Source organism: Pogona vitticeps, chromosome 5 (assembly GCF_051106095.1).
Source record: "Pogona vitticeps strain Pit_001003342236 chromosome 5, PviZW2.1, whole genome shotgun sequence".
NCBI lineage: Eukaryota > Metazoa > Chordata > Lepidosauria > Squamata > Agamidae > Pogona > Pogona vitticeps.
In genome coordinates, this window is record NC_135787.1 from 122,775,054 (window position 1) to 122,847,142 (window position 72,089).

At 40.4% G+C, this 72,089-nt stretch overlaps 1 long non-coding RNA gene across 1 annotated transcript; it reads right to left on the reverse strand.

Moving 5' to 3' along the window:
• Positions 1-12,711: 12,711 nt before the first annotated feature.
• On the reverse strand, positions 12,712-47,428 carry LOC140707739 (uncharacterized). Its single transcript, XR_013545709.1, has 3 exons — positions 46,786-47,428; positions 44,780-44,958; positions 12,712-12,957 (listed from the first exon to the last, which is right to left on the reverse strand). It is a non-coding gene; the product is annotated as an uncharacterized LOC140707739 (long non-coding RNA).
• Between the last annotated feature and the right edge of the window lie 24,661 nt (positions 47,429-72,089).

The following is a 72,089-nucleotide window of genomic DNA, read 5'->3' on the forward strand; positions in this document are numbered from 1 at the left end:
GACAATTCATTGAGATGTAAAATAGCTCTTTGTTAAGCCTTTGGGGATAAGTACCAAGAATTAAAATAAATGTCACTGAAGATAAGGACCTTTTAAGCACTGCTTAGATTGCACCAAATTTCACAGTGTGGACAGGACCTCTGGAGAACCCAAAAGGAAAAAGGCTAAAGAGAGGACAGGGAACGGGTCAGAGGTAAGCTAAGCAGAGATGAAACTAAAACATCCCCTGTGTAAAGCCTTCTCCATTTCCTTGTGTATGGGGAAGTTCTGATGTTCAAGTCTTCATCTGTTATATATAATGTTCAAGTCTTCATCTGTTATATATAAGACCATTTTGACTCGTTCACATGCACCCCACTTATTTTTCATTGTGCTACGCTGCCTACATACGATATGAAGCAGCAGCAAATGTGAATGCAGATCAAATGAGGAGACAAAAGATGATGAGTGTTCCCATAGCTGGTTTCTAAACCTTGCATGCAATTGTTCTTACGCATGCAGGCTTTATGAGCTGACATGTTTGGTCAAGGTGAAAAACACTTGCAAATTCAACTGAGCAGGCAAGGCCAGATATGTTGCCATGAAGCAGCAATTGCTTGCGGCAATATCATTCTTCACCCCAGAGGCCCTGGCAGTAATTTAGCAGCAAGAGTAGGAGAGAAGCCAACTTGGAGATGACCCAGTACCAGCAATAGCAAGTGTCTCTTGACAGAACTGGGGAACCTGTTCACTTCCTGTAAGTTCGTCCCATTACTGTAAAGAGTGAGTAATGCAGAATTTGAGTGCATATATTATTGCCCTATTTTGCATGTGCGGGAAAAACTGCTGGGCATCATTCATTACTTCTAGCATGTGAGCACAAAAGTTATTGCTCAGGGTGATATGCACTTTCCAATAGGTATATAAAATCCTATTTGGTTCAGTAGAGAGGCACATGTGGTCCTAACCTTGGAGAGAATGGAAAAATGTTGACATTTTGAAAAAGCTCCATATAAATATTGAAGTCCCCCAAAAGGGGAAGTCACAGCAACTTGTTATTTTAAGTTTATATTGACAATAGATGCCCAAGAAAATATAAATTCAATTTGCTTGTTGGCTAGATTAGTTCTGTTGCATTGTTTCAACAATTTAAATGCCTGACCTAGGGAACTGCTTCATTCTACTTCTGAGGTATTTTTTAAAATTTTCAGTGGACCACTTTTGAATCAGTATAACATTGTAACTACTGAATATGGTGAGATTTGTCTGACAGGACAGAATGAAGCCTGTTAAATTTCACACAAATCCTGTTTTTCTTTCTTTCTACCGAAAATTGTCATCCGTTTGAAAAGATATTTGATGTCACCCATTGCCTGTCTCCTCTCTTCTCCCTAACCTCTTGGAAACAACATCCATATATGGGGGGGAAAGGTTCTGAGACAGAGGTAGTGTAATGTTCTCCAGATATTTTGAATTTCAAGACCCAGTCAGCTTTGAAGATGGCATAGTTGGGGCTGATATTTTCCCCACTCCTGTTGGAGACAGAGGAAAAAAAACAGGGGGTGGAGTCTCATAAAACTAGTCTTTCCCCTCCATTGCTTTAGTTCAAATCACTTCTGAGTTCATTCAGGAACCTATAAAAATGGCTCCAAACTTTGGGTGATTCGTTTTCAAGCATGACTAGATTGATGACCAATGCAAACCCATAAATAAGTCATCTCACTTCCTCAGCATTGATTTGCTTACTCCCAATGAGCCACCCACATAGACTAGCTGTTTACTAAAGGCTTTCATCCATAGCCACTTTCCTGAACATCAGCGTTTCATTTCGAACACTGAAAAGTTCCACTTCAGAATACTGAAGATCATGGCTGAGATCTATGAAGCATCAGCTCATATGTCATAATATGAACGGTCAACTGCTACAGATCCAAAACTTTTGGCAAACTGTGCAATTAAATAACATGTGAATCCACTCTACTTAGGGATCCACTCTACTCAGGGATCTGACCTGAAAATACACAGTACATATATTTTGGGCAGGTTTTACTGTCCACCTCTGCTTCCTTGCTCAGCTCTATTAAGGTCAGTAGCATTAACTAGACACACAAAAGTGACTCTATGTCTGTGACTCTTTTAAAAATAAATATTTATAAAGTTTCTTATGCCCTGAGGCATTTGTATCTCTCTCTCTCTCTCTCTCTCTCATGTCTTCAGAATTTCCTTCTGTTTGTGTCTTTATATATTTATTTCCTTTCCACCTCACTAACTTTCTCTTCAAAGCCCTTGTTGTATTAGTGACCTTCACTGACTGCCTTTGACTTGGAATCTCTGGATAATCAGACTGTGGCCAGATAGCTCTTTTGGCACAGATAGATACTGACATGCAATCTGGGAGTAGTACATGTGTAGCTTTAAATGATGGGTGAAACAATGTCAAGAAAGAGAAAGTTAGCAATAACAAGGAATATAATTACCCCATAGGCAAAAGAAAACTCACAAATTCAAGACTGATCCAGGAAAGCTAGTGCTATCCAAATGTTTTCAACTGCAATTCTTACAAGCCACAGTTAGTGTGGACTGTCACCAGGCTAACCCTGATCTAGAGGCAGCTCTATGAATGTTTGTGAGGGAGGTCTCTGGCTATGGAGACAGAGGTTGGGAGTGTAATTCCCCAGGGTGCAATTCCTTAAGAAGGGCTGGACTCAATGATCCAAAGGGTCCCTTCCATCTCTGCAGTTCTAAGAGTATTATTATTACCGCAGGTGTTACCCTTTGTATCTATTCTGCATTAAGTAATCTCTGAAGCATTTTCAAAGTGGAGGAAGGGCTTCCATAGTAAAGAGACACAGAGGTATCCATTTCTCTTCATTATGTTGCATAGGACAAAACAAGATCTGGTTTAGCTGGGCTAAAATCTGAGTCCATTTACACAGGATTGCACCCTTGCCTCTTTGTATTCAGAGCACGGACTCTCTGTGTCTCTTACTTTCTGTTAAGCACAGGTACGCTGGGCACAAGACAAGGGACCTTAATTATTTTAGAGGGTGTTTTCACAAAAGAATTGCTGAATAGACTAGAAAATCTCCTCAGATAATAGGATATAAATATATAGCTAGTTTACAGGATCATCAATCAGAAATATCCAGCTGTGCCTGGAATACTATTGTCCTACCCGAAGTATTGAAATACACAGGATTTCCTCTTTTTTAAAAAATATTTAGCAGAACTATAGAAGAAGATCTGTGCATTTTACATCTAGAAAACTATGCACAACATTAACATTTCTATTAAAATATTCTAACTGAATATTATCTTGAAAATGGGTTGAGTTCTAGTCATTCAGTGATTGGTACACACATTTTTTTTTAATCTTTAAAAATTGTTGGGGGGAAAAAGCTCCCTTTTATTCTTGTTTTTGTTGTGCTTGAATCATCAGTTACAAGAATGAGTAGTGCAACCTTATATCTGTAAATCTCATTGTTGTAAATTGATCATTAGGCATCCTTCAGTCTCGAAATACTATGGTAACGTGCTCTCAAAGTTCTTGGAAAAAGACATAAGGGGCTATTTTGGCTAACATCAACCTATGGAAATATCTATCATTGCCAGTACATGGTCTAGTTCAATAAAAAGTTATTTTTGTAGATCTTCAGATAAGCCAGTCGTATGTTATATGCTTTCTACTGTCCACTATGCATTCTGCTGTTCACAGATGAGGAATCCACCCATTTTTGTAGCCAAGGCAGCCATACATTCCATGGGAAGGACAGGAAAATGCAAACTGAGAAAAGGGTTACTCTGTATGGCAAAGAGGGAATGGAGAGAAAGCAAAATTGCTCTCTCAACAGGGCAATACCCTTCCACAACTCTGCTGTGGGTGGGGAATACTAGACTCCCAAAGTAATTTAGTACTGGGAACAGACTAATATTGTAATAGTTGATGACTTCTAAAATCCTTTCAATGTCTGGGTAAATGCATCTTCAGGTTACACAAAGAAGCAACATTTCCAGAGACAGCATTTTTTGATACTACTTTTTTTTTTTTACTAATTAATTACATGCCATGAAGTTGATTCCAACTTATGATAATTCTTGCCAGTGTTTCCTATATATAAAATGCTTCTGGGTACCAAGAAAACTTTGAAGGGTTACTGTACATCTGAAATGACTTGGCAACATATAATTATTACTCAAAGTTATGTCAAAACTAAATCAGCTGTCAAGATTGGCCACCCCATTCATAAAATTGTGTGTTGACACTTCAGTGCCCTGTTACTGGAGTTGAAGGTCCAGGCCATATTGATTTTTGCAGTGGAGGGAACTTGCCATTGTGGCAAACAGCTGACTCTCCTTTTTACAGTATCGAAGCTGGCAGTGAACCTCCTTCCCAGACTGTCCCTGGGGAAGGATTAATGGTACCATCAGGACTGCTTTTGCTGCCTTCCTGATAGATCCACCAGAAGATCTACCAGATGTAAAACTGGAGATAGAGAGAATGAGACACACAGAGAGAGGAAGACCTGCTGCCAGGGTAACCTTTCCCTTCTGTCACCTCACAGGCGTGTGAAGTACTTCATGCTTTTTAACCTGCTGGGTGGTTTCCTTGAACTGACACTGTCCTCAAACTAAGAAGATAGAGATGAAAGGTGTCATGTATGAGAGAAATGCCTTTTATATTTTACACATAGTGTGGACCATTTATATCAAAAAGTGCTTCTTGTTGGACTGCTACTGGCAAATCTCATCTTTAAGTTGTTCCTAGTAATATAACACCCCAGGGCTGTTCTATTTCTAATCCCAATAGATGATTCTATGTAATCTTGTTTTATGGCTTGCCAATTGATACTTTTATTTCTAGAGGTATTTCATCTTCTAGAGAAGTAATCTATGGAGAGGCCCTTAGGATTTTAATTTATCTTAACAACCTATGCTATGTTCAAATCATTATTAGAACATACACGTCTCATTTCCACAGTCTTCAGGGGAGGAAAAACTAGATTCTGACCTCTGAGGTGGGTTAAATAATACTAATATAGAAGAAGGAGGTTTGACATTATAGATGAAGGTGGTAAGAATTTTTTAAATCAAAATTTTCATTTTGATGATTTGTTGATTATTCTTTTAAAGGGATGAGTAGAGCAGTGCTTTGCCAACTAAACAGAGGAGCAGTGGCATGATTCTATGCAAAATATGGTGGGGAAAGTAAAAGAAACAAAGAGGCTAGTTAAAATAGATTTTGTAAGAGTACACATAATAGAAAGAAAATATAAAATAATCTGGAAACACTCCCCCCATCACCTTTTGGTGTTTTTAATGTGCTGATCCTCTGTACAGTATAAGGGTAGCAGGATCAGAAATGGCATTGAAGCCACCTAATGCCACACTCCAAGTGAACACAACTATTTAATATATGTCTGCACCTGGAACTAAAGACATTTAAACCTCACTATGGGATACACTCTTTATGACCCATGCTATTGCTACTATCCATTATGTAAAACAAATCCATTTACCTAAGTTAATGACAGCACAGAAGAAATTACTGATGCTGAATTAATGACAGTCAAGTGACATCACACTATATTTTAATTAAGTCCAAGCTGAAAGCTCTCAAAGCTGTTTTTGAAGAACTGACAATATTGCAGCCCTCTGGGGCCAAAAATGAGAACTCTACATATCTGCTGTCAGAAATTTCCACTGTAATTTAAGCTAATAATTTAATAAGGTGAAAGGCCCAAAGTTTCGTGCTTTTCATTTTTCCTCCTATTTATCTTATTACGTCTCATTAGCTCTCTGTCTTTAGAGGTAATAATTCATCATTTATTTGACTGACCATGTGACATTTTAATACATGAAATTACAGGAAAACCATAAAGCTAATCCTGGACTGAAAGAAAGAACAACAGGTAGACAGATCCATGCACTACTGGTATGAAAATGTGAGGGATCAGCCCACTTTCCTGAAGCACAGAATCTCCCAGGTATCTCCTCTTCATGTCAGTGAAAGGGAATGACTAGTTGTGGTGTGTTGCATTTTACTAATAAATAAGCATAACACAATGGAATAAAACATTGCCTCTTACAAAAGATAGTGCAAGTACTATTTCTTATTTATTTATTCATTCATTCATTCATTCATTCATTCGATTTATACCCCGCCCCCCTAGACAGCGTCTACTCGGGGCGGCTTACAAAATCATAAAATATCATTAAATAACAATAAAAACAGCACAATCAAAATAAACAACATTCATAATCATAATGACATTTGAACATTAATATAGCGTGATCCAGATGGGGAATAAAAGAGCAGAAAAGATAGAATTCAAGAATTGACATGAGGGAAAGCCTGCCTGAAGAGCCAAGTTTTTAAATGGCTCTTAAAAACACCCAGCGAGGGAGCCAGGCGGATCTCTGATGAAATGCTCTTCCATAGTCGAGGGGCCACTGCCGAGAAAGCCCAGTTTCTTGTTCTTTCTTTCCAGGCCTCTCTCGGCATTAGGCCCCTCAACCGACCCTCCTGGCTATGCCGAGTAATTCGGGTAGATCTGGGTGGGAGAAGGCGATCTGCCAAATGCCGAGAGAAGTATTTCTCTAAGAGAAAACTTCAGATTTAGCTAACTTAAGTGAAATCTCCCAGTTCTCTAACTTTGTACTTCCATCTGTCTCTAAATTTTAGGCTGCTTCTGATTCTATCCATTACCAAACTCTACCAATATAAAGTGTCACTTATCCTGTTGCATTCTACATATGAAATGGGAAATGCTCGGTTTTGTCCCTCTCTGTTACTGCCATCTTCATGTGAAATGCAAGTCTGAAGAGGAAAGGATCCTCTCTGCATTAAAAACCTTTACGTCAGCAGGAATTCTGAATTTTTCACTGTTGTGTGAACAATCTGCACATAAACCGTCTCATCTCTTTTTCCAACTGCTCATTTCAGACATAAAGAAAGCACTGGTGCAGTGGAAAAGGTAAGTAATGTCTGAGGAGGGCTTTTATTGTTTGTGGCATTTACTGACAATTTCAAAATCACACTCATTCCAATTTGTTTCTCTTTGTTTCTGAATTATCTGGTATTGTCACAAAAAAATTGATGCATTGTTCAATTTCTGGATTTTTCAGAAATTCAAAAGAAATAGAGCCCAGAGCAGAGTTAACCAACTCAATAACAACAGCAACAATAACAACAAAATGAGATAAAGGAAGTCTTCTGATCCCTAGGTGCAATCCAAAAGCATTTTTTCAACTATTAAGGAATTCTAAAAGAACAATCTTCTACTTGTACAATCCTATACTGCTAGTATGCTCAACAGGATATGCTCCACCACTATATAGACCATACCCACTAAATATGGGAAGGTAAGAGGAAAATATATTGCTAGAACATCTCCAAAATATCAAGAAATTGCAGTTGATGTAGTTTGGTGGAAATGCACACTGGAACACTTCTGAAAAATAAGATATCAAATAGTGTCAGAGCATTCCAGCCAAAACCATACATAGAAAGAAACAAGGTCACTATGGTCAAGTTTCCTGCATCCCAGGAGGTGGGGTTCCAATTCCTTTTTATTGGTGATAGGTACAGTTTGGAAGCACAACACTCTCAAAGGAAAGGGAAGTGGGAGGCTCCCAACACAAGACACCACTGTAACAGAAGGTCTGAAGAGAGGATGCAGCACCCTTGAAAGGCAAGGGCTCAAGACCCATTCTGGGAAGGAAAGACAATCTTCCTAAGCAACAGAAAGGAGGGATTAAGATAGGAAACAAAGCTGGTCACAGACATGTACCAATTTTCTCTTACTCACTGCATGCACAGAGGATTGCTAAGCAGGGGATAGTAGTTCAAATTCCACGATTAGAGGGAATATGATCCCTGTTATCTATTTCTATATCTGATATGTTGGGGGAGACATCTCAGAGTCGAGCTGTCAAGATGTGAAGTGCAGGACCGAAGGCTAAGCTTATCTAGGCAGAACTGCTTACCGTTTAAAGACAGCAAGTTATAGGACAGAATACATTAATAAAGTGAAATATCCCCCTCCCCAATAGACACACACTCAGGCCCAGCTGAGCCAATCAGGAGGAACACTGCAAGGGGCAATAGCCTGGTTCTCACATGGGTCAACCACTCTTTTCCATCCACTCCCCTGCTTGACAACCCTCATAACCAATTCTCCTGATAGGACAACCATGTCCTAGTGTTCCAGCTGACTTCATTGCCCTGTTCCTCCTCCTTTTTCCTTGCCTACCAGCTGACTAGACTCTACTTCCTAGAAGCAGAAACCATCCTACTTGTGCACCCTGAGAGACCTGCTATGTTACTAAATCTAGGTTCTCTGAACAAGAGGGGAGGTGTCACTGAGGCTGAGCCCCTATGTCTGCCTTCTTTCACTGTCTTATTGAGAAGAGGAGATGTAAATTCTCATTTGCCTCATTCCTGCTTGTGTGTGGGAGGAACTGCAGGATTATTCTCTTGAGCCCATGAAAGGGCAAAGCACTTTGTGGGGATCTTGTGAAGAGAAGGCAATGAGAATGTGAATGATATCTCTGCAGATTTGAAAAATGCACAGATATCACTTTAAGGCAAATAATGATTACTGCAGAGTGCAAAATACTGATGATTCATGCTTTATTACACCAGTTTTTACAGTTCAGAAGCATGAAAGGGATTGTTTGGTTGTGTTTTTAATAAATAATCACCCAGCCAATCAGTGGTGGTGGGGTGCTTGCTTCCCCTACAAAAGAAACACACACATTAATTTGTTTGAAGACAGTTTGTACAAATTACAAAGACCTTGACAAGACAAAATAGCAGGTCTTGCATTGTTTTCACCTGGGGATGAGGAATCACTAAGATTAGTCTTATCTCCGTGTGATGAGCCTGAACTGATGAGAGCAAAGTATCCAGCTTTTACATCCCTACATGACCTTGGTGTGAGAGAAAGGAGTCACCCAGAGCCACCAAGCTCTGATGTGCAAACTCATAGCCCTCACTGACTGGCACCAGGGTGGAGTGGATCTTCAGAGAAAGATTCCTGTATGAGATTGCTGGCCAGTTAGCAACTCTGGGTTTCTGAGATACAGAGCATGGATCAACAAGGAGCAAAGCAAAATATTAAGCATGTCATAATCCTGCACTCTGCATTTTGGGACACATTTCTGTTTTAATACATTCCCATTCTTCCTTAGCCAATGGCCTACAGAATCAACTCAGTGGTTTAGGTATCTGGCTGCAGAGCCAGAGATTGAGAATTTCATTTCCCCTGTGCCTCTTGCGAGTAGAGGTAGCCTGTGTGGACTTGGGCGAGCTGCACAGTCCCAGGATGCCCCCAGAAGAAGGCAAAGTTAAACTACTTCTGAGCATTCTCTACCTAGAAAACCCGAAAAAGGGTTACTATGTCAGATTTGACTTGATGTCTCATAGTATGGTATGGAGTCAACATGAACAATGCAAATGATACTTGCTTTTACAATATATTCAGAATATGTTCAGAAGCCAAAATTACAGTTTATGTTAGGATTGTTTGATGACTCATGAGTATTTTCACAATTAGAAGCCATTATTTTACTATGTTTTAAAAATGCTCTTTTTTCCTTATTTCAGTTATGTAAAATCTAGTTACCTTCTCAATACACGGGGGGGGGGGGGTGCTTTCCATACTTGGTAACTGACTCAAAAGCCCTACATAGACATTGTGCCTGAATAGGGTACAATCAATATGAACAATGCTGATGTGTCACTGTAGACCAAAAACAAGATCATCCACACTCTTGTATTTCCAATCATCATGGGTATGAAAGCTGAATATTAAGGAAAGCTGACTGAAAAAAAAAGATTCATGTGAAATATGGTGCAGGAGGAGAACTTTATGGATAACCTAGACTGCCAGTAAGATGAACAAGTGGGTCCTAGAACAAATCAATCTTGAACTATCACTGGATGAAAATGAGACTCTCCTACTTCAATCTTACATGATTCCCTCTTTTGATGGCCATTCCTTCGAGGTCTCCTTCATCCATGTTAACTTCCGTAACAGAGAAACCAGTCTATGTAAAAACTGCTTTTATTGAACAACTATCCAAACTTTTAACACAGACATCTCATAAGGTGGGATGAGCAATATATGTAACAATATACATAACCCAACACCATGTTTGTTTGTTTGTTTGTTTGTTTGTTTGTTTGTTTTGTTTGTTTGTTTGTCTGTTTGTATGCCGCCCATCTAGACATAGTCTACTCTGGGCAGCTCACAACATACAAGATAAAAACAATTTAAAATATACACAATTTAACATAGATAAAGACAATATGATATAAAACATACTATCGTAATTTTACAAGTTTAACAATTAATTTAAAGCAAGCAGTCTCAAGATGGCAAGAATCAAAAGAAGAGAAATAAGAAATAAGAATGACTTAATTGGCTGGAGGGAAGGCCTGCTTGAATAGCCAAGTTTTCAGCTGGCTTTTGAAAATGCCCAGCAAGGGTGCCAGCCGAATTTCGATAGGGAGGGTGTTCCACAGCCGAGGGGCCACTGCCAAGAAGGCCCGATTTCTTATTTTTTCCTTCTGGGCCTCCCTCGGTGTCAGACCCCTCAGCCGTCCCTGCTGGCTATGTCAGGTGATTCGGGTAGATCTGGGTGGGAGAAGACGGTCTGCCAGGTATTGAGGTCTCTACGAATGTGTCCCTGTCCTTTTTGGGGTGTGTGTGTCAAGGGGGATATCCCCAATCTGTTTTGGGATGTGATCGAGGTTTCACATAAATGAGGTAGGGGGGACCCATCCTATATCATTTCTTCTATAATGATTAATGTCTTCCCCTAACCAGTGGGTGAACTTGAAGTTGGGAACTTCAGCATCCCTTGGGAGAGGTGAGATGGTCCATCAATTGGGGTCTTGTCCTCCCAGTTATCCAGTTCACATCACTATCCAGCATCCATGGTATGGTGTTATGGGTTGTCATTTGTTGACTGCATGGGCCATGAATGAAGGTTTACATGCATAAATATGAACGATTAATCATGCACTTCAAACTTTCTGCTGGCCAGAATCCTGCTGGCATGTATGTATGTATGTATGCATGTATGTATGTATGTATGTATGTATGTATGTATGTATGTATGTATGTATGCATGTATTTATTTATTTATTTATTTATTTATTTATTTATTTATTTATTTATTTATTTATTTATTTATTTATTTATCCCACCAATCTAGACCAAAGTCTACTCTGGGCAGCTAACAGCACTCAAGAATAATGAATAAATAAATAAATATTCACATACGGTTTGTGTTGTTTGCTGCAGCAAATTGTACCTTGTTAATAAGTGCTAATATGTGTTTCAATTATACAGTTAGCCATGTGACCAGGCATGTAACTAGGACACCCCAGCACCTCACTAATCAGACACAATTACCTATGGCAAGTTACAGTACATATACTGTGTGCAAATACCAATAAGGTTCAGACCATAATTCTTTGTTTGTTTGTTTGTTTCTCACTTTGATTTTATCCATGGCATATCCAATGCAAACTGCAGGGTATACAGTCAGCGTAGTTGCCCCCTGACTAGGGCTATTCTTAGCACAACATCCAAATAATAGCCTTTCTTAAATAGCAGGCACACTTCAGCCATTTCCATAATGGAAATGCTTCCAGGGTACCACCTACTGGGAATGGTCTGATAAAGAAGGACTGCTTTTTTGAAAGCACCTGTGCAGATTCAGGCTGTGATTGATCTAAAATTAATGATGATTTTTAAAGAGAAATAGTAACCACTTATGGGACACAGGAGGTTAGCTATTTTTCCCACAGTTTATGCTGGATATGGCATGGATAAACACAAAGTTTAAAAAAAAGTGACTACATGATGTAAAGCAGAGAAACCCAATGTTTTCACTGGGAAATTCTCTTTTTGTTCAACTGGCACAAGGATATGTATTTTTATGGCTAGCATTGCTTTCCTCCTTTTTCAAGCATGTGTGGTTGAAAAACTTTTGTTGCTGGCGGTTTAGACATTAATGGCTGTGTGTTGCGTTATTTTGAGGGCACAGCACATTTACAGTTACACAAGCTGTATACTCACTGCTTTACATTGTAGCCAGGTGCCATTTCTTCAGTGTTGTCACATGAAAAAATAAATAACTAAAAAACTCATAATCACTTAAATAATTATTCTCACTCATAGTACCACTGAAACAAGATGGGGAATACTTGGCTCATTAATACTGTGAATGAGAAGGATCTTGGAATAGTTGTAGATCACAAACTGAATATGTGCAACAGTGCGATATGGCTACAAAAAAGGCAAATGCTATTTTGGGATGCATTAGCAGAAGTATAGTCTCATAACCCTGTGAGGTACTTGTTCCCCTCTATTCAGCACTAGTTAGGCCTCATTGAGAGTACTGTGTCCAGTTCTGGACACCACATTTTAAGAAGGATGCTGTAGCATTCTCCCTATTATTTTAAATAGTCATGCATTATTCATGTTGTAGGCTAATGTTGCTGAGAGGCGGAGCCGAGAGATATGTAAAAGAGGTGGAGTCAGAGAATGAGTCAGTCAGTCAGAGTGAGAGAGAGTGGAGAGATAGTGTCTGTGGGGTTTTTTTGGGAGATCTGAGGTGTGATTAGAGTAAAGAGTGAATAAGAACTATTATGACAAATAGAAGTTTGAGATTGATGATAATAGAAGTTACCTATGATTAATAATCAAACACCTGTAATCAATAAACAATTTTTATTTAAAAGACAGTGAAGTTTGGACCTTCATCTTCACCCTTCCATAATTAATGTTGATTTAGTGATCAACTGGTGGCAGTGGGGTAAAAAGGAGTAGTAGTTTCCCTTCGTGTGCTCTGTGTTTGGGGAGTCAGGCGGGGGCCACAAGGGGTGAACGCCACAGATGCCAACAAACTGGAGCAAGTTCAGAGAAGGGCAACAAGGATGATCAGGGGACTGGAAATGAAGCCCTGTGAATAAAGATTGAAAGGACTTGATTAGCCTTAAGAAAAGAATACTGAGGAGATATATGATATCTCAAATATTGGGGGTGGGTGGTGTGTGTGGATCATCATTATATGCAAAACATATAATAATGGGCTCAAGCTACAGGAAGCCAGATTTAGGCTGAATATCAAGAAAAATCTCTTAATTGCTGGAACAGTATGGCAATGGAACTAATTACCTTGGGAGGTAGTGAGTGCTCCAAAGTTGGAGGCATTCAAGGGAAAATTGGACAACCATCTGTCAGATCAGCTTCAATTTGGATTCCTGCACTGATTAGGAGGTTGGACCCAATGGTCTTATAAGGCCCCTTCCAACTCAATTATTATATGATTCTGTGATAACATATGGTGTCAACTCAAATAATACATTCTTCTTCAGAGACAGATGACATTAAATGGGTAGATGTCTTCAGAAAATAAGTGGAATATATGGCTGTGTGAACCATGCCACAGAATCATTATGCCGATAATTTTCTACCAAGCACTTTACAATGAAATAATTACTGACTTCTAGACCAGATTTCCAAATGCATATCTATTAAGAACTGTATACCTCAATTCCAGGTGAATTTTGAGTTAATCTCTGAGGTTGAAAAGATTTCTAGCATGACTTATGGGATCACTGAGATGGCCCCTCTCCATCTGTTCTAAGAAGTGCAGTAAATCGATGTAGTGCGTGCTTGCTAAAACTGAACAACTCCAGATGGGAGATATGCAGATTGTAAAAGGAAATGGGGAAAAAAATCAATCAGGAGTAGCTTGTCTCAGCAGACCTCATAATCCCAGTAAAGTTTATGGAATGTATCTTGAAAGCCCTGTTATACAAGTACAAGCATCGTGGGACTTAGCTTCACAGTAATCACGTGTTTTCATTTTATTTATTTCTTTCAGCTTTTACTCTTTTGATCTGCTTGACATCTGGAAACAGAAAAGAAAACAAAAGATACCAGCTTCTGTCAGATATCACCTTGTATGAAGCAATACAGCCAAGGTGTGTGAAATCCAGTCCCATTGAGATCTTTGGACAGCCCGTGCACATACTTCAAAGGATTTGAAGAAAATTAATGACATTAATGTAATTCAAGATACAATTATCAGCCTGATGCAGTGGAACACCTGCATTCTTTAAAAAAAAGATTTCCAATAGACAGCGTTCTGCAATGAGAACAAATAACTTTTCAAAGGGACAAATGACTGTAGTGTGTTAAAAGAATAATTGCAAACTGCATTTTGTTTACTTTAACTAAACCATTATCCTATGAACAATTGACAATATGGATTCCTCTGTGTAGGTTTCCATTTCAGTCTAATGCGCACCCATGTGTATAGGCATCTGACTATGCATAATTTAGACTGCAAATATATATAAAAAAAATGTTTGAGTGCTGGATAGAAGATCACATGGTTCTGGCCTGAAAGAGAAAATGACATCTAACAGGAGGGAAGCAAGCAACAATTTATTAGAATGTGTGGGTTACTTTTGTTGGAGTGTTCAGTGAGTGACCTAGATGGATATGGGTCTATGAAAGCTGCAACACCAAGGCCATTTTCCATGTTCCATTTTTGGGTGTGACTATATTGTGGGATCTGCTGTGAAGGCACACCTAGAAGTCATGTTTCTCTGGATGAATTCACTTCAGCCAACATGCAGGAGTCAGCAAAGAGAGAGAGAGAGAGGAGAAGAGTGGCAACCAGGTTTGTTTGCAGCTTGTTAAGGTAGCTCTGCTATGGCCATTCAGATTTGCAGGAGTCACAGTTACAGCAGAACTATCAAGTTTCAAGGAAGTGCTGATTAGCAATTTCTTCCTCACCATTTTCTGACTTCTCACTGCTCTTTCTCTGCTTTGGTCTACCAAGTGCTCTAGCAAAATGGTACCAATTTTCAAAGAAAGGAAAGGGAGGAAGGAAGACTGGATGGGGGGGGGGGGCGGAATGCAAAGCAATAGAATGGCTACAAACCTCTCCACATCAGCACAAGCAATAAAACTGCCTGAACCAATATGAATACATTCACTGAAAGGTGTAGAAGCCCAGCAATGGAGGAGAAAAATTAAAATGGGAGGAAAGACTTCAGATTGATGTGCATTCTTGTGCACATTGTGTAACATATTTTACCGTGTATATAACCCCCCAATGTATAAAATGTCCCCGTAATTTTGACCCTTGATGGAAGCAAAGGAGAAGTTAATGGGCAACTGCTCCTCCACCTCCGTCTCCCGCTGTTGCTGCCTCTGCTGCCCGCCCAGTTACCTCCTCCGGTGTGACAGCTGGGGCTCACCTCCAGCTCACATCACTGCCTTGTCCCCTGCCCTAAGGAGATTGTGGGAGGAGGTGATCTGGCAGCAGCAGCAGGAAGAGGCACCCAAGCATGTGCAAGTGCTTGTTTGCCTTTGCCTCTGCCTCTGCCTCCTCCTGCTTCCACCACCGGAGGGGAGGGGACATGAGCTGAGCCTGTCAGTCCCACTGGAGGGTGCGGAAGGCAGCAGCAAGAGGCTCCCGAGCACGTGTGAATGCTCCTTCGCCTCCACCTCCTGCTGCTGCTGCCTCGGGGCCACCACAGGGGACAAGCCGTGAGCTCTGGAAGAGGCAATTGGGTAGCGGAGGTGGCAGCAAGAGGCACCTGAGCGGTGCGTGACTGCTTCCTTTTGTGTATAAAACGACACTCAATTTTTCCTCTAATTCTTTTAGGAAAAAGTGTTGTTTCATACATGGAAAAATACAGTAATCAATGGAAAATAATGGAAAAGCTATATATACTGGGCCATGAAGCATGCCTTAAGAACAGGTTGGGGACGTAATTTAGGCTTAGGGGCCATGGCCACTCTTGAATGGAAAGGAAAAATGGGCATACTATGGCCAGAGCTATTGGGGCTGGCCCTCTCAAGTTTTGAGCATGCACCCCCTGACATAATGGTAGTTCATTTGGGCGGTAATGATTTGACAATAAGAAAGAGCAAGTCGTTGATTTTGCAAATTATCCATGACCAGCGGACATTGAAGGATACGTAGGTTTCTTTTAATTAAGTTAATATGGTCCAACATAATTCCAAGGCTGGTCTGGAGAGCTGACTGTGATCTTAGTTGGATAGATCGCTCCAGGTGTGTAGTAAATTGGGAGATCGGCTGTGCAATGAGGTTAGGACTCGGTTCATGGATTCAACATCCAGACATAACCATTCATCGGCCTGAATTGTTCAGGAGTGATGGGATTTATATGTCTGAGTTGGGGACTGACATTTTTAAGGACCTGCAAGGGGGCCTCCAAGCTGAAGTTTTCGGCTTGGGTGGCAGGCGTGGGACATAGCCTCATGCCATGGTGCATAGTACGATAAAAAAGCTTGGATGAGTTCAGGATTGACACATGGTGCCAAAGATTTGGCCATCTCTCTGTCAGGTTGTGACAATTGGCTATCAGATGAGAAGTGCTTTTACATGGTACGATCTCCAAGCCAACTGCCTGCTTAGGGTCACGAAGCTTGGTGGGAGGTACCAGTTCACAGAGCACCTAAAGGAGGACAGCACGTTTCAGAAACAGGAGCTCGCCCTGCTATAGGAAATGTCCAGAGATCTAGGATTATCCAGACATTGAAGAATATCACACTACAGTAGGCCCCGTTGTATTTTGGGGGATATAGCTTTAAATAGTTAATAAAGTTGTGGCCCAAGTTTTAAACCCAACACCTGTGTCTTGTCTCAATATTTCCGGGCTGAGTGGGCAATGCAACATCTCAGTTCCACAAATAGTGAGATTCAGGGGTCAGGATGGATGATGCACACCAGAATGGATCATATCACAACAGGTTAGAATATGCTGTCCCCAAGAAAGATGAACCAAGAGTTGAAGATTCCCTTCAAATGTTCTGAATCAATGGAATTTACAGAGGAGTTGACTTGCCAAATACCTACTGATACAAAGGGCCTAATCTGTGATTTACTTCTAGATTACAGTCACAGAGAAACACATAAGCAAGAAAGCAAAACCCTGTCCTGGCATTCAAAAAGGCATGCAGGACGGCCGTTCTAGCTGTTGCTGTCTCTTTGGGAAGAAGGAGGGTCTGAAGAGGAGACACTCTGATACATGTAGAACCTCTCCTCATGATCAGGAACCCTATTTTCATAGGATGCCAAATCATGTAGGATGACTCCATGTGTAGCAGAAAACTTTCTTTTCAGGTGCTATATCTCATGGAGACAGTAACAAGCATGGCAGAGGTAGAATTATCTTCCTGCTCATACTTTCAAATTACCACTCCCTTCTTTTTTAATTCCGGCATACAGCTTGAATCAAGCTAAACTTTAAAAATGGCAAAAGAGATATATTGCTTCAGTCATACTGGAAAGTAGAGTAGTTTTGGAAAACAAGGAGGTTGAAATGAACCTCAAGAAAATTGGCATTAGGAGAAGCCATACTGTGAAAAAGAACAGACCAGTAAAAACTGTCGGCGGCAGCAACAAAATCTTACGTGGAATATTTTTGGGCAAGATCAGTCACTGTGTGTTATATACATATATATGCCACCAGATAGATAGATAGATAGATAGATAGATAGATAGATAGATAGATAGATAGATAGATAGATAGATAGATAGATAGATAGATAGATAGATAGATAGATAGATAGATAGATAGATAGATAGATAGATAGATAGATAGATAGATAGAAGAATGAAGTGAAAGCAATTGTCATATTGGTCACTTTGATCCATGGATGGGATTTCTTATCTTAATAGCTAAATATACTGCTACACTTTTTTAAACCATTGGGGGAACCAAGGAAACAGAGCAATACCACTAGAAAACATCATGTCTTTTTGTTGAGATGGGTTATATTCTAAAGTTTCTTTATTTCTCCAATAACATAAATACTGTAATTTTATACTCCATCCATGGTAATGTTACCATTTGACTCATTATGGTGCTTTCAATATCAACTTTCATATAACTGTTAAAAATCAGTTTGGCAGAGATCTTGAGTTTCAGCAATATTCTTGTATCATGAATTCCATTAACAGGGAACCAAAGAGATCAATTTCAGATGAGCATGTGCATTATCTTTTCTCTCTCTCCAGATTAAACTCTCTCAGATAAGGAAGTCTGGACTATCTCTTTATCTCCCCACACTCTTGGTCTGGATTATGGAGAGCTCATCTTTATATTGACCAAAGCAAGTAGTAGCTTAGCAATAACATCTGTGATGGATAATGCTCATTAGGGTGATGTGGAAGTTGAAGCAGACAGTGGATACTCCAGATCAGATGAAGAATACAAGAAAGGGAATGGCTATGAACCAAACTGAAAAAGGAAGAATTAAAGGAGGGCAGCGGCTGAATTGATGGAGGAAGAAGAGTTAATCAGCTTTCCAGCCCCAGAGGATGCACAAGAAGATACTGTTCTCTCATGAAAACACAGGAGAGACTGCTTATGTAGAGTACTTCCAAGAGGGGTACATAAAATTTCCATTATTTGGCATTTTTTTTTGAAAATCATGTCCTTTATATCCAATTTATGAAGAAATTTGTGGATTTTCATAAGTCTTTTCCAAACAATACACCAAAAACCAATCAGCCAGCCAACCAACCAACCTTAGCAATTGTACCGCCTAAATGCAACAGGTATTACTATGCTTTCCATCTATGTATTAAAAATGAAGATATAACAACCCTAATTTATCATCAAACATTTACATCCACATTTTAAAGAGTTAAGCATCCAAATTTTAACTCTTTAAAATGTGGATGTAAATGTTTGATGATAAATTAGGGTTGTTAAATTGGTCAGTTTTTTCTCTTAACATCTGTTTAAAAATAAACAAAATATCAAGTTCTTCCCATCCTATGTATGATGAAATGTTTGAATTTGGATATATACTTTTTTAAAAAAATGAGACAAAAATGAGATTTCCCCCCCTGTTTACTTGATTTGCAGATTAGAGATGATTAGAGATGGGGACATCTCACCATTTTGGTGAGTCGTCCCTCTTTGTGAGTCATCAAAAGTTGACGACTCATGAAGCACAAAGTTGCCCCCATGAAGCAGTGAATAAAAAGTTGCCCCTCCACCTGCCGACACCCCTTCCTATTAAAAAACACAATCATTCTGCCTACTATCATCTGATTGGCAACCAATAGGCAGCCACCCACCCCCACAGCCACCCACCCCACAGTCTACCCCTGCACCCCCTTCCTCTCCCTACCTTAGCCTGGATTCCAGGCTGCCCTTGGCAAAGATGGCAGCTGCAGCTTCCCTACCCTAAATGAAGCCACAGGTGCCATCTTTGAAAGGGGCAGGCAGTCTCCCTTTTTATATGCTGTGGCTGGGAGGCCCGATGAAGACCTCGGCAGTGGTGATTAAGGTAAGTGGGTGTCAGTGGGGGTGGGGTGGGGGCCAAGGTAGGGAGAGGAAGGGGTGGGGGTAGGCTGTAGAGGGGGTGGCTGCCTATCGGCCGCCAATCAGTTGATCAGCGGCCGGTAGTCAGAATGTGTGTGTGGGTTTTTTGTAATAAAAAGGATGAATAAAAACTGGTATATGTTTGTTCCTTTGTATTTGTGGGGGTCTGTGGAACTGATGAATATGAAGGGACAAATATTTAATGAATCAGCTATTTTTGTCGAAAAAGTTCATCAGTTTTTATATCTGTCCCCACCTCTAGAGATGGTATTTACACATCAATCTGCAATTCAAGATAATTGTACTTAAAACTTCATACCACCTTGGTCAAGTGGATTCCTGAGGTCTAGTGGAGATGGACTGGTACAGCTCAGTCAGAGCACTGTGTGGTGACTTCAAACAAGCCAATATCTAAAAATACAAATGTGAATACAGTGGTGTGTCAACTTACAAACATCCCACCTTACAACCATTTCAAGTTACGACCAGCTCCAGCTGCAAAATTTTGCTTCAACTTGCAACCAGAGCTTCCAGTTCTGAACACAAAAAGGCAGAGGAGAAAGGAGGGAAATTCAAATTGCTAACTGTTGGTGGCAAAGAGGCTGCTTCTTTGTAGCTCTGTCGCCCAGCAGTTAGAGTGTGCCATCGGAGGAGGCTTGGGACTGCCTGGCTTCTGCCCAAGGGCCTTCGGGGCTTGCTCCATGGTTTATTGTTGGTTTTGTTTTGTTTTTTTAAGCCCCAGCACCTTCAGGGCTTGCTCCCTGGTTTATTTTTCATTTTTTTAAAGACCCAGCACCTTCAGGGCTTGCTCCCTGGTTTATTTTTCATTGTTTTTTTAAAGCCCCAACGCCTTCAGGGCTTGCTCCAGTGTTTCTTTTTCTTTCTTTCTTTCTTTCTTTCTTTCTTTCTTAAAAAAAGCCCCAGTGCCTTCAGGGCCTGCTCCGTGGTTTATTTTTGGTTTTTGGGTTTTTTTAAGCCCAAGGGCCTTTGGGGCTTGCTCCGTGGTTTATTGTTGGTTTTGTTTTGTTTTAAGCCCCAGCACCTTCAGGGCTTGCTCCCTGGTTTATTTTTTATTGTTGTTATTTTAAGCCCCAGCGCCTTCAGGGCTTGCTTCCTTTTTTGTTTTTTTGTTTTTTGTTTGTTTGTTTGTTTGTTTTGGTTTGTTAGCCCCAGCTATGGGAGTTGCAGTGTTTTATTTTTATGGGGCTTGCAGTGTTTTATTTTGGGGGGGGGGTATTTTTTTCTTCTGGAATGTATTAATCGCGTTCCAATGCATTTCAGTAGGAAATGGTGCTTTGACTTACGACCATTTCGAGTTATGTCCATCTTCTGGAACGGATTATGAGTCAAGGCACCACTGTATCCACAACTACTAAATGAAATACATTCAAACACAAGCCCCTCTGTCCAAAATTCAAGAGTGAGCAAGGAAAAAAAAATTATGCCCATGGCTAATAGTGGCCTGATTGATGATGTCACGATGACAAATGGGCCCTAATTTTAAATTCTGCCTGCAAAGCAATTAGTAATGTCATTGAAAGCATTACCAGCTCTTTCTTCGACTTCATTCCCAAGCTGTGCTCATTGCTCATCTTCCCGCCATCCCTTTTATCTCTTCAGTCAGTCATGGACTCTTGAACCTCAGTAGAACGTGTCCTTAGCAGCTACCCAGGGGAGCAGGAAAAACTGCTAGCCATGCAGAGACGGCCTTTTACTAAAGGTCAAGCAAACTTTTATTGGAAATTGCACCAGAATATTTTTATGAAGTAATTTAAAAGACCCGACCAGTGGTAAAAGAGCTTCCAGTATATTTTTCTTCTGAAATGGTTTTTCAATGTTGCACTTCAAAAATCATGAAATGAATGAGCTGTCACCCAGGCAGCCTGTCAAAGTGATAGACCACCGAGTAATGAATTGGGGGAGGCAACATGTCTCTAAGGTGCCCTGCCTCCCTTCAGCATAAGGGGACACAGCTTCAGAAGGAAGTGCATTCTTACACAGATGTCTCTAAACTCAGGGCATGACTTTCAAAACGGGAAGACTGAGAAAGACCTTGGGAACAACCAGTTATAGATGGCTAGTAAACTATAATTAATGCCTTTATTGAACATCAAAGATTTACCTGGATTACATAACAATTGTAAGTTAATAAATAAGAATGCGACTCCTTTGTGGCAAAATTGTAATTTCTAGTTACTTTTCAAGTTATGGGGATGTAGCCTCACTATATGGTGGAAAAATAATATTGCATGATTCATACACTGCCTCATGCTGCTGCATATTGCTTTGTTATTTATACTGAGGAAATGTTGAGGTGGGCAGGAGAGTATTCTTGGTACCCTCAGCCAACAGCTTGCAGTTGATTTTTTTAATGTATAAAATGGTAACCACTTGAGAAGCAAGGAAGTGTTGCTTTAGAAACTAGTAACTATCAAATTAAGAAACAGTGTGATGTAGTGGATAGATTGATGGATTATGGATTAGGATTCAGGATATCTTGGTTCAAATCTCACTCAGCCATAGAAACTCACTTGGGGTTGGGACTGGTCAAATCATTCTCTAAAATCTAACAGATTTTGAAAACTTTACTAGGGTTGCTGTAAGTCAACAAATTATAAAGTTAACATGCCACTTTTTTGCATGGACCCCTCATTTTCCTTACCCAAATTCAGCCCCCCTCTGTGGAAAATACGGCATTTTTGGCCCAGTGCTCCCCCACCTCTACCTTGCAGGCAAGATAATACCCATCTTATTCTAACTCCTTTGTGTGAGCTGGGGAGAGGCACTTTTGTTACCATGGTGATTCCTTTTGTGATTCTCAAACAAAATTAAGTCTGAAACCTGGGCTGGCCCTTTGCCTTGTTCCTACAGTATCACCGATGGCAATTTTATGTAACTTGATAAATTTCTTGTTGGTTTATAAAAGGTGGGGAAGAAAAATGATCCATCAACTTCTTTCTGTCATCAAGGATTACCTTTCAGTTGTGATAATGAAATATTATATAAATAATATTTCATCACATTGCAGCTCATCAAACTACTAAGAGTGTGCCTTAAAGAAGTAGTTCTAATAAAAGTGGAAGACTTGCTCAAAACAAACAAAAAAAGAAAAACAGATGTCCTTGATACAAGACGAGTAAGACTTGTGCTGCTGCTTCACAATGTAGACTTGAATTGTAGAATATTACCTCAGGGTAATGTATATATTTCAGCTGAACCTACCTTCAGAATGTTAATTCAAATGACCTCTCAGAACTTTTATTGCACCTTCGCCATGAAGCAAAGTAAAGGAAAACTTCAATCAAATACCAATATTCAACTGATTTCTGTTTCTGAAGTAAAATTAGCTGTTCAGGTGGGACACTACTCTGTATTATGGATGCAGTGAATGTTTTATCAGCAACACCATTAGAAAATAATTTCTCTCTCTCTCTCTCTCTTTTTCTTTTTTTTTTAATGAGGTGTTTCCTTATGTTGTAAAAAAAAAGGTTTGCATGGAAAACTTTACATTTTGCAACAAACACAGAACTGCTGGATAGCTTAGTGCAGGGGTCAGGGAACTTTTTTTACTTTTACCCCCCCCCCAAATTTATATACGCTGACATTACCCCCTTGATTTGAAAGGAAGGAAATCATACATTATTTGAATTCAAAATATTATTGAATCTACACAGGCTGTGTACCGTTGCCCATCCAGTCCCGGAATAAAGATGCGAGACAGTGATATGGATTAAATATGGGCCACATTTTACTAAATCTGATCCAATTGTATATCACCAACATCATCAAAGGAGGGGGGATGCTGTAGTGCAGAAACAGGTAAAGGCAGGGTATCAAAATACTCCTTAATCAGTGAATGGGCGAGTCTCCGACCCCAGGTTCCAGCGGTCTTAGAGACAGCAAGAACCCGGTTAGCCACTAATAAACACCCCAGACCTCAAGACATCTTTAATTGATGACTGTTGGTCGGGAAGTGGCCCAGCACATCTTCCCCATACTGGCCATGTAATCGCACGATCCGCAGAGCCAGGAGTTGGATATACTGTGGGACACACCGAGACTACCTGTTTTTCTGTACTAGCCTCCACAGCATAGGGACTAGCCAAGCTATGTCCCATGCCCGCCACAGAGCAGCTTGAGCTCAACAAGCAGGCCCCCTTTGATGCCCTCTAAAAGGACATCCAAACCTTCATTCAAAGGGTGGACACCGTCACTGCGAAAAATTCTGGTTTGTTCAATTGTATCCTATGGTGACTAATCACCGATCTGAGGCCGCCGCTGCAGACACCTCTGTAAACTTTTCTGTTGACACCGTGCTGGCCTGTGATAACATTGCCAAAATTCCGGGCGCCTCATCAGGCCAACTACAGAACAATCGTGGACCACATGATCGGCATCACAGGATACCGAGGCCACTGCCGCAGACACCTCTATCACCATCTGTTAACACCTCACAGGCCTTGTTAACATTGCCAATATTCCGGGCGCCCCACCAGGCTAACCACAGAATGATCATGAGCCACATGATCTGCATCTCAGGATACATGGCATTCAACCACTTAAGGCCTTGTTGAATGTCCAGGATCAATACCTTACCTGATGAGCAATACAAACCATTGTCTCCAATTCACCTGATGAGCCATACAAACCATTGAAACCAATTCACCAGATGTGAATTACCATCACATCTGGTGGGAACAGGTCAAATGCCATCATCCTGCTGAGTTAGATCTACTGTATGCCATGAAGCCCCATCCAGGCAATGCTTGCATGAGCCCTAAGCCCTAGATCACTCCCACATGCAGATGAGGCAGCATAACGCTCTGCCCAATAACAAAACTATATCCAACTGTCATTATGTTCTTCTGATCTTTGCACCCTAATAACCTGCTACAACAGAAATTGCCCCTGCCTATACATTAGGTAGGGTTCTGAGGTACCTCCAGTAACTGAGATACCTCTGATAACTAAAAGAAGAGCACCAGCCTAGCTATTTGGTTTGGTCTGTGCTATAACCTAGGGCTGCTGCTGTAGATGCAGCTCTGGTCCAAAAAGAATGGGTACCAAATCTCATACACTTAACACCTACCCTATCCAACACTAGCTCTGTCAATTTTCAGAGCTGATGTATTAGTCAAAGGTGACTTGTCAGTGTGTTGGAAAATTCCTGGCCTCTAAGCTCGATAAATGCTTACCTGGCCTCAACGGGCATGTGCGCCCAATACCGTGCTGCCCCAAGACCAACTGCTTCCGCTTCTCTGTTTGATCCGCCTCATATCGTCTAATAGAGATTTCTCGACAACCAACCTGGACTCTAACGTCCTGTCCCTGTAAGGCCAATCAAGAGGTGTCTGCCCTCCCGCCACTAAATCACAGTCCTGAGGGCACCAAAACAATGCTATTAAGGCAGCTGCCTTAAACAATGCCATCTCATGCTGCTCCCAACAAAACTAGCATATTGCTCATGTATGCGCTCTAAAGGAGATGAACAGGTGTTCTAGTATCAAATACTCTTAACCTCTCCTTAGACCGCCCCATTAACATTTCTTTATCCTTTAGACCCCTGAAAAATCCCTACAAGCATTTATCTTTGCGTGAAAAGCCAGTGCTGACAGCCTACCCTGAATAGTGCCTGGCACTAACTCATTCCTATGAAGGAATATTATAAACTATTGCCAATGTTCCACTGGAGCTGGCCAAACTTGATCCAGTTCCAGCAACCTATTGCTCTGTAATCCTCTTCACACACTCTGCCAGACCCCCGGAGGAAGAAATTCTGGCAGTTCCCTAACATCTAGGGCTAACTCCCTGAATCACTCGATCTGTTGTCTGAGAGAGAATCAGCTATCCTGTTATCTAAGCCAGGGACATGACATGCCAGGCATGCACCATTATATTAAATCGCAATGCCCGTAAAGTAAAGGCTGTAATAAATTGATGACCCACTCTGAATATGACCAGATGTTGTATATGATGTAGACAGACCATTGAATTTAACAGTTCTTCCACCCAGAGCCATAAGGCCCATCTGAGTTCACCCAGAAATCTGCTCTCAGTCCAATTGTAGCTCTAAAAGGAAACCCTGTTCAAATTCTCAAGGAATTGTTTAAAGACAAGGAGATCTTCTTGTTACTCAGTTCCTCTACATTGGCATCGCATAGACGTCAGGAATGCATGGCCCAGTGCTACCCCTCTGCACGCAAAGCTTAAATGTCCCCCTATCTTCTGTAAATCTGTAATAATACAGTCTAATTTTCACATTTAATTTTAATTTAATACAGTGCATTACAGTCTACTTTTCACATTTTGAATCCACACTGCAAGACCCGTCAGGGCACAGAAACATAACCCCCACCTAACCCTACCCTCCACCAAGCTGCAAAAAATCTTTACAGTACAGTACAGTAAATTGTACTCACCCAGAACAGGCAGTCGCCCTGCTTAAAAATGAAAAATCCAAAAATTAAAAAATTAAAAAAGCAAAAAAATACAGTACGTACAGTATAGGCAGTGTACCGTACCAGGCAATACTGTACCAGGCAACCAGACTGTCTCCCTATCCACTCACTTAACTGCTGGACAAGTGAGGTAGCACACAAGCAGCTTCTTCGCTGGCCAACAGTCAACTGAAAGCAATTCAAATTTCCCGCTTTCCCCACCTCCCCGCAATTTTTTTCCAGTTTGCAAGTCGAGGCTCCGTTCACAAGTCCAAGCAACTTTTAGCAAACGGAGCTGTTCGTAACTTGAATAATTTGTATGTAGGGACGTTCGCAAGTTGAGGTACCACTGTAGAAGGGGAAGATATGGAGGCAGTTACAGATTTTACTTTCTTGGGCTCAATGATCACTGCAGATGGTGACAGCAGCCACGAAATTGAAAGATGCCTGCTTCTTGGGAGGAAAGCGATGACAAACCTAGACAGCATCTTAAAAAGCCACCCTTTTTCCCACCTTAATTCAAGCCTTCTGTTTTGCTTGCCTGTTCCTTTTTTCATAGTTTGAGTCAGTCTCTCTCTCTCTCCCTCTCTCTCTCACACAGACACACACACAGACAAACCCTTCCTTCCTCTATTTTCAACAATTAGTCACTTCAGTTCAGTATATCCATTTCCTCTCATTAAATAAGCTCAATTAAGCCACCCTTTTTCCCGCCTTAATTCAAGCCTTCTGTTTTGCTTGCCTGTTCCTTTTTTCATAGTTTTGAGTCAGTCTCTCTCTCTCTCATACACACACACACATCCATCCTCCCTCCATCCATTTTCTACATACATTTAAACAAGCGTGATGAAGCCATCAGTCTCTCGCACCTTCCTTCCCTCATTAACTGGAGCCTTTCCCTCCTCCTGGTTGCTCGCATTCATCTCCAGTGGAAGCAGTCTTTCACAAGCCCTGGATTGATTGACTGCCTGGGGCTATTCTACAGCTGTGATCTATCAAGCAGGCTTATCTACAATCTCTGAAAGAACAGATGTACAAGTGCCCTGCCACAACCAAGGAAGTAACAGGAAGAGGTGGCTTACAATTTGAGGTTTGGCTGCAGGGGGTAGGGGTGGGGGATGGGGGGTAGTGCTCTGCTCATTACCCCCAGGATTTTCACTTTTACCTCATTTGGGGTAATTTACCCCTGTTTTCCAACCACTGGCTTAGTGGGTTAGATCTCTGGCTGCAAAGTCAGAGGTTGGGAGTTCAATTTCCCACTATGCCTGCTTGACAAGGGCTGGACTGGATGGTCCAGAGGGTTCCTTCTGACTCTGCAGTTTAAAGATTACTATTATTGTGTTTTGTACACTTTTTGAGCAAAACCTATTTCTGTGGGTTCCTCCCCAAAAGAATGTCCAATATCAAAAAAAAACAAAGGAAAAAACCCAAAAGCCCCCACCCCCTGCAAAAAAACCTGTTGTCTTGTACAGGATCGAGGGATTTTTTTAAAAAAAATCTCTTCTCCCTCTTTTGCCCAATATATTACTTTGGGTTCCAGTCTGAGAAGAAAGGCAGATGCACAGACTTGCGCACAAACATTATTTACCCAATAGATGCCTTCCTCTCTATAGGAATTCTTAGCCCATCTTCATGAAGGATAAACACTTCTTGTCCCTCTTGACCAAGGCACTTTAATAGCCATACTAAAGATATGGAGTGTTGAGGACTTTTCCAGTATATTCACCCAACACTTTCCATAGCAATCAATAAATGTGATACAAGTGTTGTAGCTCTTAATTAAGTTGCTCTCTGTAACACTGAGTAAAATCTATAAAGGTTTCAGGCTAATTATATGACCAGTAATTTGTGATGAAATATTACATATTTATGGCCAATATATATTTAGGTACTGACACATCACCTCATATGATAAATGTCTGCTCTAAACGTGCCTTAGATTTTACATAATGAAATTGATTAACTAGAAATATCCTGTTGAGCCTTGCTGCTGCTAAATATCAACTGAGCATCAATTTACTTTGTGCATCTCGTACAGGAAAATGTGCATTGTTTCATTCTTGATCCATGTTTGCTCTCCAAAGCTCCCTTTGCCACAGATCTTCAACTTTAGGCCGGTTATTATTGAGCATACAAAATGAATTTCATCAGCTGCCTTCTAAGAACATCACACGACATAATCATTGCAGTATGTTTCAGTTTGCTAAATGAAGAGACAGTCCTTAATTCCATTTGTTCAAAATCAAGAGATACACCATCAGACTAGATCTCAACTAATATTGCTCTGGACAGTATTTGCCCACTGACTATCTGTACATTGGTCACATATATTGGACAAGAAAGGAGGAACCAAATTTACATTTTCTATAGCATATATGTGCTAAATAAAGACTGAATGGCAGTCTCCTCTAGTTCATTGTGAATTCTTTTTTAAAACCCCTCTTCTGGTTTATGAATGTGGGATATTGTGTTTGTGTCTCCACAATTCAAAAAGTCAGGAAATGGCTTGATATTGCTGCATAATATCATGCCCTTGTTGTCAGCAGGAAAAAGGGTAAAAAGCTTTACATAGCAAAGGGCAGCCTAAATGTTGATAACACCAATGGCAGAAGTCAAAATAGTCTACAGGAGACCTTCTTCTGCTTACTACTAGAGATGGGGATGAATAAAAAAACTCCATGATATTTATTTAAAACTGCTGATTCATTTTATTCATTTCTTAATATTCATAATTCCAGAGACCCTGATGAATATGAAGGCATGAATATTTCTTCATTTTTATTCATTCCCCATAGGCATAGAGGGAAGGCTAGATTTCTCTCTCTGCCTACGGTTTGTCATTTCACAGGTGGGAAATATCTGGTTCATAGTTTGCCAATCTTGACAAATCATGAACCAGGACAAACCACTATTTTGGCGGTTAGTTCCCATCTGTATTCACTACCATTCACAAAGTGACACATGGGAAAATCCCAGAAGCTGACTCCTTTTTTTCATCAGTTAACCACTCCTCACTTGTCAGAGTGATTTTTCAACAAGTGTGAATGGTAGTGAGCAGATCCAAGGTCCAGGTTCAAAGTTATAATTTTTTGTTTGGGGCATACCTATTTTTTGACTTGGCTTATGGAATACTGAATTCTGCTGTTGCACAGTATATTGGTGCACCAATAATGTACAAAATGTGTAAAATGAAGCTGTTCCAGTCTTTAAAATAAATTGAGAAGATCAGTCACACAGGAGCTCTGCCAGAACTTTGAGATGCCAACATATACATATACAAGGAGCCTAATACATAAATATCATGATTCAGCATATAAAAGTACAAATACTTATCTTGAATTAATTCCTCTTCTCTCTCTCTCTTTTGCAATACCTAAGGGAAAGCTTTCAGTTACTCTCATAATCCCAGTGAATTGAACTATTTATGGACAGTTCCACAAGCCAGAGGCTTATTCCATTCTGATGTTTCAAAATATAAATAAAAGGAATTATCTTACTTACTAGTGACCTAAGAAGAAGAAAAAGGTGACCTTAAAATGCCAACTCCATCGATATCTATTTGGGAAGCTGTTTGAATTGTAACTATACTTATTTACTTTCCAAGTTCTAAATATTTTCACTTTACTCCCACTGAAATTCATGGTCCCTAGCATATCCGATGATGCCGGAATGTTTATAAATGTAGAGTAGGTTCTGCTGAGATTTAGCAGTTAAATGAATTTGCACAGCTTGAATTACTATTCAGTATATGGTAGGTATTAGTGCTTAACAAAATTTGCATCATTCTCTTAAATAAGTACCTTCTATATGCTAATATCCATCGGAAGATTTCTGTAGAATTTCATTAATAAACAAAAAACTGTTATTGTTTCTATACACACACACATCCCATCACGTCACCCCACAGCCACAGGACAATCTTTGTTCAGCTATTTTTACATTTCTGGATCAGCATGTAAAAGATTAAAGAGCATTGACACTACAGGCCTCTGGATGGTTAGCAGTCCCAGTCCTATTCACTAGCTGACAAACCCAATGGTTTGGAACTCGAAGCACATGGCCAACCCAATAAAGATGAATTACAGTCACACCTTCTGTTTGGACTTTTGAAAAAAAAGCATTAAAGCATTTCAAAGGCAAGTAAGCTTAAAACAAAAACAATCTCCTCTTTCTCAGTAGAACTGGGAGCTACCAATATCAGTCTTGTTCAGAAATATCTGCTTAAGGACAGGGCAACTGTTATCTTAAAGGTCACAAAACAGAGCAGTTTTATTTGTGGGTATGTTTCTGTATTTTTCTTCATCCTTCTTATTGTCTTAATTAAAATCCACATAAATTGTCTGGAATTAATTAATTTCAAATACTCTACCACAGAAAAATGATGGCTTCTGGAAAAAGTCCAGTCCCTTTCTTTATTTGCCTTAAACAAGCAATACAAACAATTTGAGCTTTCTGTACAGGAATTATGGGTAAAATCCTGCCACATTCATGTTTTCTGGCTATTAAATCTCAGACTCTTTATCCAGACCTCTGTCCATGCCTGGAAGAATGAAGAGACACAAATTCCTTTTCCTTTTGGGGCAGGAGATGAACCCCTGTGCACACAACTATAGAGTGAAAATAGAGATCTAAAATGGAAAACATAAAATTTTGCACCTGATGAGGTTATCAAAACCATACAGTCTAAAGCAGTGATGGTGAACCTATGGCACACGTGTCACAGGTGGCATGCGAAGTCCTTTTTTCTGGCACACAACAAACCTTTTGAAGTGGCTGCAGCTGGCATTCCCCCTTTCTCTTCCTGTTCTGGGTCCTTTAACTTCCTGTCCATTCCCATGATTTCCCCTTTAACTTCCTGTCCAACCCTATGATTCCCCCTTTAACTTCCTGTCCATCCCCATGATTCCCCCTGAAACTGCCATTTCCTGTTCCGGTTCTGGTCTTCCAGACGGCACGGCAGCCACTGGTTTCTCCCCCACCCCCTCATTTTGGGCACTCCAGCCGAAAAAGGTTTACCTCCACCAAAGTACGGGATTAGAGATGGGGATATTTGTATCCATATACGAATACCCCCACACAGCTGGACTTAAGGTCCACTCACACATACAGTAGCAGCAGCTTTGCTCACCCTTCCCATTGCTCCTGATGCTCTGCTCTCTTCATACTTTCCTGGCCACTCCAGGCAGTGGGAGGGAGGACCAGTATCCCTTCATGGCTGTTGAGTTGCTAGCTGAGCAGGAAGAGAGTGGAGCTCCAGGAGCAATTGGAAGGATGAGCAAGGCCGCCACCTCTGCTGGACACATGAGTGGATGGACTGGCTGCAGGGGTTTGCCCCTCATTAAGTACAGCTGCGCAGGGAAGAGGAATTAATTGCAAGGTATACCAATACCCTCATTGCTATATGGGATCCATTTCAGGTGAGTGGGAGCAATCACTCCTGTTTCACAGCATGTCTAATGATTGCCAAAGGACAGCATTCTTGAAGCATGAAGTCTTTCTACAGATAGAATAATAGTTATAATCAAGGAAACATGGGCAAGTCAATTCAAAAGATTGTGTGTTTGACATGAGTTTGCTGTCATGATTATAAAAGAAAAAGATAATCACAACAAGAGCTCTTGAAAGGTAAGGGGAGGGACCACAGCTCACTGGCAGAGAGCTTTTCCTACATGACCAATCTAGAAAGGATGCCGCAGTCAATCCCATGCATCTCCAGGCAACAGAAAAAGCAGAGAATGGGGGGGGGGGAAGCCATCTATGTATATATGTATGTATGCATACATGTATTTTATGTTTAGACTACTCATTACTGAAACCTTTTCAGCAGTTTGTATTTATTGCACAAACATTTAAAACAATGCACTCATTATTTAAAAAAAATTATAGAGGCTGTACCAAGTTCTGTATTATATTCCTGTGGATATAAATCTTCTTCAATTTAAATAGATGCTTGAAATGCAAGATCAAAACATCAAAGCCCCGACAGTCCTTCTTCAGTTTGGAAAGGGAGAAAAGGCAGCTATGTATGATGGAGAAAAAGGAAGTGAACTAAGAGAGGCAGAGAACATTTAAAAGTTGCACAATTGTAGGTTGGGTTGTATCATGTATTAGTCTGTATCTCTGCTATCTCTGTAGAAAATGAATTATAAGTCATTTCCACTCAGTTGCCACATCATAGTGATTTTTTTAAAAAAATCATAATTATTTTTCTAGCACCCATATGTGCACACAATATTCCTGAATATGGATACTCAGTGTGGTGTAGTGGCTAGAGTAATGGATTAAGCCCCAGGAGGCCTGGCTTCAATTCCCCAGCTCTGCCATGGAAACTCACTGGGGGTAGAATTGGTAAAGGTAAAAAGGTTCCCCTTGACATTTTTAGTCCAGTCGTGTCCGACTCTAGGGGGCGGTGCTCATCCCGTTTTTCAAGCCATAGAGCCAGCGCTTGTCCGAAGACAGTTTCCGTAGTCATGTGACCAGTGTGACTAGGGAATGCTGTTTTACCTTCCCAACGAGATGGTACCTATTTATCTACTCGCATATACATGCTTTCGAACTGCTAGGTTGGCGAGGAGCTGGGACAAAGCGATGGGAGCTCACTCCATCACGTGGATTCAATCTTACGACTGCTGGTCTTCTGACCCTGGAGCACAGGATTCTGCGGTTTAGCCTGCAGTGCCACCACATCCCTAGAACTGGTAAAAGCATTCCTTAAATATCACAATAACTTTGAAAACCTGATTAAAGTTGCTGTAAGTCAGTTCTGACTTGTTGGCACATAACAACTTCCTTAATATACAGCAGTGGTTCTTAACCTTTGTTACTCGGATGCTTTTCAACTGCAACTCCCAGAAACCCCAGTCAGGACAGCTGGTGGTGAAGGCTTCTGGGAGTTGCAGTCCAAAACCCCTGAGTAACCCAAGGTTAAGAACCAGTGATATACAGTACACTGTAATGAACACCCTATAATGTTACCCTGTTGGAAACATTGTGCATATGATTTTTGAGCTATGAGTTACATTCAAAACTTTTCAGAAGACTGAGATCCAGAGAACAACTGTATTCTAATCTGTTTCTTAGTCCAGTAAGTCTGAATCTAGCTGGGTCTTTCTCTTAAAACAGAGGACAAATTAAACTCTTTCCCAACTCTTCCACACTGTGCCTCCTGCAAGAAGAGTCAGTCCATGTGGCCTTGAACAAGCTGCACAGTCCCAAAGTGCTCTCAGAAGAAGGAAATGGCAAACCACTTTTGAATATTCTCTACCTGGAAAATCCTGAAAAGGGTCACTAGAAATTAGAAATGACTTACTGGCACATTATTATTATTATTATTATTATTATTATTATTATTATTATTATTATTATTATTATTATTATTATTATTATTATTATTATTATTATTATTATTATTATTATCATTATCATTATCATTATCATTATCATTATCATTATTATTATTATTATTATTATTATTATTATTATTATTATTATTATTATTATTATTATTATTATTATTATTATTATTATTAATATGAGAAAATAGGCCCCATTTCATGGATCTCCATTATATTATAAGCTTTGGGATGAAGAATAAGACAGGATTTACTGGAGTTTAGAGAACATAGTGTGGCTTTCAGAACCTGGAGTCTGGCTGGCATCATGTCATCTGTCACTAAAATGTACAATAAATCCATATTTAAGCCACAACAAATCCAGCTTAAATTATAAACTAATAGGCAGCTTAATGATGAAATTCAATCTAGTGCACTCTTTTTAATAAATGCTATGAAGAAGGAAGATAAGATAAAAATGGAACATCCATAGGTATGATTTGGAGATTTTGTTGACCCACGCCTACACTTCGAACAAATATACAAATATTTTTTTGAGACATCTTAAGTACATGATCTTGCATAGATTCCGCTTCGAGGTTAGTAGAAAAGATACTTTTCCAGGTCTTCTTGATTTTGATGATGAGTTAGAAAGATATGTTGGCCTTGATAGTTCGTCAGTCACATTACAATTCTCTCTTCAGGAAACTCCACATAACAACATATAATCTTTTCACAAGCAAACCCAATATGAACTGTTTTCAGGGTAACCACATGAAAAATGTTCAGCAAGCCAATACCAGGGGGAAACCTACGGAGCTAGATGCTTACTGGAGCTGATGAGGGAGACTCCCCAGTGCCTTTCTTGCTCTCATCTCCACCTCAGATCTTATTTCATCTTATTATAAAAGCTGTGTAATGCAAGATATATGAACCAACAGAGAAGGAATTACCTATTTTCCTCTGCACAGATAAAAGGCTTAAGGGTGGCATGATAAGAGTCTTAAAATATTTAAAGAGTGCACCAAGGAAGATAGAGAAATGTTCTCTCTCTTTTTGCCACTTGATATAGAATAAATTTTAGATCACCTGAGGTTAAATATTAAGAATAGAGCCATATTTGATTGTCACCTTAAAATGTCATAGGTATTCTTTAATGGATACCCTTGGCTGGAAGCAGATGAAAAAAGTAAACGGTGAAGACCAAGGCCAGTCCCTCTGCTAACATGTTGAACTGTGGCAGTATTTTAATTTACAAAATACAGCTATTTTATACAGATACTACAGGTGAAAATCATTCTTAGGTGCTATCCTCTATTAAAGCAAAGTGTGCTGCTTATATACCACCCCATAGCACTTCAAGCACTCTCTGGGCGGTTTACAAGTTAGTTATGCAGGCTACACATCCACCCCCCAGCGAGCTGGGTACTCATTTTACCGACCTCGGAAGGATAGAAGGCTGAGTCAACCTTGAGCCGGCTACCTGGGATTGAACCCCAGGTCGTGAGCACAGTTTTGGCTGCAGTACAGTGGTTTAACCACTGCGCCAGGAGGCTCTTTAGTAGTCATTCAGCCATCCAGCATGTGCACAAGACTTAGGCTGCAGTTCCATGGTTATTATTTCATAACACTGCTACAAGTAGGTACACCTTCTCTTTAATAACTGTTTAATGGCAACTGCTTACATAAGAGGTACTCTGTTCAGATACACTCAATCTGCTCTGTATTGACTGAAAGGAGATTTTAAAAAATTGAATGTAGCTGCTTTTGTACATACTATGACATGCATATTTTGCATATGGTGCAGAATTCAGCGGCCAGACTTCTTACTGGGGTGAGGAAACATCATCATATCTCCCCCACTCTGGCTGCCTTACATTGGCTGCCCGTTTGGTTCCGCGTTGATTTCAAAGTTCTAATGCTTACGTATAAAGCCCTAAATGGTTTAGGGCCTCAATATCTGACAGAACCTCCCACCTAAATCTACTCATATCACTTGATCTAGCCAGGAGGTGAGGCTGAGGAGACTAATGCCAAGGGAGGCCCGGAAGGAAAAAACAAGAAGCCAGGCCTTCTCGGCAGTGGCTCCTCACCTTTGGAATAGCTTCCCTTCTGAGATTCGTATGGCCCCTTCGCAGGCCATTGTATTCAGGCTCAGAGATAAAGCCAGGAATACTTGCAAGTTAAGCATTTGCGTTTTCAGGGGGAGTGTAGCCCCATAAGCACAGGCTGAAACCCTATTCTGATCTGCCTTCAACTGACCAGGAAAATTGAATATGCTACAGTGGGATTTTTCATCCTTCTTCACCCCCCATCAACGACCGTAATAGTCAGAGGCAGAGCTTCTCAGAATAAAGATTCAGGCTAAAAATAAGAACTTGGAACACTGATTGTAAGTGTAATACAGTATGTTTATGGTTCCAAGGTCCTAAAGTAATTAGTTACTGTTACATTTCCATTTTTAAAGTAACCCTTTACCCAATCATTTCTCAAAAGTAACTTCAATAGTTTCTTGGAATTCTCTAAACTACGACTCAACAGCGGAAGACACAGCATGATTCATCACTTGATCATATGGTATTCCTCCTCCATTTAGTCTAGCCACACCTCCATAGCTATAAATGTATTTATTGGGGGAAAGAAGTAATTAGAAGTAAGTTGTCATCTGGAACTAGCTACTTCCACTCTCCACTAACAATTAGTGACGTCATAGATTTGTATATAAACGCCATTCAAGCCAGGGCCTCTGAACATACGCTGTAACTTGGTTCCAACTTGACAGCAGAGAACACATACACATGCCCCATAAAGATATAGTCTGAGCACTCATTCATATTCTTCAGTTGCATTACTAAGGCTGTGATTAATTTCAACTATGCACTGTGACAGAGATTAATGTGTTGTGTGTTCTGTGCTACGTTATCTGTGGACGGCAGAAGTTCTGTGAGCAAAGGTAGCATCTGACACAGTGAGACAAATCATGCTATGTAGGATACTCACTTCTAAACAAAATGATACAGTGAAATGATTTGGAGAAACAGTAGTTCTACAGGTGGTAGATTTATAAAATATTTGTTTCATTTTGTTTCATTTCTGTACTTCCTTTATCTGGATGAAAGGTAATGCACTCCTTATATTTCTAATGTCTCTAGACAGTATGACTGCAATCCTATATAAGCTTACCTTGAAAAAAGCCCTATCAAATAAATTTTGCTGTCTCCAACCTGAGCATCCAATTTTTGCAATGCTAATGGAACATAGTGGCTGAAATCCTGTTGCACAGTTTGGTGTGCACGGTGCAAAGCTGTCAGACTGGTTCAGAAAATCACAGCATGGAAGAAGTGCTGTCTGTTAATAGACTGGTTCAAACAACAGAGGAGGAGTGTCATAAGACCTTATGTTCACCCAGTGTCCTATCATGGACTTGACCAGAGATATACACACTGCAATCAATGGATTTGGTAGGGAACTGTGGACATATTGTAGCAAACACAGGAACTCAGCCAACATCGTTCCACAAGTACGTGATCTGAATCAGCTATGGATCTCCGGATCCACCTAAACAGAGAAGAGTGGTTGCTGTTTGTTGTAACCACTGACTAAAAACTGAAGTTGAAAGAATGTTTTAGGCAAATACAGCTCCAAACTGAACGAATGAAGTAAAAATCTTCATCATTATATTCTGTCTATTCTAGTAAAACCATTCCTTAAATACCTCACTTACCTTGAAAACTCTATTAGGTTTGCAGTATGTTAATTCTGACTTGATGGCACATAACAAAAACGGTCTATTTTAATCTAGCCTAGACTAATTGCCTAACTTGGCCTGGTCTAGCCTAGCCTAATATTTCTGTTTGGTCTCAACTTTCTGTTCTGATATTTTATATTGTTATGCTTCTCATGTGAACATCAGGATCATTTGCAGTGAGGCTGGATTTGTGTGGTCTGACTGAATTTCTTTCAAAGAAATAAAAACTCCTTAGACAAAATTCAGTTTGTTACATTTCATTTTGAAGAAAGCCATTATGTTTCTTGTGGTCTTAAAATTAGCCCACTCAGAATAGAAGAGTATAAGGCTGCCGAATGAGCTATGGGAGGCATCTCTTTTGATTGCTCTAAAAGAGTCTTTAAATGAATTCTAAGATTACACATGATGTACTAAAATAATTCCCAAGGTAAAAAGAAAGCAGGAAGGAGAAACTAGCAGACACACAATATTGTTCTTTTCCAATAAATTTGTAGATTGACTGTGAAATGCTGCAAATAATCACTTTCATCTTTTATCTTGTTCCATGGAATTAACTACTTGCAATTTACCACTGAACCTCACTAATTTTTCCATATTATTTCTTCTTCTTCTTCCCAACAGTGTAAATCAAACTCTCCTCTTTAAAATACTTGAATACTTTTAATTTTTCACACTACATATGTGATAATCTCCTTATTTACACTTTTCTTTACACTTAGATGCACTTGTCATCTTTCAATTGTTATTAATGGGCATCAGTAAGATCTGTACTTGTCACCTCCCAATGACTGAGTGTTAATGAATCTTAACTCTTAAAGATCTTTAGTGTTAAAACCATTACCATGGAGGATCTTTTTTATTTTTATTACTGTTCACATTGCCTCCTCCTCACATCTGTACTGCTGTCTCCCTATTGAGACTGTTCATGATGTGTATGAAGAACTGGGTTAAAAAGGTCAAGGTTCCCCTTGACAATTTTTGTCCAGTTGTGTTAGACTCTAGGGGGCGGTGCTCATCCCCATTTCCGAGCCAATCGGAAGACAATCTTCCGTGGTCACATGGCCAGTGCGACTTAGACATGGAACACTGTTACCTTCCCACCGAGGTGGTCCCTATTTATCTACTCGCATTTGCATGCTTTCGAACCGCTAGGTTGGCGGGAGCTGGGACAAGCGACGGGAGCTCACGCCGTTGCATGGATTCGATCTTACGACTGCTGGTCTTCTGACCCTGCAGCACAGGCTTTTGCGGTTTAACCCACAGCACCACTACGTCCCTTAAGAACTGGGTTACAATCCTTGAAAATATGCATGAAAAAGAATAATCAATCTTTACAGTGCCAAAAGATGTACATTTTTTTGGTTGTTGTGGGTTTTTCGGGCTCTTTGGCCTTGTTCTGAAGGTTGTTCTAGCTAACGTTTCGCCAGTCTCTGTGGCCGGCATCTTCAGAGGACAGCACTCTATGCTCTGGTAAATGCAGCTCTAAACTGAGCTGTACCTTTTTGGTTTTTTTGGCTGTACAGTGGGGTCTTGACTTATGAATGTCCCAACCTATGAACATTTCGAGTTACAAACAGCTCCCTTCGCAAAATTTTGCTTTGACTTGAGAATGGAGCTTTGATTTGCGAACGAAAAAGACATGGGGAAGGCGGGAAATTTGAACTTTCAGTTAACCCTTGGCCAGTGAAGAGGCTGCTTGTCTGCTACCTCACTCACCCCAGTGATTAGAGAGTGTGGATACAGAGAGAGACTTCAGACTGCCTACTGCCTGGTACTGCCTGATACTGTACTGTATGGACTATATATATATTTTTTGGCTTTGCTATTTTTTATTTTGGATTTTTGACTTCCTTTTTTAATACAGAAAGTCTGCCTGTTCTGGGTGAGTACACTGTATTTACTGTACAGGGGTTTTGCAGCGTGAGGTTGGGCTAGGTGGCTGGGGGGAGGTTATGTTTCTGTGCTCGCTGTTGGTTTACAGTTAGAAAACTTTGCAAAGGTCTGTTTGGCCGTTGGCCTCTAAAATGCATTTTAGTCTTTTGGTTTTAAAGTCAGAAAATGTTTTGCAAAGGTCTGGCTGGCTGTTGGGCTCTAAAGCTAAGTGACCTCTCTTTTGTTTTAAAAGGTGTTGGTGGGTTTAAAAAGTGCTTGGTTTGGTTTAAAATGTGTTTAAAGTTGCTTGGTTTAAATGTGTTGTAAAACGTGTGGGTTTAAAATGTGTGGCTTTAGCATGTATGGGTTTACTAAAATCTCTCTCCCTCCATTGTCTTCTCTCTCTGTCTTCTCTCTTTTTGTGCTTAAAAGCACAAACCTTTGTCTGAGGGGTCTGTGTGCCCCAGTGATGACCTTTTTTCTGTCCTTCCTCTTTCCCCCATTGTTTCCTCCCTCCCTCCCTCCTTTCCTGCCCTTTTTTTAAACCTAAGTTCATCTTAGGTTAAAAGAAGAAAAATTCTCCCCCTACTGGTAGAGGACGGATTAACTGGTTTTGCATTAGATCCTATGGGAACTAATGCTTCGACTTACAAACCATGCCTCAACATAAGAACAAAAAACAGCCAGAACAGATTTTAATCGTCATTCAATGCATTCCTATGGGAAATGCTGATTTGACTTATGAACGTTTTGACTTACAAACATCTTCTGGGATAGATTAAGTTTGTAAATCAAGGCACCACTGTATTCCTCAAAAAGTAATCTCATTCCCCATTTCCTGGTTTAACTCCTACTCATTCCCTCAGAGTTTTTGTTTTAATTTTTCACACTACAGATGTGATAATCTCCTTATTTACACATTTTTTCTGAAACTATATGTATGTATAATCATAAATTGGTCTTCAGTTTTTCCATATTATTTCTTCTCTCCACTGACTAAAATTTATTTTGATGTATTTTTTTCTATCCGGTTTTCCCAAAAATAAGACCTAACCTGAAAATAAGCCCTAATATGATTTTTCAGTATGTTTGTAATATAAGCCCTACCCCCGCAAAAAATAAGCCCCAGTTAAGTCAAACTCCACCCTCTACCTTTGTGCTGCAACTAGTACATGACATGACTGTAAAACAAAACATCCCCTGAAAATAAGCCCCAATGTGTTTTTTGGAGAAACAATTAACATAAGACCCTGTCTTGTTTTAAATGTATCCATGTAACTGTATACATTTTTTTTAAAAAAGTATTTTCACTCATTCCTGGTGAAAGGAAACCAAAATATGCATCCTGTGTTCATCAGTATTCTTGCAGACATTAATTGGATTAATTCATTTAATAATGATTAATGCAAAATTTTATTCCATCCCTACATTTTATTCAAACCTCACATCCCTGAAGTGTAAACATACAGTATGGATGATCTAACTAGTAAAGTTAACACTGCTCTTTCTCCTTCTAGAATCAATATATAAAATATCAACTTTTCTGTGCTATACATTTACTGTTACACAAAGCATTCTCAACAATATTTTATTTTCACCAAAGTCCCTTGCTGGGATACTGACTTTAAAGAAATCCTTCTAAGAAAGAAAATATGGACTTTTATGTTTCTTATTTTTCTTTCAACATCACTTTCTGTTTTCACTTTGGTTGAGAGTGGGGATTCCCAGGGCCAGCCAGGGATATATTATTAGTGTGTGACTAGGCAGCCAAATGGGAGCAGACTGGATCAGGTCAAACTGGGTCCATTAAAGTCATCAAGAGGTGCAGCATACCATTTCGTTTCAGGTCAGTAAACTACACTGTACCTCAAGCAACTCTGTTTGGGCCATCTTCCTTTAATAGAAAGAAAGAAAGAAAGAAAGAAAGAAAGAAAGAAAGAAAGAAAGAAAGAAAGAAAGACATTTCCCCTCCTTATCCCTTCCTGTCTCCTCCTCCTTGTAGAGAAGTTTTCAGTTTTTTTCCCTTTTATACTATGCTTTTTATAAATCATCAGTGTTTCCCTACAAGATTTTTTAAAGCTCTTTGTTTCCTCTCTCCCCCTCCTTGGAGGAGTAGAGAAAGCTAAGTCTGCTTAAACCATATGCCTTGGTTTGATTGCAGCAAACAGACATGCTGGAATAGAACCAAAACAGAGCTTTTCTACCAGCACCAAAAACAGTACCCCCTGACAGGGATTCAAAAATGTGTGGGTAGGCAAAGATCAGGCACATGCTGGTCCATGGCACATACATCACGTGGTTTCTGGGAAAAGGAGCAAACTAGCCCATCCCTAGAACAGACCAAACAGCAGGCAAATCCTCATCTAGTTGCACCCTTATTGTCCAAATTGCTGGAAAGGGAGTTGGTGATTTGTGAAGATGGGATAAAGATGACTTTATTTTTGGCTCTGATTAAAATCTGATCAGGAAAACAACTGTAATGTTCACCTTGTATTTGAGATGGGTATTATGGGTCACTGAAATGTATATTTGCAAACCCAGGAATTATGAACCTTTGGGAGACATCTGTGCTTATAACCGAAAACAAACTCACAGTGTCCCATGCCGGAAAATATCGAAGTACAGTATGGTTCTGCATTTCTAGGATCACTAGCTATCCACTGTCAGAAACAAACTAGATAAGGCACTCAGCTCAGCTCACATTTCAGAAGTGGAGTTCATTTCATGGTAAAAAGAAATCTGTTTTTCCTGACGTACACTTTTCTCAACATTGTATCTTGCAAATTAGCTTGCTAATTTAATGACTGAGACATAAACAATTGTTTACTTTCCAAGTGTGGTTGCTGAGGCAATCCATCTGCAGGAGGACAAACAGGCTATCAGCTTGTGAATTGAGTAACTCATCTTCTAGTCATGTCTTAGTTTAACTAAGAACCTGAATCCTTTATATGATGTATCTTAAATTTAGCAAACTTGATTATATTGCTCCTGGCTGCCTCACCCCCTCTCAACATCAACCACCTGGCCTAGGGGGAGAGAGAGCTTTCAGGCCGGAGCTGCCCCTGGGACCGCACCAGACCATCGTGCCTACACCCAGAAGGAGCCAAAGATCATCTGCCGGCCATAGCTCACTGTGTGAGAGGCAGTGAGTCTGTGGTTGGGCCCCTACTGGATCTCCCTCTGTGGTTACAGGCCTTGCGGCCTGCTGCTCCTGGCTGCCTCACCCCCTCTCAACATCAACCACCTGGCCTAGGGGGAGAGAGAGCTTTCAGGCCGGAGCTGCCCCTGGGACCGCACCAGACCATCGTGCCTACACCCAGAAGGAGCCAAAGACCATCTGCCGGCCATTAAGAGCCTCGTGGCGCAGTGGTTAAAACGCTGTACTGCAGCTAAAACTGTGCTCACGACCTGGGGTTCAAATCCCAGGTAGCCGGCTCAAGGTTGACTCAGCCTTCCATCCTTCCGAGGTCGGTAAAATGAGTACCCAGCTTGCTGGGGGGGCAATGTGTAGCCTTTATAATTAAAATTGTAAACCGCCCGGAGAGTGCTTGTAGCGCTATGGGGCGGTATATAAATCCAATAAATAAATAAATAAAATAAATAAATATTTATCCTGTTGTTCCTATTCAGTTCAGAAACCAAGTCTAGAAGATAAACATGTTGCAACTACTATTAATAATAATCATGTGGCTTCAAGTCGATTCTGATTCATGGAGAATCTTTTCAGGGTTTTCTAGCTAGAGAATACTGAGACGTGGTTTGCCATCCCTTCTTCTGACAGCATCCTGAGACTGTGCAGCTTACCAAAGGCCATAAGACACACCTTTCCATAAGACACACCAATTTTTTAGGAGAAGAAAACAGGAAAATATAATCTGTTTTCTTCACTCCATAAGACGCACAGACTCCCCCCCATTTTGTGGGGAAAAAGTGCGTCTTATGGTGCGAAAAATACGGTAACTCTTCTGGGTTGCACAGAGGGGAATTGAACCTCCCAACCTCTGGCTCCACAGACAGATGCCTAACTCACTGAGCCATGCAGCAAGCTAAGTTGCAACTAGTAAGGGCTTTTTTTCTCCCCATCATGGCAACGGGCAACTCAGAGTATAGATAGATATCTTGAGGCTATATGAACCATAGACTAGCAAAAAGAAAGACTGCTGTTTCATCAGAGAAATACAAATAAATCTACACTATAAATGGGAACAACCATAATTGCACATGCATTCTAGATCAGGTTGTAAAAATCCCATGTTGAATACTAGATGTTTTCCAATGTGTGCTAAGAAAATATGTTAAAGGCATGCCATATACAGCTCCAGCTAATGACTTTTTAGGGCAGGTGAAAAAGGAAATTCTTTATGGCAAAAATTGACATGTGTTTGACAAATAAGATTGACACCAACTCAAAACAGCTCCAGCTCAGCCTCCATAATTTCACAAACAATCAAGCAGAATGTTATAATCAACAGTGTCAAAAAAGGTGCTCAGATCAGGCAAAATTAAATGCTTGAAGAGGCCAAGTCAGACTACATTAATACATCATTATAAACTGTAACCATAGCAGGCAATATTCTGTAGTATGACTGGAAAATGAATTCTTAGCCTGTTATTTTTTTTCATTATTTCCCGCTAACCATTGCTGTCACTGAGAAACAGCCACTGTCTTCCAAGTTTAGTTCAAAAGTCATGACAAGTTGATGAACATAGATAAATACTGCACCTTTAGTACATTTATGCCATGACAGATACATCCAAGATATATTCTCAGAAATTACGAATCCCAGAACAGAAGCAAGTTCTCGGGACACTAAAGAGCAGATCACTGCTGTCGAAGAACACCATTAAAAAAGGGAAGCAGGCAGAAGTGAAAGAGAAAAATGAAAAATAGGTGATGCCATTCTGTACTGTCCTATGATCGCTGTAAATATGAAAATGAAGATCTCATTTGAATGACAACAGTGTTTCACAAGAACTGCCATTTCCACAAGGCTCAGGACACTGATAAATTGGCATTCTTTTTAAGCTTTTAAAAAATTCATTACCTTTTTCAACCAAGTGTATCAAAGCTTCTTCTCAGCCTAGGTAATGTATCTGTAATTTTCGAAGTCTGCCATCTCTATGCCAGTCTTTTACTAAAAGCTTTCATATGCTTGAGAGCATAGTTATGTCAAGGAGGTATGTGCATAAAATTAATCGGACAACCACAGACACTGTATCTGTATCAAGAACAAGATTCTCCTCTCAGGGCAGTCTGCCAGCCTATTCCTCAACTTCACGTGGAACTCTAACGACTGGTAGTTCGTTTGATTACATATAAATTGTGCTTTCATCTGCTCTCTGAATAATGCCATGGTGCATCTTAATGTGGGTGGTGAAGTGAGTTTTTTTAAAAAAATACTATCCACTCAGAATTGTTTTAGTGTAGGCCCTAAACTAAGTCTGTACAACTTGTGAAGCCAGCCAGGGATGGCAACCAATCAGTTTTGTAATTTTCCTGTTTTGCTCTATATGAAAAGAGAGAAAGAGAGAGAGAGAGAGAGAGAGAATTAGAGCAGTATTTTTGGGTCCAGATTTCTTTAGCAATTTGTTGGGCCAGAAACAGAAATGAATGCATTAATCTACACATAATTGGGTTTGTGTGCATTCTGTACCATTTTTCTGTATATTAACATTTAATACCACAGTTTTTAAAATGTTAATTTTAATTGCACACATTTCTCCCAAATCACAGATTTGTTTGTACACATTGCCTCATAAAATACACATTTTAGCATATACTTCTTGTGCTGAGATTTAAATGGCATAATTGAAAGTTGCATAAAATGGAAGGAAGTAGTACTGTGTCTTAATCTGTGTATTAGCCCAGGAAGTGCAAATATCATCAGTTCATTTGAAAATAAAGGACTTGTAAATATGTCCAACTTTCCTGGCAGGTGAGATGGTCCAAAAGAGCCCAGCCCCACTCTTTTCTTGAGAAATTTCCACAGCTGGATTAGGTTTGACATACCTGGCTATAGGACATTACTGAGTTCTTCACCCCACCACCTCCTTTTTCTCCTCCTCCTCATTTTCTTCTTCCTCTTTTCACTCAAAATACCCAGGCACCATGGCTTCCTAGGCCCCAGGGCCATAAAGCTTCTCTTCATGATAATTATGTCCCATCTCCCGGGAAATTCAGTGAGAATGCTGCAGAGAAAGATTGGTGGGGTTTCAGTTTTTGTAAAATAAATTATTGATCCTCCAGAAATGTTCCTCAAACACATTTATCACTGGATTTTTGGAATTCCAAATTACACGGTCTTGTCTCCTTACTGGAACTGTTGTATTAAACCCACTTTAGGATTTCAGGGCTCTGTATATAGTTTGTCCTAGGTTTTCAGTTACTTCAGTTTAATTTGTGTCTTATACCTTCCTGCACAATACCAAGTTGTGTTTACATTGATAACAGTGCAAAAAGTCCATTGTCATATTGAGTGTAAATGAAATCAAGGCTGTACCTGTAAGGTGATTGCGGACTGAGGGTGAACATGAACTGGAAGCTGTGGTAAACTATACACCAGTTCTGTAATTAACTGAACACATTTCCATAACAATATTTTGTTAACTGTACTGTATTCCTTTAATCCTATTCTCTTAATTCAGGATGGGAAAAACCAGTGCTTCCAGGAACATGAAGGGAATGAAACTAGAAAATCTCTCACCTACATATTTTGGCAAATGGTTTTAAAACAGACTGAAATTATATTCTCCCTCATCTGCACCAGCCAAATTCAATATGTATAGCTGCTCTCAGCCTGCAGAGATCCAGTTAAACCCTGTTAAAAATGAGGAACTCTGAACAAAAACAGATATGAATATGAACACTGTTAAACACATAGGGTTTTGAAGTCCTACTTTTAACATAAAAGAATTTTAAGTACTCGATTTGTGTTTAGAATCCTGTCATTTTTGGCTTGTTATTTTACATTTACCTTTACTTGTTATTTTACATTTACCTTGCTTGCAGACTTGGATGGAGAGCTGGCTGACAGTTTTGTAGGAATTTTCAGTAGATAGCTGTTCAAAACTCATTTTTGAACACTTTCAGTATTGCCTTTTCTAAACTTCCCTTAATTATTTGAAACCATATAAATACAAAATTTGCACATGTTGACATCATAATTTCCTTCCAGATTGCTTTCATACATGACAAAATTCTAGGGATTTTTAAGGAGAAGTTATGGCAGCCTGCTGCTTGTGAGATTAGGACACACTAAACCACCTCAACCTACCTCTTTCACACTACTAAAATGGTTATTTTTCTACTTGCTAATGGGTCAGAGAAAAGGACAAGCATTTTTGGTCAGCTCAACTTCACCTATGCAAATTAGTGACAAAATGTATTGAGTTTTAGTTGAGAACATTATTTTGGTTATTTGCTTTTAGTGAGCAGAGTAAGAAATGTGGAGACATCAATTCAATCTCCCCACTACCCCATCTTCAGACTGCCACTTTGTTAGTATAAAATAACTCTAGAAGCATTTAAAGTAGAAAAATGGCACTTTTACTTGCAGTTGCTGTCTATAATTACAGTCAGAAGGATGAAAGTAAAAAATGAGGAGAGTCAACATGTGGAAGACACACCATCCATACTGCCCACATGGTTGGAGATCAGGATCAGAGAGAGGCTAACAAAAGGAAGCAAAGCAAACAAATAAGAAAAGAACATCAGGATTTAGTAGAAAAAGCACCAGGACCCAGTCCAGAGCAAGACCACAGGAACACATTAGAAACAACTCCACAGCCCAAGCAGAGACCAATCAGCTAAAGCTTTGGGTCAAAACAGCAGCCAAGTAGAAGGATGATGTGAATCGTGACCAGACAGTCCAAGAGTTGAAGTCAGGTGGAACAGTATCAAGGCAGCAGAGTCCAGAGACACAAGGAGAGGCAAGGCAGGAACCACCAGGCAAGGCAGGAACAAGGAGGCAAAGCAGACAGATTAGGCAGGAATAACACCACAGCATGACCAAAGACCTTTGTTACTGAGGCAAGGTCTATAGGGAAAGCCTGTTCCCTTTGTTGCTGAGGCACAGGTCAGTAGGGAAAGCCTGTTCTCATATAACCCAGTCCTCAGATTCCACAGGTGGCATTCCTGAGGAGCTGGGCAACAGCTGCAGGGAAAGGGCCCAGTCCTGAAATCTCTAGAGCAGTTCTCCCCAGAGGGATGGGGCCGATCCTGCATGCACTAAGGTTGCATGGTTCTGGCATGGCCCCACTCCTGACAAAGAGGAGGTACAAGTCAGAGGTAGGGGAAAAGAACTTTAACAATACAGTGGACCCTTGACTTACAGACGGCTCAACTTACAGACTTTTTGAGTTACAGACTTCTCTGGCTGCAAAATTTAGGTTGGACTTGCAGCCTGAGAATCGACCTACAGACCAGAAAAAAACCAAAATGGAACAAAAATGGAACAAAAACGGCTGGTTACGGATTAATCGGTTTTCAATGCATTGTAGGTCAATGGAGACTCGACCTACATACTTTTCGACCTGCAGCTACCATTCCAATACAGATTAATTCTGTAAGTAGAGGGTCCACTGTAGGTTAGTGGGAAGGAGAGACTCCCTTTAGGGCCTCCCTCCCACTGATACCCAGTGTTACAAATAGACATGGGCATGAACCACCAAATCATGCCGGTTTGTTATTTGGACACAGAGGTGTTTGGTGGTTCCCAGCCCCGCCTCCTCTGGCAGATGCCCACTCAGAATCAGGGCCCTGGCCTCCCTGCTCTGCCTCCTCCAGGCACTGCCTCTGAGTGGGCACCCTCCAGAGGAGGTGGGAAGCGCTGAACACTTGTTTATCCAAAGGACAAACCAGCACAAAGTGCCAGTTCAGCAGTTCATATCTATCTCTAGTTACAAAGCATCCAAGGCTGTTATTATCTCAACAGTTTTTTAAAAATATGAAAACAGCTGCTTTGATTAAATTGTCTTCATATTAAAATACTGTGGAATGTAATATATAATGAAGACAAAGTTACAAGTCATCCCCCAAAAAAGCACGCATACTGTTTAAAAAAAAGGAACAAAAGCAACGAAGTGCTATTGACATTCAGCAGAGCATATTCCATACAAATACCTTGGAGCAAATTGTGGAACCTTCATATTATGAAGAGTCTCTTTTTAAAAGAAATGTTTCTACTCTATATCTAAAGGTTTATAGTTCTGCAGAAATTGATCACTTAAGGTTAGACTTGATTGTCTCAATCTAGCACCTAGCTATTTGTGTGGGCATCTTCTCTGAATCCTGAGCATTCACCCTCTTCCATACTTTACAAGCATTTTTATCCATTTATTTATTTTGTTTATGCATAAAGACACTTATATCTCATCCTTCTGCTGCTAACATTTAATCATCATGGCTAATACCAATCAAAACTGATAGCAAAAGACAGTAAAATTTCAAAGCAACAGACAGATGTACATATAAAACCTCAAATAAAATTGATTTCTTCTTCAGCAAATTTGTTAGCGTATCTCAATAGAATCCTTGGAGCATGACAATTGGGCATCCCTCTGTCTCTCCTTTTGCAGCGTAAGAGAGAACAATAGAGAGTAAATTGTATAGTATAGCATATCTCAATATAATAGAATATCAAATCCATGTACCTATCACTAAGTTTGTTCAGTGCTCAGCGTGCACCCTGTCTGTACTGTGAGTTCATAAGAGCAGTCTGCTTTTGGCAGTGGGTTATGGGACGTGGTGGCACTGCAGATTAAACCGCAGAAGCCTCTCTGCTGCAAGGTCAGAAGACCTTGAGTCGTAAGATCGAATCCACACGACAGAGTGAGCCCCCGTCGCTTGTCCCAGCTCCCGCCAACCTAGTGGTTCAAAAGCATGCAAAATGCGAGTAGATAAATAGGTACCACCATGGTGGGAAGGTAACAGCATTCCGTGTCTGCAGTGAGTTGAACACGACTGGACAAATTGTCAAGGGGAACCTTTACCTTTTACCTATGGGAAATAATTAGATATCCATGTTTATGGTAGAGATAGACTCAACAGACACAACCTGAACCATAATTAATGAATAGAGCTAGTGCACCACAGAAGATTGTCTTCAGACAAACACTAGCTCTATGTGATAAATATTCCTTGTTCTCTTTTATCTCCTTTCTTTCCTCCTTTTCCTCTGTCTCTTACTTTCCTTTCCTCTCTTCAACTTTTTGAAAAACATAAGTGAAACAGAAAATAGTTTAGTAAGATACCACAGCTCTCTCATTTTTACATTTTGGGGGGCCTCTTTCTCTTTATTTCCTCATCACTCATCTGTATCTCCTAGAAAGTAATAGTGAACTTACTGTCCAAGTACAGATGCTTATGTGGACCCCAAAATATATAAACAAAACCCTAAGAGGGACATCCAGTGCCCTCAAAAAGCCAAATGAAAACTCAGCATGCTCATTTCCCATAGAACACTGTTAATTGAATAGAGAATGGAAAATAGTGGGATACAGTTTGAATATCATAGATGCTTAGTGGCATAGAATTCCAAATGAAATCACCCTGCAAATGCTAGAAAATCATTTTGTAGGCTCCCTGTTGCAGAGTTATCGTACACGATTTGTAAAATCTGGCGCATGAATAAGTAGACACAAAATCCTTCCTTGGTGGAAATTGAGAGAGAGTCCAATTCTGCTGTGTTTTAAAGCCTTCTACATATGTCCAGTGTTGAAGATGGCAAAATTTTAAACTATATATCAACATCTGTGTTCTGTTTAGCAGTGGGATAAAAGGGGATTTTAAAAAATCTGTTCCTGAACACTACACACACACACAGCAGATGCTATTTGTTAAAAGATCCTCCTCATCCTCCTCTCTCTTCCTCTCTTCATGAGAATAAAAATTATTTATTCATACAAAAATGACATATGAATGTATTAATATGCATGCTCTAAAATATAATATCGCAACTTGCTACATTAAAATAATGCATCTTGAAGTTACAGAAATGTGACGTGCATTTTTAAATTTCCATATTTGGTATCCAAATTCTAAGTTTTAACATTTGAAGTGCTTTCCTCCTCCTCAGTGACATCAGAATGACATATGCCAGCTTTCTTAGAAATCAACTGTATTTGTTTTCTTACACTGGAAATAAAAAGGGGCCCTGTTTCATTTGGTTCAGATTCATAATAATGCCTCCTGTGGCAGTGGGAGGCAGAAAAATTGTGGCAGAGTGACCTCATGTCTAATGGTGACAAGCTCCTGCTGGCCAAAACAGAATGTAGGAGGCCAACTACTCTGGAGCCGCCCAGAGTAGACTTTGGTCTAGATGGGTGGGAGTATAAATTTAATAAAATAAATAAATAAAACTACAAAGTTGTGGCTGGTGCATTTTCATGCCTTTGTTGAAGGGGCGGCAGGAAATGCGGGGTGGGTGAGGGAATGGAAGGCTCTACATTCAGTGGATTCATGCCTTTCTCAGTCTGCCCCCAACATACTCCAAATGTGCCTCTTCCTCCTTGCTACTCTTGGAGTTCCAAGAATGGAAGAAGGGTAGGAGTGACCCCCAGATATGGAGACCTAGGGGATGGCATGGGGCCTATTTCTTTACCTATGGACCTCCTTTCCATGGGAGAACATGGGAAATATACTGTGGCCACCTTTAACAGAAGCCATTAGAAATATGATACTGGAGATTAAATTTAAAAATAATCTTTATGGACGTTTAGATTACTAAAAAAAACTTTGGTAAGAGCAGGATCTCTTGCTTTGTTCAAAACCACCGTATTGTGGGTTAGTTCTCTGAGATTTATCCTGTACTACATACTTTTTTTTTAAAAGGAAGAATGACATTTTTCTTGGTTGATCTGGTAAATTGCTTTCAAGGTCACAGAAACATTTAATCTCCACAAGATTACACCACTGGGACAACATCTAGACTTTTATATTTCCAGTTCGAAAGCTGCTCAAGCATGAAGTAGCATATTATTGCCAATTCAAGCATTTATTTTCATGTAACAATTTAAAAAGATAAACAAAACTACCAGCATATACCAAGGGTGAAATCTTAACGCTCCTGAAATCAGTGGGTACTTGGCACCACATTGAACAAAACTAAGATTTCATCTTACAAGTCCCAGTCTATTGGAGACATACATTAGTGATATTTATATCCCAGCAACCAAAGAAACGATGAAAGTTCATGGAGGGGCCCATCTATATTTATATTCATCTCTCTTTTTTTTAATATTACTGTATGTAGTTTCAATATCAATGTCTACATCAGAAAGCCATTAATGCATTTAATTAATTATGCATACATAAAACAAAGGTTTTATTGCAAGTGCCAGCCAGGATATATTTACCGTATTTTTCGCTCTATAAGACACACTTTCCCCCCACAAAACAGGGGGGTGGAAAGTCTGTGCATTTTATGGAGCGAAGAAAACAGATTATTTTTCCCTGTTTTCGTCTCCTAAAAATTTGGTGCGTCTTATGGAGAGGTGCGTCTTATGGAGCGAAAAATACGGTAGTTAATTATGCATGCAACCAGACAACAAGACTTTGGAAGCCTTTGGAAGTCAAGATGCATTTTGTCACTATTTGCTGTTTGTATTTAGCTTCTTAATTCCTTGAATTTATGAATTAATAGCTCACATCCACCACTCAGGTCCGGTACACCTTTAACACCAGAATAATCAATGAGGAGGTTAACCAGCAGGCGGAGCTCTATCATGTGGTCCAAACCCTCATTGATCCTGGTCAGCAAAGACCTCAGTTCACAAAGTATTTTGTGAACACTTTGCAGCTTTGTTTTGATATAAAATGGAGGCCATCTAACCAAACCTAGACTCCTCTGAAAGTTCAGTTGATTGATCTGGGATCACCAGCCCATTGCTCCCTCAGGTTTATTTGGATCAGTTCCAGCTTGTAATATCAGAAGACATGATCACAACACTGGGATGTTGCAAAAACCTCACCTCTGTACTTGATTCTTGCCAGCCCTGGTTATTGAAAACAGCCAATGAAGTTACAGTTGACTGGACAGTTAAGATCATAAATGTGTCACTGAATGCATTATACCCTCTCCTGTGAAAGAAACTATTATATGGCCAGTTGTAAAGTGTTCAGTGCTCCAGATGGAAGACCTGAAGAACTTCAGACTAGTCTCCAACATTCCTTTTATGGGGAAGCTGATTGAGCAGGTGGTGGCAGAACTGCCCCAGATGTTGCTAGAGGAGGAAGGTTGCCTCAATCCACTCCAATCCAGATTCAAGATGCACCATGGTACTGTGACAGTACTGGTTGCATTGCACGATGACCTATTAAGAGGGAGAAATTACCCTGTTGGTGCTCCTGGATCTCTCAAGGGTCTTTGATACAATCAACCACAGTATCCTGTTGGACAGGCTCTCAGGTGTAGGAGTTGGACGGCTGGCTTTAAGCTAGTTCCAGTCCTTTTTCAATGGCCTAATCCAGAAAGTTCAGCTTGGACCCTCAATTGTAGGGTGCAACAGTGGCTGGCTATCTCCCCAGTGCTTTTTAATATCTATGTAAGGCCACTGGGAAGCTCATCCAGAGATTTTGGGATGTGTTTTTGGCAGTGTAATAGAAAGATAAAGTCTTTATACATACCAGCCTGATGATAACAAACAATTTTGATGGCTAAAATGAAATTACCACTAGACGAGTGCTCATGATAAAGCAATCAGCTGTACTGTCACCAAAATACAATGTACAACTTAGAAACCTAGAATAATTTTGTTGTCTGGTCCCTATTTCCCAAAACCATGCTGGGATTCAGTCTTGCTCTATGATGTTCCATACTAATTTGATGTTCAGCCTTTATCTGCCTTCATTGGACAACGGGGAAATGTTCTTGAAATCAAGTTAAACAATTCACTAGCACACTAGTTTGTTTTTTAAAAAGTGGATTAAGAATTAAAATGGATTACCAAAATTGATTGTATACCCATGGTGGAATTTTTTGCTTGTTTTGGAACTTGGCTGCCTCAATGGTCATGGAGCCCTGTGATGTTCTTTCTGGCAGAAAATGGAAGGAAATGGGTTATGGCTCATTAAAAGTATGAGTGAAGCAGTGGTATAATCCAGGAGAAGGCAAGATCAAATGAAGAAAGTGGTGGTAAAGCATGTCTACTACAGCCATACAAAATACCAGAATAGTTGAATTAGCTTTCAACACTTTACTATTATAAACCTTGGGCTGTCACTTGTGGCAGTTCATCATTTTGTGTTTTTGTGCATTTCTTAAGCTCTGAAGTCCTAATCACTAATTGTTGCATGTGGATGCCACCTATTAAAGTTAATTGAATTTACAACTGAAAACAATGGGATAATAATCCTTTTAACTGGATAACAAACTACCCTGAGTTTGTAGATCACCAAATCTTTAAAGGGGGAATGTGAGAGATGAAAATATAGTGTTAATACAATCTTAGAGGCAGCAATATATTGATTTCATCCCCATCCCACTTCCTGTCAATCAGAATTTTTTGGAGATTCTTCAACTGAGGGCTCTGGAAGTTCACCAGTGCCCTAGATGTATCCTTGAAAGACTGATGCCTTAGACACCAATTTGTTCACATTGATTTACTGATTGTTGAAAAGTTTGTGGTTTCCCAAACCCTTTGGTTTCAATTTATTGGACTAGTATTGGTGAGGAACAAGAACTGGAATGTTTGGCTTCACACATGGTTCTTTTTTCAGTGCTTCTTCTTCAAACGGAATCCAGTAACCCTTCCTGTCAGTGCAAATACCTGCCACTTCTACGGGGCAATATCTGGCTCATATATACAGGACTGTGCCCATAGAGCCCTTCTGCTCTATGTTTGCAACAGAATACTGGACTTAGTAACTACCTGGATTTAAACTTGACATTTAGTTCAACATACATCTTTACTACATTGCTCCTGGAAAGCCCCTTCGTGAAGGGCAGGAATGTGGATATTGCCAGAATTGTCACTCCGCCAGTCGCGGAGCTCCCGCCCAGAGAACAGCATCACAGAATGATGACGCTGCTCTCAAGGAGGGGAGGACAGACAGAGACTTTAAGATGCAGCGTCCCTCTTGCCCAATCTCTTCTTCCATTGGCCGAGCAAGAGGGAAGCCGTGCTGCTCCAGTGAAAGCAGTTTCACTTCCCCTGTATGTGGCTGAGTGAGGAGCTGGCAGATTTTTGGGTTGCACATCGGTGCGGCCCATGGTTGTCCTTTCATACTTCTTTGGAGAAGGGGGAAGATTGGGGGAGCCTTCCCCTTTAGATTATTGTTGCTATTATTCTTGGTTGATGTGGTTTGTTGTTATATTTTTAAGCGGGAAAGGAGCTCTGAGCGGGACGGCAGAAGAATTTTTAAAATTTAGTTATCAATAATATTCAAATTTGGTTCCTTGAATTGAAAAATTTAAAAAAAAGGGCAGACCAAAAAAGATTAAATTAAATAATGAACTGGTAATATAGTAATTTGGTTTCTATGCTCCCTGTTGGGCTCTATCTACTAGTTGTAGCACTTTGTGTGTGTGTGTGTGTGTGTGTGTGTGAGTGTACACGCACGCACACACACAGTATGTCACAGAAGTGAGCGCACACACGCATGCACGTGCATGTGTGTGCGCACACACACACACACACACACACACACACACAGAGTATATCACAGAAGTGAGTACACCCCCTCACGAAACCACACCATAGGCGAAAAATTTCAGTGAGGATAGTTGCAGTTTCTAGATGGATTTAATGGAATTTCATTTTGGAGGGATGAGGTACACTTGGGACCTAAATTCCAAGTTCAGCCTGACACTTCTGAGTCAACTGGATACAGCATTTATTTTAGAGGCCGATGGTGTGCCAGCCTGTGGCTCATGGGGTGGCGTGACTCTGAAGTCCCACGGGACCTTACATTCTTGGAGTTTTTTCTGATATTGGGAGCCCTATGGCTATGGGCTGATATCTGGGCCAATTCTGCCATCACATTTTGGTGTGACAACATGGTTGTGATCCACGTGGTGAATACCCTCACATCAAAATTTCAAAGGGTTATGAGATTGGTGAGAGACCTTACGCTGCACTGTTTAAAATATAATACTGTGTTCCAGGCTTGTCATGTGCATGGCATAAAGAATGAGCTGGCTGATGCCCTATCCCAGTGGTCCCCAACCTTGGGCCTCCAGATGTTCTTGGACTTCAGCTCCCAGAAGCCTTCACCACCACCTCTGCTGGCCAGGATTTCTGGGAGTTGAAGTCCAAGAACATCTGGAGGTCCAAGGTTGGAGACCACTGCCCTATCCCACCAATAGATTGACTGGTTCAGGGCAGTGGCCCGGGAGCTTAGGCTCACCTAGAGATATTGTCACAAGGGGTATGGAGCATTGGAGGAGTGAAGCCAACAGGGCAATCAGTTTAGCAATTGCTCCCAGTACTAGGCGCAGCTATGCAGCTGCTTGTGAAGATTTTTTTTTCTTTTTTCAGTGGAGAAGGCCTGGGTTGACCATGGCCTATAACAGTGGATCATTTACAACAGTATAGAATCTACCTCCATCGTAAAGGTTTGGCTCCCCTCACCATTCAAGGGAGGATGTCTGCTGTGGCATTTCACACCAAGGCACAGGGTTGCCCTGATCCGGCAAGGGATTTCAGGGTCAGGAAAATGATTGAGGGTTGGAGCAAAGAAAGAGGTAGGCAAGAAGATAGGTACATCCCTATGTCCCCCAAAATTCTGTTTCAATTGGGTCAGGTTTGGGACGACATTTCCAAAGACCATTACAAGGCCAAATTATTTAAAGCAGCAATGCTTTGTGCATTTTGGGGGCATTTAGAATTACTTTAAATAGTTAATAAAGTTGTGGCCCAAGTTTTAACCCAACAACCTGTGTCTCACCTCTTTATTCCAGGCTGTTGGGGGCAAGTTTCAGATGCAAGTCACTAACTATCTTACAGTTTCAACATATATCCAAGAGACCTCTGGGTAGAGTGGGCGGCATATAAATAAAATAAATAAATAAATAAATAAAGATGATTTTTTATTTATGTATTTAGATTTTTCTATTTTGGTTTTCTACCCACCTGAGTCCTTACAATATCCTGACGGAGTCCAGGAGCTGGTATATTAAATATATTAAATAAGATACTGTATTTTAATGCTTCAGTAAAGGTATTATTGGATCCTGCTTTCAAATTTTGTTTATAGACCTCTAGTTCTGTTTTATTTTCCTGGGAGCAAAATTTCATGGCTCTGTTGCGATTAGAACTCCCATCTCTCAGACCCAAATCCAACTAACCACACACACACTTTCCACATTAGTCCCAGCTTTTTCAATATGCATATATGCCATCGTTGCATGACTGGAATTCATATGCATATTGTTTATTAATGCAATACCCAGCATAATTTTATTTTTTTACATTGTTACCCTACTTTTCCTCCACCAAGCTCAAGGCGATGCTTCTCCTCCATCCTACTTTATCCACAACAACACTATGAAGCTGGTGACTCTTATTTTTCCCGTTGCCAGAGAATCCACTTCAAATTTTAGTCCAGGCTTTAAAATAGCTATGTAATGCCCTACATGGGGAATAAGGACAACTCCTTGGATAGCTCCTGTAAGCTTTGGGACTCAATCAGTCATTTAGTTGTGTGCTGTCAAGCCAATTCTGGTTTATGGCGACCCTTTCCAGAGAGAAAGTACTCAGAAGTGGCTTACCACTCATTTCTTCTGAGGAGCACCCTGAGACTGTGCAGCTTGCCCAAGGCTACACAGGCTGGCTCTTCTCTGAGGAAGCACAGGGGGGAGTTGAACTCCCAACCTCTGGCTCTGCAGTCAGATACATAACACACTGAGCTATCACAGAGTAAATTCACTGCCTCTGCAAAATCTGAGGCCCAGCCTCCATTGCGCCCGAAGGAGCTAACTATTGCTTGGTTGCAACTCCCATCCACATTAGCCAGTATATCCCATAGTGAGACTGATGGGAGTAGTAGTCCAATAACATATGAAGGCCTGACAAATGCAGAAATATCAACTGAGTGCATAAATGACTCTTATAAGCTCTGAGGTAAAATGCAAGGAAAAAGCTTTATTTGTTTTCGCACTGCAGCAGCGGGGAAGTTCAAGTTGGAAATCTCCCAAGAACTTCCGAATAAATGAGGTAGCAGAACAGATTTATATACCAAAATAACCCTGACTGTCCCATTCACCAATTAGTGAATGGGGTTCCATTTGCTAATTATCCTCCCATTATTCCACCCCTTTCCCTTTGCCACCCAAATCAAACCCTCCCCCTGATTATCCAACCCCCTTTTGATTATGTTTATGACTAATGTCTCCTCTTTACCCTAATTAGCAATCAGCGAATGTTATTTTCAAACTATATGTTTTAGTACATTAGGTTATACCAGGTCAACTGACACTAGCAATGTTTACTCGACTTCCCATTTTCACCCTTGACCAAGAACATATCTGCTGTAACAAACATCCATCTTCCTTTCTGTGTCTAAGTTCAGTTCCTCTTTTCGTATTAGTCAAGCAATATCCTAAAATACCTTTTTGCAACAGCAACTGCAAGCAATTTCTGCCTAGCCTCTGTTAATCAAAGAGCTCTATTGATTATAGGTAAAATTTGTTCATTATTAGGGCCTTACTTTTCCATAACAGGCCCACAAGCCACTATCCCCCCCCCCAACATCTATACAGTTTTCTGTGTTCTTAGGTTCACTACCTGATGTCATCCCATGACTGACTGGAAATGCGTGGGACACTACATAGTACTTTTTCAGACATCAAGCCTAATGTTGTTTCCTTATGTGGGTGGATTAATATATACATGTAATTTTTCAAAACCTACCTATGTTATTTATATTCTACCTGATGTGTAATAAAATCTTTAAACCATTTATGTTAAAATTGTATGAAATTGAATGTAAAAAAATTTCACAGATTAATTTAAAAGCTGTTTCAAAATAATAAACAATTAAAAATACATCAATAATATCAGTGTGGGCCTTGACAAACTCTTTCTTTCTCAGTTTTGCAAGAAGGAAAAACAACAACACTTCCCTGTCTTCTGACTCAAGATGATGGTGCTGGAAGAGAAAAGCAACCCAGTTCCTCTTCAAGTCATTTTTCTGTAATTGGAAACAAAAAATCAGAAAGAAAACAACTTGACGAGTGACATTTCAAGTGTTTTGACATAAAGATCTTACACTCTTTCTTGCGTCTGTGCTTTCTCACACGTCCATTATTTTAGCCTCTTATAATTGAATCTTGAAGATACACAGTGATAGGTGAGTAATACCTACCATCAATCATTTCTACAGAAGTTTCCTGAGGCAAGTATTGCATCAAAGGTGTCCATGAGAACTTGGGAAAGCTACACACTGTCTTTCATTCAAATCAAGCAGGGTCTTGATAGCAACCAAGTTTATGTATGCAGTTGCAATGTTGTCAGATATTTGCTCAAGGTTAGACCCTTGAGGGGAGACTTCTCTAGGCATCTCTTTGTATTTGGTTTGGATAAGGAAGTGAAAAGCGCAAATCATAATAGCAGGATTGGGACACCGTGACGTTTTAAAAAAAATACAACAAAGTGAGTCAATTTTTATCCTTCCAACAGTTCCAACAACCGATTTTGATCAGTAATTATAGGATATTCTGTATAACATCTAAAAAAAGAGCCAAAACATGGGAGAGAAAGAAGAGCAATGAAAAAGAACTGAGTACACTAGAAAATGAGGAGACACTGTGACATTTTTATAGGATTCAGCTTTGATACCAGATTCTATCCTGATCAAAATAGTGATAGATTAGTGTATAATACATACATATTCTGACCTCTCAATAGACAATCTTCTATTGAATAAATTGGTAAGGCTCATTGGAACAATACAGTGCTCATATTGGACATTCGTGCCTAAACTAAAGGATAATTAATTCACTGCATCCAAGATAATTCAAGTTTGCAACAACTTAGTTTATGTGTTGGTGTTGAGATGTCTCTCTGGCATGCTAAAGAGCAACTGCCCTCTAAGTGAGCTATCCATAATAAACAGTGTAACATTCAGCATTTCTATGACCCAGTGAAATATGCTAGGTCCTTGTTAATTTGTTTTCAGTAGTAACAGATGGAACACCCCCTGTCATTGATTAAGAGCTATTCCATCTTTTGTTCTTTACAAAGAAATATGTGAAAAATGCTGGCTAGCAGAGAATGAATTGGTTCTGAATTCATCAATCAATAAATAGAAGGAGATCCATCTTGCAAAACCTTAGACGTCCTTTGTTTTGCTTTTCTAAAAAAGGTTTGTGGAGAAAACTTTGTTTCTGCAATCCAGAAAGTTAAACTGTGCATGTTCAATTCCCCCAGAATATATTATGAAAAACTGAATAAATTATGCAACTCCAATTTGACCTAATAAATCAGCTACCCTTGATTTATTGGATACAATTTCTGATCAGCATAAGTAGAAGTGTTGTTGTTTAGTCGTGTCTGACTCTTCGTGACCCCATGGACCAGAGCATGCCAGGCCCTCCTGTCTTCCACTGCCTCCCGGAGTGGGGTTAAATTCTTGTTGGTAGCTTTGATGACACTGTCCAGCCATCTCGTCCTCTGTCGTCCCCTTCTACTCTTGCCTTCACACTTTCCCAACATCAGGGTCTTTTCCAGGGAGTCTTCTCTTCTCATGAGATGGCCAAAGTATTGGAGCCTCAGCTTCAGGATCTGTCCTTCCAGTGAGAACTCAGGCTTGATTTCCTTCAGAACAGATAGGTTTGTTCTCCTTGCTGTCCAGGGGACTCTCAAGAGCCTTCTCCAGCACCACAATTCAAAAGCATCAATTCTTTGGCAGTCAGCTTTCTTTATGGTCCAGCTCTCACTTCCGTACCTCACTACAAGAAAAACCATAGCGTTGACTATTCGGACTTTTGTTGGCAAGGTGATGTCTCTGTCGCTTTCCTCCCAAGAAGCAGGCGTCTTTTAATTTCATGGTTGCTGTCACCACCTGCACTGATCATGGAGCCCAAGAAAGTGAAAGCTGTCACTGCCTCCATATCTTCCCCTTCTATTTGCCATGAGGTGATGGGACCAGTGGCCATGATCTTAGTTTTTTTTTATGTTGAGCTTCAGACTGTTTCTTCCACTCTTTCACCTTCATTACGAGGTTCCTTAATTCCTCCTCACTTTCTTCCATTAGAGTGGTATCATCTGCATATTGGAGGTTGTTGATATTTCTTCCGGCAATCTTAATTCCAGTTTGGGATTCCTCCAGTCCTGCCTTTCACATAATGTATTCTGCATATAAGTTAAATAAGCAGGGGGACAATATACAGCCTTGTGATACTCCTTTCCCAATTTTGAACCAATCAGTTGTTCCAGATCCAGTTCTAACTGTTGCTTCCTGTCCCACGTATAAGTTTCTCAGGAGGTAGATAAGGTGATCAGGCACTCCCATTTCTTTAAGGATTTGCCATAGTTTGCTGTGGTTCACTGCATAGTCAATGTAGCAGAAGTAGATATTTTTCTGGCACTCTCTGGCTTTCTCCATAATCCAGTGCATGTTAGCAATTTGGTCTCTAGTTCTTCTGCCCCTTCGAAATCCAGCTTGTACTTCTGGGAGTTCTCGGTCCACATACTGCTAAAGCATACCTTGGAGGATTTTGAGCATAACCTTGCGAAGGGACCCTGAGTAATTCAGAGAAGTAGAAGTGGCAACACTGTATTTGGGCAGTGCTTCTATACCAGCATTTTAGCTCACTGTGAGAAGTACAATAACAGAATGGAGGAAAGGTCTGTGGTCACAAGGATGGGTGAGTTTTCTCAATATGATTTGGAACTGGCCTTACTCAAAGAAATTAAGGTGGCAAACTTTGAACTGGTACTAAATGAATTAATTGATTTTATTAAGGTCATGCAATGATTCAGACAAATGCTAAAACATTGTAGGTATTACTGTCTAAATCTGGGCTGTTTGTGCTGACCTGGGTCTGGAAAAGATTAATGCAAAGAATCATGGGCTGGCAGCCGTAGAAATTTTTCTAGTAAATTTCAAAATTTGAATGAAAAAAATTATTTTACAAAAAAATACCTGATTTGATGAAAAGTGGTGTGACAAGGAAATGTCAAAAGGGCCCATGGGGCTGGTCATAACCACTCAGGAAAGCATGTTGTGCTGTAACTTCATAGCAAACTCCTCCAGATCTTCACCTGGAACATATTCATCTAGGACAGAGTGGTTTGGTTTCATCCCCTGCCAGTCCAGTTCAAGTCCTCTTTATGCTGCTATTCACCCCAGGTCCTACTGCATGCTTGATGTTCTGTCCAGCAGCCTCTCAATTGGGTCAGAGAGAGTGGCAATGGGGTATGGCTAGGTGCTGCTAGAGTGGGCCCAGTCTGCCCCACAGTAGGCTTGATGTCAGGTAAGTCAGATAGTTCTCTGGCCCAAGTGTGGGGGGAATGTCAGGTACTGGAGTTTGTAAAAGGACATTCTTTGATGACGTCAATGTACCCATAGTAGGAAAATACCTCCAGGTGCCAGGGAACCTCTTGCCACTATAGAACATTGGCCTAAAAGTCCTGCTGCAACTCTCCTACTATAATCCCCCTTCCTCCTTCTCCTGGGCTCAACAATAGGACACTGCAAAACACATACGGGGGGGGGGGGAGTTGAGTCAGGGAAGAGAGAAGTGGCTCAGTGAAAAAGCTGCAGGATGGCTCCTTTTCTGCGCCTCAGCTGACACCTTGTGCATGCACATGGACAAAGCTTGGGGAGTAGCACTCAAGCCATCCTAACCAGGCAGGCAGATGGGCATGCAGGCAATGAAGTGAGAAGGCCAGCCAACTCCCTCTGCCTTTAACTCAGCATGAGGTGGGTGAGATTTCTCCCCCATCCAAAGGAAAAAAGAAGACTGAACTAAGGGGGGGGGGGGTGGTAATATCCCAATAAGATGTAAAGAGTGGTTTTGGGGAAGGGTGATTTTAGAGGAGGAGCCAGTTTGAAGACATTTGAGTGGCTACTTGAGGGGAAGGAATGGAGGGAGTGTTCTGACAGAGCCAAAAAGGAACTAGGTTCTGGTAGGGTCCTAGTTATAGGAAAAGTACCAGGATTTGGACTTCACACACACACATTGGCACAACTACACCACAGATTATCAACCAGTTCATATAATCTCTAGCATTAGTGAACCTTGATACTAACATTCATGGCAGCATCCAGCTAGTAGTGTACATTAAGATTATAAAGAATTAGGAGATATTGATTTCCTGTGGCTTCCACACATGCTCGTGGCAGTGTTGACTACCAAAAGAAAACTTTCTGAACTCTGAAGCTTTTTAGTATCAACTTTATGTTGTCAAGCACACTTGCTGTATCTTTGAAGATTTCCTTTCCCCATCACTGAGAACTTCCGAAGGTGGACTAGTTGGTAGTTCTCTTGTTTGGCAGATAATTTAAGCCCTTTCTAAACATCAAAATGGGCTTGCTTTGTGTGTCTCTGTGTCCATCCATCCGGACCTAGGTTTATGTGACTTTCCAAAAATGAAGTTTTCAATCTACTGCAGGATTGAGATCTGATGTTGTCAGTACAAGATCTTTATCAGATATTGGTGAGGAATAAATTGGAAAAAGAAAGCTTACTGGCAGCATGTGTAGGATTGATTCCTCTTAAAAATTGTGAAATAGAAATAAACATACAAAGCCCCTTTTCCTGGCAGCTAGAAACCACTTATGTACCGCTGTGGCAGTGGCTTTCATCTGTGTGTTCCGTTCTTTTTCTTTTCTCTAGAGTTGTTCTACTCTGTTACCAAAAGGACTTCGATCAGTCTATGGGCCAATTTCATGTCAAGCAAAATGTGTTGTAGGATCTCCAGACAGAACAATTCCTTTTAAGAGCTGTAGAAGGGCTTAGGGAACCGTTTAAATGAAACAACAAAAGAAATGTTGTTTGAATAAGAATAAACAAATAGCTTCTGGCTGAAAGGTTTATTTACCAGATTTTAGTGCAGGCTGGGTTTTTGCCATTTACTTACAGGAAATCCACCTGAAAAAGAATGGATTACTGAATGAAGAACACAATTAAAAATAAATCTAGTAATTTTCATGTTCCTTAACAGGAGTGTCTGAAGGGAAAGCAAAGCTGTTCTATAATTAGCCAATGTAGGGCCTACTCCCAGTTTTATATTCTTTTTTTAGCTAGAAGCAGGAATATTCACCTCCAAGTTCTCAGTATCACTGCTGCTTACTCTTTCACTTTATTCCTTTCTAAATAGCACCCTTAGAGAAATAAGGACCTAGTCTTCAGAGGTTCTACATTCATCCTTTTTCAAGTTCTGCCTTATGCCCACAAGGCTAAATACACATTGCTTAATATAGCCAAGAGACAATTTTTCCCAGTCCCCATCTTTGTTTGCAATAGCTTCTCTTAGCTCTGAGTGCCTTCTGACAATGCTGGCTTTACAAAATGAGCAAGAGGCATTTGAGTGGCTGTTCATGCTTTTGCCCTAGTTATTAGTTATTCTTCCCAAACAGCATATTCTGCATTCCTCCAGCAAGAATCTAATGAAGGAATGGTTTATTATTTAAGATTCTACAATTTTAGTGTCACCTCCTTGGATATTTGCTCTCCTTGTTGCATACTACCTCTTTGGAAAACAGCTTTAGGCTACATATATGTTGATTTTTATGTAATGTGCCATTTGTGGGTGACTAAAATGCAGAAAATAGTTTATAGACAATAATCAACCTTGGTGTAAGCTGACTGAACTACAGTAACAAAAAAAGAAAAAAATCACCTTGCCTATTTGATCAGAAGTAGAGTCTCCTTGACAAGACACATAAATAGTGAAAAGAAAGTATATATAGCATCAACTGGAGTACCATAAGCTTTTTAAAATACCAAATTTATGTAAAATGTTTAGATTTTCTATTTGGTGACCGATTCATACAGCCCAAGGACATTCCACTTGCAGCAATTTTTTATACCTTTTGATGCAAATTTCCTGTTAAGTGAACAGATCTGTGCCTTTAAAAATGATGGTTCTGGTTTATTACCATTTAAACTGGGAAATCAAATCAAAAGCACAGAAGTGAATTTTCTATACATTTTCTCATTTTACCTGGTTGGATTATGATGATTATATCTGCTATCAAATGTACTAGGTCAAGTTATAAAACATAGAAATAATGGTAACAATAATAACAAGAGTGAGGTAACCAGCTCAGCTGGCCCTCTGACCTGACCTTCCTGCTGATGAACGCCAGATCAGTTCAAAATAAATACTATCTGATTCATGATGTTATCACGGATGAGAGAACTGATATGACTTGTATAACTGAGACCTCAGTTGGCATAGAGGGAGAAATAGTTTTCTCATAAGTATTCCCACCAGAGTATTCTATCCAGTATCCAGTATCACCATTGTTCAGAGGGATTCCATCAGTATGAGCAGAAGCTCAACACTGTCGAGCCCCACAGATTTTCATCTTATGGAGGGGCATCAGGTTATCTGGGAAAGGTAACCTGGAGATATGAAGTGTACGACACACAACTCTGTCTCTTCTTTACATCCTCTGCAGCAGTTTGTGTCTCAGTGCTTGAGTACTGCCTAGCCAGACAAGATGGAGATCCTTTTTCAAAGACACCTCTCTGACAGGTTGGGGGACTGTCTCCTTAAGATGGATGTGGTAACCCTTCCACTTAGGGAACAAGTCTGGAATCTTGACATGTTCCTGGACCCAGCTATCTCTTGGAATTTCCAGACTGCAGTCATGTCCAGGTTGACCATCAGCAACTGAGACTGATGAAGGAGCCCTGAGGACATTGGTGCATCTTCAAGACTGACTACTTCCTAGCTTGGCTGATAAAAGTGACTATGACTGATTGGGCTGTGAATACTGTAAATGCATCTTTGGGGGATTGCATCCTCCCTCCATGCATAAAATAAATTATTGTCTGGCCTATCATCAAATGCCCCCAGTTGGCTTTGGACAATCTTAATAACTTCTGTCTGATTGCCAGTATACCATTCCTGGGCATGGTGATTGAGTGGGTGGTGGCAAACCAGCTACAGGCATGCCTGGAAGAGCAGAATTGCCTTGATCAGTTCCAGTCCAGATTCAGGCAGTGACGGGGTACTGAGATGGCACTGGTTGTGCTGCAGGATGACCTTTGAGGGAGGCCAACAGGACTTTGTTGGTTCTCCTTGATCTCTCACCGGCTTTTGATAACATCAAAACATCTCAGAGATTGATATCTGGGGCCTAGCACTGCACTGGCTCCAATTCTTCCTTGAGGATCAGGTCCAGAGAGTGCGACTTGGGGATGATAGTATTGGCCTTTTGGACCCCCAGGGGTCATCAATATCTCCATTGCTGTTTAACATCTACATGAAACCACTGGGGGAGGTTATCAGGAGATTTGGAGTGAGGTGATGACATCAAGCTCTATCTCTCCTTTACTACTCCTGTAGTGGAGGCCATCCAGATGCTCGAGCATTGTCTGGCTACAGCGCTGGAATGAACCAGAGCAAACACGTTGAAACTGGACCCAGACAAGACAGAGGTCCTGTTCCTGGGAGGGTCCATTGGAAAGTTGGGGGTGGTGGTTCCTTGACTGAATGGTCTTGCTCTCCCACTCAGGAACCAAGTTTGGAATGTGGGCATGCTTTTGAACCCAGCTCTTTCTTGAGATGCCCAGATTGCAGCCATGCCCAGATCAGCCTTTAACTAGCTTAGGCTAATCACCCAACTTCACTCCTACCTGAATGACAGCTCCTGCAGCAGGTGTTGGTCATTTCCATTTTAGTTACTGCAATGTTCTCTATGTAGGGCTTCTCTTGAGGCTGGTCTGGAGACTCCAGTGGGTACAGAATGTGGTGGCTAGACTGGTGGTTGGTGCAAGCAGATGCAATCACATCATCCCAGTTCTGGCTCACCTCTGTTGGCGAATTGTGGAGTCCCAGTTCAGATTCATGGTTTTGACTCTGACATACAAAGCCCTCCATGGTTTGGGCCCACATTACTTGTTGGAGTGTCTTGCCCCAATGTCAACTGCCTGACCCACCAGATCATCACAAACGAAGGTCCTCCAGGTAGCCACCCCAAGGGAGGCTCATAAATCTTCTACAAGAGGTAGGGCCTTCTTTGTGGTGGCTCCATTTTGTGAAATCAGCTCCTGGAAAAGCTTTGCCTGGCCCTCTCCCTGTCAACACTGAGAGGCAATTGAAAGCACAGCTCTTCAGGGAGAGAGGAGTCATATCTTCCACTCTGACCCTAGTTGACTTGAGGTATCTCTATCCAGTCATTTGTTATCTGTATTTTTGTTCTTATTTTCTGTTTCATGTAGTTTTATTGATGTTCTGGCACTTTCTGTTTTTATGTGGTTAGATTGTCTATGGTTTTATGATATTAATTATTACACTGTGTATTTTATTGTGAACCTCCCAGAGTATATATAAAATAAAGTAAAATAAAATAAGATATTTAAATCCACCCATCCATCCATCCATCCATTCATCCTGTAATTCTCTCTACATGGGCCTCTTTTGAGACTGATTCAGAAATTTCCATAAGTTTAGAATTTGGCTTCCAGACTGGTTTTGAGTTTTTGGTCACATTTGTCCTTGTTTCCACAGTCCTGGCTCATCTGCACTGATTACCTGTGAGGTTCCAGTCCAGGTTCAAGATGTTGGTCATTTTCTACAAAGCCCTTCACAGTTTGGGCCTTCATTACTTGTCAAAGTGCTTTCTCCAAGAACATTGATCCTCACCACCAGATCTCCATAGGCAAAGCTCCTACAGGTTGCCACGTTGAGTTAGGCCAGAAAGACATCCACCAGAAATCATGTCTTCTTGCTGGTGGCACCAGACCTTTGGAATTGGCTCCTGATTAATTTATGCCTGGACCATGCCCCTTTTACTTCAAGAGGCTGCTTAAAATGGTGCTTTTAAAAGAAGCTTTTAGTGGCATTATTTAATGAATCTGCCAAAATTGGTTGCTCGTTTGACCATTGTTGCTGTTCTTGGTGTGTTTGTTTTTAATCCGGTTTTATTGACTTGTTTTATTCTCTTTTTTAAAATTATTATCCTTTGCCTTTATTGTTATAACATTTGTATTTACTTTGTTTGTTAACCACCCAAAGTAGTGCCCTGCAATAACTGAGCAGTATAAATGTGGAATGAATGAATGAATGAATGAATGAATGAATGAATGAATGAATGAATGAATGAATGAATAATAACAGTATGTTATACCATACTTATTACCTGTGAACCCAATGCAAATAATTTTTGTTTGTTTAAACCAAGCTTTTTTCATTATTTATTTGATGTGTAATTAAAAAAAAATAAAGAAGACTGCAAAGAGACAACAATATGGTTGTGTAACATAAAGCTACATGTTACCAGTAGGAAGAAGACAGTTAAATAAATAGATAAACCTTTTCACTGAAGACCTGAATAAGAAAAGATACCAATTTGGGGCAGGAGAACTCTGGCTGTGGCAGAATAGAAGGGGCAAGCCCATAATGCTTGGCAGAGGTTTGGAATGTGTCTCCTTTTAGACTTGCACTTATCCTAGTGGCAGTAAGGTGTAGTGGCAAGATTTAAGATGTTTCAAAGATGCCAATGAACTGGCTATGATAGCCTGAGGACTGTGTGACCTACTAGTGTGAAAATCAGTGGAAAATGTGTGGATTCCCATTACTGGAATAGGTGGCTCAAAACCACATACGGAGTGGGATGAAAGCTATGCAGACTCTGCTTGGGGCATCTTGAGACTGATGGCCACCCATTTATTTTATCTTGTAAGTGTTTTGAAAGAAAATGCATTTAGAAACGTAAGTTCTTTAATATGTATGTCAGCATATATGGACCTGTATATTCATTTGCATGCAGAAATTAATGCAGCAATGGGATAGAAGTGCTTCATGACAAAAGATCTGCAAATAGACAGGTAATAGAGATCTGTCTATCTTTAGGACACTCTTAATACTTTTACATGAGCAGAAGCTTCAATATGGACTTCCCCCAGTGCACACACAATGTTTCCTTCTAAAGTTGTTAAAGAAATGGCGGTCCTTCACTTTCTGGATTCTACGCATCCTACTAAGTAGGTCTGGCTCTGAAAAAAAGATATTTCTATATAAAGATGCCAGCATAATAGAACACGAAAGAGTTGGATGATGAGCTGAAGGCAGCAAAAAAATGAGCCTCTTTGCTTTGATCAGTTTCCATCACTTGAAAGAGTATTGCGAACCACAGAATTCGACTCTACCTTTAGCATTAACAATGCTGCAGGGTACAGATAGTACATTTAGTGTTTATTTTAGTGTCCAGTAGCTATAATAAATGAAGGTGCTGATACTAGCTGGACCTGCCCTATCCTATCTGCCATTAAAATTTCATGAAGTTCATTAACATGTGAAGACAGGAGTCTTGTTCAGTTGCCCAGGCAGGGTTTGCTCTGCTAGCCTTCAAGATCGTACACAAAGAACCACTGTTGTTCCACTAAAGCGATATGAATTCCAGGAAGATTTTTAGTTGTTTTTTAGTTGTTGAAGGGGTGGGTGTGCACGCACGCATGTGTGTTCTAGCATGCTTAGCTAGCAAACTATATTATAGCACTATCAAGGCTGTTGCACTTTGGAATTAAGGTTAGTTAACCAGACATGAGTTTATTCTAGCTCTGACATGTACACTCTGATCTTGCAAAGCAGCTGTAAAATGCATGGGATTAGCTGTGCAGAGTGGAGGCTCTGAAATGCATGGGCTGTGCATTACCATTATTTGGTAATTGTGATCAGTGCCACAAGGAAGCTAGTTCCCTTTATAATCAGTATCTTAGTGTTTGAGGTCTGAGCGCTGATTCAGACTCCACATCAATGCTAACCACTAAACAAGTTCATTAACATATTTCACATACTGCTCCTCTGCAGGGCTTATAATACAGGTCTGTCTAGGACAGTCGTTCCCAACCTTTGGTCCCCAGATGTTCCTGGACTAAAACTCCCAGAAGCCTTCACCATTAGCTGTGCTGGCCAGGGTTTTGGGGAGTTGTAGTTCAAGAACATCTGAGGACCTAAGGTTGGGAACCATTATATCTCCAAAAGAAGACTGGGAAGCAAAAGACCCCAAATTACAACTTTGTTGATTGGACAGTGTGCCATAGGTTCAGCAAGACAAAGCAGGGTAGACAACTTGGCGTCTTCCTTAGGTTGCTCGATTCCAGGACACCAGCTGAAGCTTTGGGAAATTGTTGTAATTCTCTAGTTCTTCTGGTGGGGAGACAAATCTCAGGGTGAGCAGTGCTGGAGGAGAACAAAGTTGGTGGTTTTTATGCCTGAGGATCCAAGTCTTCCCTACTTCCAGTCCAAGGCTCACTGGTTCAGCAAGAAGGCGTTTATGTTTGCTGCACACATTGGATGAAATCTAGTACTAAGTTACAACTAGAGTTGGCCTGCTGAATCAGTGAAACTTAGGGAGAAGTTGACTCACCAAATCCTTACTGTTTCATTGGGACTATCTAATTGTGATTTACAAATGGATTTCAGTCAATGTTCGTTTTGGAGGCAGCTCAAAGAATCCATCTTGATTGCCTCATTCAGCCTACCACACACAATTCTTTTTTCCCTCACCAAGGATCTAACTCCATGACATCACAAAGGCCATATCTCTGGGTCTCAGATTTTCGTTCAGAAATTGAAGGGAATGGAAAACTGCTGACCTGACATCTGCCTGTCTCTAAGACATTTAGATCACAATTCCTATAAACCTCAATCAATAGTTGAGAATGGTGGAAATTATAGTTCAAAATATCAGGGAGGCATCAAATTGTCTTCCTTTGCAAGGAGGACTGGAACAGGACAGGTGAAACACCATTTAGTGTGCTATGCAGAATGGCTATCTATTTATTTAGAAACTTAGCTTATTAACAAAAATGGAGGATTTTTTTGAGCACATAAAACAATTAACATTTTCCAATCATCATGTTTCTGTAGAAAGCAGCTCAGTTCTTAATATGCAATAGAAGTTTCTCATTTTATTTTCGACTGCAAATTCCATGTAGTAGCCTCATATACTACAATACTGTCCCTGGTTCCCAGAAGGTTAAAAAGATATGTTACCACAGCTATAGTGTTTTGCTGGTCTAGCAGTTCTGTTCACAGAACAGGAAACTTAAAGTCTTAAAATTAAAACAAGCACTTGCACAGCACTTCGCAAATATATATGGTTTAGTTTGCACATTCCAGTCAACTTAACATCCGTCCTTAAAATAAACAGAATGTTAATGTGTTCAGTATTATAATGGCAGTTGGTGTGTGAATGCTGAATTGTCATTTAAAAATCCATAATATCCCCCATTAAACTTAACCTCCAATGAAAAACAATCACTCAAACATGTTACCATTATATTTCATGTTTTCATCAGATTTATGTCCTCTCCTTTTGCTATATAGTGTCTTAGGCTGCTCATTTACCTAGGTTTGATTCAACTCAGCAGCTGAAATCGATTAGTAAGTACAAATAGAGTAGGCCCACTGAATCGGTGTTACTCCTGAATTTCAGCCAGTGGGACTCGCTTTTGAGCAGAAGTATCTACTGGACAGAAAAACGAATAAATAAAAAGTGTGTTTTGGTTATAGACTTTTGAATGAAAAGTCATAATCAAAATCAATCAGACCAAAGAGTATGGAACAGTATTTAAAAACAAGTCAAAATTGACTTGATGACTCGTAATTATTATTATTTTAAGATTTAATACAGGACTAAATAGGACTACTGTACACTGCAGGCTTCTGAGAATCCACATGCATCCTAATTGCATAATCTGCCATGTCGGTGGTATTGCATTCTCTGAGATTTCAGGGCAAAACTCTAAGAACAAGGTATGGAGTATCACATTATCATGCAATATTGGAGCAACTCACACATAAGGATCTTTACAAGAGCCTCATGGTACAGTGGTTAAACTGCTGTACTGCAGCCAAAACTGTGCTCACGACCTAGGGTTCAAACCCAGGTAGCCAGCTCAAGGTTGACTCAGCCTTTTATTCTCTCCAGGTCGGTAAAATGAGTACCCAGCTCACTGGGGGGGGGGCAATGTGTAGCCTGCATAATTAACTTGTAAACCGCCCAGAGAGTGTTTGAAGCGCTATGGGGCAGTATATAAGCAGCACGCTTTGCTTTGCTTTGCTTTACACTGAACCAGTAAGAGGCTGACTACATAGGCGTTTAGCCAGCTGTTTGGTCCACTGTAGAAATAGGCTGGTTCACTCTTAAAGATGGCAATTAGACAATGCCTTTGTTGGAATGAACCAGCCCACCCCTAGAGTTGTCCTATTGGTACCTTTCTGAGCTCCTGTTAGGGGCTTCTTCTTTTTTGTAGGATCATTCTGGTTTGGATCAGTTCCGGCACATGTGATTGCTGGAATCAATCAAAATCAAACCACGATACTGGCAAATTAAACACTTCCCTGGCTGTAGCATGGAGGGGCAGGGAAAGTGAAAGGTTAACTTTGACTGTGTAATGGGCTATCACTGATGTGCTGCATCAGTTATATATACAGTATACGTGTTTTCTTTCTCCTCTCTTAAAGGGCCGATCATGAAACTGCCCGCTGTCCAATCCATAGTGGTGGCTTAAATCTCTTTACAACTGATGTAGTGCATCAGCAGTAGTTCAAATACAGACAACAAAATTCACTTCCCCCGCTGAAAAGCAGAGATAGTGATTGATTTGCCAATAACTTCAACTGGTTTGCTTGTTAAGCCACTTCATGATATTGGCAGGAGTGATTTCAATGTGAACCGTTGGGCTTGATTAGATTGCTCTAATCAAGCTCAACTATTCCACTTTAGCTTGTTTCTTGCCATTTGTGTGTGTGTGTGTGTGTGTGTGTGTGTGTGTGTGTGTGTGTGTGTGTGTGTGTGTGTGTGTGTGTGTGTGTGTGTGTGTGTGTGTGTGTTCTGTACCATCAAATCAAAATGGCCTAAAGTGACCCTAATAGGGCTTTCAAGATGTGAGATATTTAAGGAGTTGTTTTACCAATTCCACTCCCCCAGTTAGTTTCCAAGTGGGGATTCAAACCCTTTTCTCCCGAGTTCTAGTCTCTCACTCTATCCGCTACACCAGATTGGGCATCACATATTTAACCTAGCCACGCCCTAGGTCCTGACATGAACCATGAATTGCTGAGGATACATACTTAGGCTTGTAAACTGACTGACTGATTCCTTCACACAAATCAAAATTATATGAAACTATATCCTTCTCCAGTGCTTCTCGTTCTGAGATATGTACCTGCCTGGAGATCAGGGAAGCATAGAA